Source organism: Paramisgurnus dabryanus, chromosome 17 (assembly GCF_030506205.2).
Source record: "Paramisgurnus dabryanus chromosome 17, PD_genome_1.1, whole genome shotgun sequence".
Classification (NCBI taxonomy): domain Eukaryota; kingdom Metazoa; phylum Chordata; class Actinopteri; order Cypriniformes; family Cobitidae; genus Paramisgurnus; species Paramisgurnus dabryanus.
In genome coordinates this window covers 26,375,973-26,448,061 of record NC_133353.1, presented here as the reverse complement: position 1 = coordinate 26,448,061, position 72,089 = coordinate 26,375,973, and the positions used below count along the sequence as shown (strand labels likewise).

General features: G+C 37.9%; 1 protein-coding gene across 1 annotated transcript; it reads right to left on the bottom strand.

Annotated features, from left to right (window-relative positions):
- Positions 1-37,809: 37,809 nt before the first annotated feature.
- On the bottom strand, positions 37,810-40,286 carry sox11a (SRY-box transcription factor 11a). The gene has a single exon (XM_065288480.2). The coding sequence runs from the start codon at positions 40,055-40,057 to the stop codon at positions 38,975-38,977; it is 1,083 nt and encodes a 360-aa protein (XP_065144552.1). The 5' UTR covers positions 40,058-40,286; the 3' UTR covers positions 37,810-38,974.
- Between the last annotated feature and the right edge of the window lie 31,803 nt (positions 40,287-72,089).

Genomic DNA, 72,089 nt, shown 5'->3' with positions numbered 1-72,089 from the left:
AACTAGCACGAAGCTAGCATGACTTAGCATGAAGCAAACATGAAGCTAATATGACCCAAAGACCCAACCCCCATGTCTCTATGACACTGCGCTGCAAAGATATCCCATCCGGGACGTTTTTAGTTCCTTATATGGGCATGATTCCTGCTCCATTATAAGTCTATGGGGAAATTTGGGGACCTCTTACACCCCAGGGGTACAGCTTACACCCCATTGTGAGGTATGTTCTTACAGAGCCTGCCAGCCTCTTCAAATGTGGCAAGTCACAAGTTTCTGTGAAATCCTAGGTCTGAGCTACGACTCGTCAAAGTTTGTCGCAATGTTAAGTCAATGGGATTTTTCGGCTGCTTTTTCGCCCCTGGGGCGAAGACCGTACCCCCGATCGCTTATAAAAGTCATAGCACACTATTCCCGAATAGTCCGCACGTTTGAGAGTTTGAATGAAGTTTCTAAGTTAAACGGTTCGAGCCGTATTAATTGCGGAAATTTGGTTGGAAGAATAATAATAATAATAATAATAATAATAATAACTAGATATGCAATTCCCAAGGAATTACCAGTGCATGAAAATGCAAAAAGTTGATTGACAGAAATGTAAAAGAAATTTAGTCTAGTAGTTTACCTGGCTGTTGACATGTTTTAGTGTGAAGCTAGCATGATTTAAAAAAGTTATCATGATGAAATATGATGCTAGCATGATTAGCATGATTCAGCATGACGTTAGCATGATGCTAGCATGATGCTAGCATGATTAGCATGAAGCTAGCATGAAGCTAGCATGACTAGCATGATGCTAGCATGATTAGCATGAAGCTAGCATGAAGCTAGCATGACTAGCATGAAGCTAGCATGACTAGCATGACTAGCATGAAGCTAGCATGATGCTAGCATGACTAGCATGAAGCTAGCATGATGCTAGCATGATTAGCATGAAGCTAGCATGAAGCTAGCATGATGCTAGCATGATTAGCATGAAGCTAGCATGATGTTAGCATGATTAGCATGAAGCTAACATGATGTTAGCATGATTAGCATGAAGCTAGCATGATGTTAGCATGATTAGCATGAAGCTAGCATGATGTTAACATGATTAGCATGATGCTAGCATGAAGCTAGCACGATGTTAGCATGATTAGCATGAAGCTAGCACGATGTTAGCATGATTAGCATGAAGATAGCACGATGCTAGCATGATTAGCATGAAGCTAGCACGATGCTAGCATGATTAGCATGAAGCTAGCACGATGCTAGCATGATTAGCATGAAGCTAGCACGATGTTATCATGATAAACACGAAGCTAGCATGATTAGCATGAAGCTAACATGATGCTAGCATGATTAGCATGAAGCTAGCATGAAGCTAACATGACTAGCATGAAGCTAGCATGATGCTAGCATGATTAGCATGAAGTTAGCATGATGCTAGCATGATTAGCATGAAGCTAGCATGATTAGCATGAAGCTAGCATGATGCTAGCATGATTAGCATGAAGCTAGCATGATGCTAGCATGATTAGCATGAAGCTAGCATGATGTTAGCATGATTAGCATGAAGCTAGCATGATGCTAACATGATTAGCATGATGCTAGCATGATTAGCATGATGCTAGCATGAAGCTAGCACGATGCTAGCATGATTAGCATGAAGCTAGCACGATGCTAGCATGATTAGCATGAAGCTAGCACGATGCTAGCATGATTAGCATGAAGCTAGCACGATGCTAGCATGATTAGCATGAAGCTAGCACGATGCTAGCATGATTAGCATGAACCTAGCACGATGTTAGCATGATTAGCATGAAGCTAGCACGATGCTAGCATGATTAGCATGAAGCTAGCACGATGCTAGTATGATTAGCATGAAGCTAGCATAATTTGCATGAAGCTAGCATGATGCTAGCATGATTACCATGAAGTTAGCATGAATTTAGCATGAAATTAGCATGATCCTAGCATTATTAGCATGATGCTAACATGATTAAGATGATGCTAGCATGATTAGCATGAAGCTAGCATGATTTAGCATGAAGCTAACAAGATTTAACATGAAGCTAACATGATTTAACATTAAGTTAGCAAGATTTATTATAAAATTTGCATAAAGCTAGCATGAAACTAGCACGAAGCTAGCATGACTTAGCATGAAGCTAGCATGAAGCTAATATGACCCAAAGACCCAACCCCCATGTCTCTATGATGTCCGGATCCAGAGATATAAGGCTTTGTTTATTATGTTGCTAGGCTGCTCATATTTGGTTGCTAGGGGCGTGGCTTAATACCTCAATAAGGATGGTTAGAGACTGATTGGATGCCTGAGTAAAATGAGCCCACCCCCATGTCTCTGTGACACTGTGCTGCAAAGATATCCATCTGGGCATTTTATAATGGCAGTCTATGGGAGATGTTGCTAGGGTGCCCAAAATGGTTGCTAGGGGCGTGGCTTGATAGCTCAATAAGGATCCTAAGGGACTGATTGGATGCCTGAGTAAAATGAGCCCACCCCCATGTCTCTATGACACTGCGCTGCAAAGATATCCCATCCGGGACGTTTTTAGTTCCTTATATGGGCATGATTCCTGCCCCATTATAAGTCTATGGGGAAATTTGGGGACCTCTTACACCCCAGGGGTACAGCTTACACCCCACTGTGAGGTATGTTCTTACAGAGCCTGCCAGCCTCTTCAAATGTGGCAAGTCACAAGTTTCTGTGAAATTCTAGGTCTGAGCTACGACTCGTCAAAGTTTGTCCCAATGTTAAGTCTATGGGATTTTTCGGCTGCTTTTTCGCCCCTGGGGCGAAGACCGTACCCCCGATCGCTTATAAAAGTCATAGCACACTATTCCCGAATAGTCCGCACGTTTGAGAGTTTGAATGAAGTTTCTAAGTTAACCGGTTCGAGCCGTATTAATTGCGGAAATTTGGTTGGAAGAATAATAATAATAATAATAATAATAATAATAATAAAAAGCCCAGTAAGAACAGTACAGCGCATTTTCAATGCACTGTAATAAAAAGCCCAGTAAGAACAGTACAGCGCATTTTCAATGCACTGTAATAATTAGTTAATTAGTAAAGAGCAGCCTCTGGGCCTTTCTGAGCAGTGCTGTAGACCTCCTCTCCTTTAAAGCAGCCGCTCTGAAACATGAACTGTCACGTTCTCAAGGATTTTCACACAGACATTTTAATGCTCATAGGCACAAAAAGTCACTCACCACACCCTCCCGCTAAAGGATTTGCATGGACCCACATGCGCATTCAGGCGACCAGGGCCAGGCGTGTGTACAGGGACATGTTTTTGCTGCAGTGCTCCCCAGGCCATTGGGGTTGACTGTGAGTGTGGAAAGAATGGATCTATGGGAAAGTGAAAGTGTGACATGTTCGTCAAGCATACTCAAAATCCCTAGATTTTACTCATCCCAATGAGTCGTGAAAACACACACACACACACACACACACACACACACACACACACACACACACACACACATTCATTGCAGTGATGAGCTATTACTGCAGCACCCAGGGATCCTCAAACCAGTGACCTTAGGGTTACAAGTCCGATTCTCTAACCGCTACAACTGCATTCAATGCTACACTGTACCTGTATTGAAATGCGTGCATGTACAAAGGTCTCGAGCTTGAAGAACAACAGATTGATAAACAAACCACCAAACTAATATAACATTAGCACACTACAATGCACACTTGCCATCAAGCTATATAACTAATTCTTTATTTATGTTGTTAATACAGAACCAGGGACGTGCACAGGGGGGTTGCTCAGGTTGCCCGGGCAACTGCCCATATGCCCTTCTCGACTCAAGTTGCCCTTCCGAGGTGGAATTTTTTTTTTACTTTTACTTCGTTTACACTATGCAGCGTTCCTTCGTTACTGTATTTTAATTAATTACGAAATTTGTATTTTATTTTTAAATTGCTATCTTGTGTTTCTGGCGCATTCGCGAATTAATGACTCGTTTGAGTCGATTCCTTACAAAGTTTTGCAAATAAACGAGTCTTTTGAATCGATTCTTTACAAAGCGAATGGGCCAAACGTTTAAATTGGTTCGCGAATCAGTTTGAATGAATTGTTCAGATCGCTGCAAAAACGGAATCGTCCGAAGCTGTTTTACTCGTAACCTATGTAGAAACACGCAGAATATAACTATTTTTGGGTGACGTGGAAATGAATTTACCAATCTTTTAACTAAAAGCAAAACTTCACACATGTACCCACGCGACCTGTTCGTCGTCAGACACAGTTAAACGCGTGCAACCTCCAGAAGCATTGTAGCACAGATTGAAGAAAATCCATCGATGATTGACATCTGATTCGCTGTATACTGTACTGTATATGATGTAAGTGATTCTCACAAAACACACGTGACATGACAACGTAAGAAAACATGAGTTTTGTCTAAAATCATTTTTATGTAAGTGTAAACTGTCAATGTCCTCAGACCATCTTAGGAGATTTATAACTTTATAGGCTACATATGCAAAACTGTTGTCAGTTTACTTGTCTGATATTTCAGCTATAAGCTACATCAACATTGAGACTAGAGTTAATTTGTTAATTTGAAATGCTTGTCTATTCTGTGTTTGTATTCTTTTTTCTGTACTGTTTGTGTATGTTGCAGTTTTACACATACTGTAGAAGTGCCCTTCATAAGTATTCCTCTGTTTGTTGTGGAGTCAAGAAATGTCTAAACATTAAAAGATGAACATGAGACAAAAGTACAGAATCTGTCACATTATTTTTTTTTTAATGGTCACTTAGCTGTGTCCTGATTGTTTACACATGAAAAGCATAAAATGTGTAGGATCAGTTTGATTCACGTATGTGCATTTGTGTACAACATACATAAGTCAGCATTTAATGCTGTTGTTCTTTGTTGTTAAAGCATGTATGTGTTGAAACATAAACAAAGGTTAATAAAATGTGACATTCTAAACTTCTGACATACTGATATTTATCTTACCAATTTCTGGTCTCCACAGCAAACAGAAAAATCTTGTCTTTACAGTTCTGATACTTATGGAGGGCACTGTATTGTGTGTGTGTGTGTGTGTGTATGTGTGTGTGTGTGTGTGTGTGTGTGTGTGTGTGTGTGTGTGTGTGTACCTGGTAATTATCACGTTGTGGGGACCAATTGTCCCCATAAAGATAGGAATACCAGTGTTTTTGTGACCTTGTGGGGACATTTTGATGTCCCCATGAGGAAACAAGCTTATAAATCAAACAGAATGATGTTTCTTGAAAATGTCAAGTAGCAGAACATTTTCTGTGATGGTTGGGGTTAGGGAATGGGGCAGGTAAGGGGAATAGAATATACAGTTTGTACGGTATAAAATGCATTACGTCTATGGAATGTCCCCACAAAACATGGAAACCAGAATGTGTGTGTGTGTGTGTGTGTTTGCGCGTGTATATCTAGATTTATTTTTTCACGAGTAACTAGTAACTCGCTACTTGAGTGTATTATTTTCATTGCATACTTTTTACTTCTACTTGAGTAATTATTTATTTAGTTACTTGTACTTTTACTTGAGTAAAGTTTTTGGCTACTCTTTCCACCTCTGTTAAAATCTTCATAAATCCAGGCTGAGTTTGCCTCCTTTAAGCCTAAATAATCAGACAGATAGCAGCTAGCTATCATAGCTTGCAGACAAGCAGCCTAGGCTACAATTTTTTTGGTAGGCATTAGGCAAACATGTTTGCTGATTTTAATAAAGACCCTGTTATTCTCAATCCTTCATATAGGCCGTGTTTAAAAAAATATTTAGAGGGGGGGGTGCCCTTTATTTAGGTCAGAGCAACTGCCCCTAAAAATTCCTGTGCACGTCCCTGTACAGAACGCATTGATTTGTTCTTGTCCACTGCTGAGCACCACCAATATATGCAGTGGAAGGATATATTTTTCTGTTTTCTACTTGAATTTAGCTTAAACTGCATTTTTATATTGAATTCTGCCTATTCTACAAGTCTGTATAGCCTATTCAGCCTGTCCTTATGTTGGGTCTACCGTCTCGGAGATCAGACAACCTCAGTCTGCAGACGGAAAGATGAGGCTATAGGCAGCTCGGAGGCAAAAGTGCTTACATCATCAGTTATGGCGTGGCCTGCCTGTAGAGGGCAGTGTTAATGTTATGCACAGTGATGAAAGTGATAGAGAGAGAAAGCAAGAGCGAGAGGATAAAATAGAGAAGTTGCCGGCTGCTCCCACGCCACTAGGATTTCTGGAATTCTTGGCAGCCTTGCGCAGCTTCAGTCACTCCTGAAAAATTCTGTCCCCGCAAACCCTAACAATATTTTTCCTCCACCCAGAGGGGCTTAATTCATCATCAAGTCACACATGTTTAAAGGCTGAATGAATCTGTTGCTGAAAATTATGCTTGGACTATATCAAAGTTTTGGGCCAAGGTTCTGTGCTGTCACAGAGTGAGACCTTCTCAAACAATAAAATAGATTTATATCTGCACAAAATGTAGAAATACACACAGAGTTTGGATTTCGTAATAGCTAAATTGTTTCTCAGTACAACCTAATACACATTTACAGAATACAAATTTCATTATGCCGTATATCAATATTTTCTCCTGCTTTAAGAAATGATTATAAAATAACAACAGACATAAACAGTCAAGCGCTAATTTCATGAAAAAAACTAAATGTATACTGCATTTATAAACTGACATCGTCTTGACAATTGATGTTAAGTATATACATAGTGAACACAGCTATGTTAATGACAGAACAAGAATTCAGAGCGCATTACGCATTTACCACATCATGCTTAACATCTTGCCAGAGGCAAAATATGAACTTCTCATGCTGAGGGTGTTTGTACTTATTAAAAAAACTTGGCGCCTTGGCAGAGAAGAGAGAATGCCACCCCCTCACGCCCTGTTTGGACACGCTTCTGTCAGCTGTTGTTTCTTAAACAGAGCTATGGGAGACAGAGCTTGTTTTCTTTATTTATTTGAACTGTCCACAGCTGAGAACGTGAAGCAGGGCGGTCTTTCCCAAATGTTTTTGTGTCATGTACGCACACTACTGTCACATCAGTAAGGCTCAAGGGACTAAGACACTAAACCAGAAATACATTTTGCTTAGCTTGTAGTGGATTTACAGTAAAGCTACAATCGGCAACTTGGCCTGGTTTCACAGACAAGGCTTAGCTAAAGCCAGGACTAGGCCTTAGTTAAATTAAGATGCTTAAGCATATTTTATAAACACACCTTCGATAAAGACCTTACTTGTGTGTATCAATGTTGCAACCCAATGACACTGGCACATTGTAAAGTGCAAGTTATTTTCTGTTGAGACAGCTTCAACATGTGTCTTGGACTAGCCTTAAAGGAAAACACCACCGTTTTTCAATACTTTACTATGTTCTTACCTCAACTTAGACAAATAATACATACCTATCTTTTTTCAATGCGTGCACTTAATCTTTGCACAGCGCATCGTGAATGTGTTGCATTTAGCCTAGCCCCATTCATTCCTTAGGATCCAAACAGGGATGAATTTAGAAGCCACCAAACACTTTCATGTTTTCCCTATTTAAAGACTGTTACATGAGTAGTTACATGAGTAAGGATGGTGGCACAAAATAAAACGTGGCAATTTTTAAGCGGATAAAAATTAGAACTATATAGTCAGGTGTGATGATGTTACTGCGGGCCAAGGTCGAAGTGCTGCAAACTAAGTGTTCTTTCGCCATACAATGTTCTCATTTTTATCTGCTTAAAAAATCGCCACGTTTTATTTTGTGCCACCATACTTACTCGTGTAACTACTCATGTAACAGTCTAAGGGGAAAACATGAAAGTGTTTGGTAGCTTTCAAATTAATCTCTGTTTGGATCCTAAGAAATGAATGGGGCTAGGCTAAATGCTAACACATTTACGACGCGCTGTATAAAGATGAAATGCATGCTTTGAAAAAAGATAGGTATGTATTAATTTGTCTAAGTTGAGGTAAGAACATAGTAAAATATTGAAAAACGGTGGTGTTTTCCTTTAAGCCTTGTCTGTGAAACCGTTGGTACATGTACTGAAAAACATTTCCTATAGGAAATCCGAACCGACAACTCATTGTAATTATTATTATAATCTTACTGTCGCTTATCGTTTTTATGTACTTGATCAATGTTTATTTTTAACCAAAATAGTTATCAAGTGTAAAGGGTGTAATATCTGAACCACTGGCAGAGTTAAACCCAATTTCTAAAAAATAATGTTTTTGTAATACTTCTGAACTTGAATTTTTTTGTGAGAAAGACATCAAATTTATTTATAAATCAAATCCAGATAAGACATTTGACAAAGAGTCATTAGCAGTTTAAAATGGGTGGATTTAGAAAAGCTCAAGTATGAAGCGCAACGGGTAACAAAACAGGTACAAAAAAGCTAAAAAATTGAAATCTTTCCAAGTACCCCTAGAACCTGCTTAAGTGCCCCCTTGGGTAGATATCCACAACTGCAGCTGATGAGAACTTTTAAACTGAACGCAAGGGCTTAGGGGAGTACAAAAGTGGAAAACTCAAACTGTGTGTCTGTATGTGTGTGATGGAAAGACGCATAAGCAGAGAGCATGAAAGATAGAGAGAAAAAGATCAAGTGTGCAAAGGAAGATAGGGCAAACTTCTTTAATCAGTCGCTTCCGACCGCAGGAAGCACCTGCAATCCATCTCATATGGTTGGGCTGGGACTGCTACAGGCTTTAGAGAGACAGCCTTGTTTCTCAGAGAACTCTTAATGAATTGATTCATTGAATGATTGTAGCAGGCTGTATTTGTCACAGGTGTTCTAGATGTAATGTGCAAGTAACGCCAGTGGCAATGTTAGACTTAGACACAACTTTAACATTGCCACTCGGCAAGTATTTCACGCTCTGAGAGACGTCTGGGGAGAAAAGGTGAAGGTTTGTTGTATTGCAGTATATTCAGTCTGTTCGAAAGCAACAATACAATGTATTCTAGGTGATTTAAGGGAAAAAATTAGGTGGTCTAATCTGGGTATGTCTGAAACCATAAAAGGAGAGCCAGCAGGTCTACTCCAAACCTCATAAAGTACACAGAGGATTAACAAATGCAACATCCGTCAAAGATAAGCTTGGACAGTGATGTGTTCTGCAACAGTTACCACAACTTTCAAGCCTTTTGATGCAGGACTTTATTTACCTTCCATCTAAAAGATAGGAGAAACATCTCGTCAAATTCTCTTTGACAGAATATTTACATATCTCCTTTCCTAGACTAAAACAAGGGCCTCCTATTTGTCAGGAGATGAAAGGAACAACAGACACAGAATAATTCTTGACACACGAACCTTTGACAGCCATCAGTATCTATAATCCCAAAACTGAATATCAGACATTGATAAAGAAGATCTTATGAACTCCGAAGAGAGACGGCCTATAAGTCAGGCATACAGGGCCTGAAGCAAAAGTGAGGGCTGAACTCAACATCTTCAACGAACCTTTTAACCGTTTCCTGGTTGATTTCTTACAATTTGTCCTTATAAGCCGTTTGAAGCCTCACCAACACAAGCAGAGGAGATCAACAAGAGCGAAACTAACCATACAGTCTCCCGTAGAGGCTGGAATGGTAAGATCACGTTGGTCGGCCCTCGGTGCACCACAGCTCTGCTTCGGCGTGTGTTTTTATCATTGAGGTCATTAAAATCCCATCATCCACCATAATAACATATCTGTTTTCTTAGACATGGGTGACCCATCTATCTTCTAAATTTACCATGGACGCTGAATTCAGGAACGTTTAGATGAGTCGCAAATCTTTTTCGTCTTAGGCCGTTGAGGAAAAGTTAAATCCAAAACGTAGATTTAGTAAAAGAATGCTTTTTAATAGCTATCTGGAAACTGTATGGGCTCACTTCATCAATAACGGCTGGATTAACAATTAGTTGCTCTAAAACCGATTCTGTTGCAAGGGTTAATGAATGCCCAAAGTGGAGGAGGAATGCAAAAACCTTTCCCAGCTGCAGACCCAGAGGTCACAGGTCGTGCAACATGTGACTGGATCCTCAGTGGGTGTTCTGATAGGTAGAGGGATGTGATAAAGTGGCACATTTCTTGTAGTGAAAATGAGCTCTTCCAGAGGTGTGCCATTACAGGAAGAAGGGTATACTCAACCGAGCCAGACAAGGTCTTGACTTTGAGATGTTAAAGCTTGTTGAGACACAGTCGTAATTTAGCCAGATCATAGAAATAGGATCCTACATATCTAGTTCAAAGCTCTCGATGTTAAAGGAATAGTCTACTCATTTTCAATATTAAAATATGTTATTACCTTAACTAAGAAGATACATCCCTCTATCATCTTAGTGCGTGCACGTAAGCGCTGGGGCGCGCTACGACACTTCGATAGCATTTAGCTTAGCCCCATTCATTCAATGGTACCACTCAGAGATAAAGTTAGAAGTGACCAAACACATCAACGTTTTTCCTATTTAAGACGAGTAGTTATACGAGCAAGTTTGGTGGTACAAAATAAAACGTAGCGCTTTTCTAAGCGGATTTAAAAGAGGAACTATATTGTATGGCGGAACAGCACTTTTGGGAGTACTTCAACTCGCCTGAAAAATCCGCTCCCCTTCTCCCTCTCATAATGGGAGAGGGAGGGTGTTACTGCGCCGAGCGAAGTACTCCCAAAAGTGCTATTACGCCATACAATATAGTTCCTCTTTTAAATCCGCTTAGAAAAGCGCTACGTTTTATTTTGTACCACCAAACTTGCTCGTATAACTACTCATCTTAAATAGGAAAAACGTTGATGTGTTTGGTCACTTCTAACTTTATCTCTGAGTGGTACCATTGAATGAATGGGGCTAAGCTAAATGCTATCGAAGTGTCGTAGCGCGCCCCAGCGCTTACGTGCACGCACTAAGATGATAGAGGGATGTATCAACTCTTCTTAGTTAAGGTAATAACATAGTTTAATATTGAAAATGAGTAGACTATTCCTTTAAAGATAGATCAAAATAGATTACTTGTAAAATAATTATGTCTGTGCATAACTTGTTTTATGTCTAGCATCCATTAGCTAAGGAATTACATGATAAATGTATAATCGTTTATTTTAAAGGTTAAATTCAGGATAACTTTTTTTAGCAACATCATTGTGCCCTCATATAACCTCTGGCGCAGCACAAAACCCAAGGCACGCTCTCGCCTAAGTATAAAGCCTCCTGAGAAATCTTAAAACTGAGGTAGTTTTCCTCTTAAAGAAACAGGGCGCCTGTAAACACAGTCGCCATATTTACAAGGTGACAATGATTTGTGGTCTAAAATGACGGTCAGTAAATTAACTAGTTAAACACTGCCGGCAACACCACCAGTTTATATTTATAAATGATCATGTAACCAAGCAACATGTAGCTATCTTCAGAGGTCTTATTATTTCCACCCACAGAAGCCTGTGTGCTCTTGTTAAAGTCCCTCAGCAAACAGACTCTCCTTTCCTTCAGTTCTCTCGAGGGTTAATATGTAATCCTTTACTAAATGAGATTCAGAGGGTATATGGCCCTCCAGAGGCAGAGACCATAGAGGTTTTGTGTAAAGGGAAAAGAGGAGTTGAGGTTAGGGGGAAGGGACTGCTGCCACCCCTCCAAAAAAAAAAAAAAATCTTGAAGGATGAGGAGGTGGAGAGAGAAGGCAGTCAATTTAGCACCCGCCTCTGCTTATTCCAGAGGTTTGGAGGATTTAACCTGTCTTGATCAAAAACAGCAACTTTTCTTTTTCTGCTAAGCCCCACCCACCCCTGTTTCTCCTAAAAGAGTCTAGAGAGCCCTGCCTTGGCCCCATGCTGTTTTACGGGGGTGCTGTTTTGCTGGTACCGGGGTCAATAAAGGCAGTGATTTTATCCTCCACTGACTTCACACTTTCTCTGTGAATTTGAAAAAATATCAAATCCCACCATTCTCACTCATCGGGGGTTCGACAGCTTCCTGCGTTCTCAACTTTGTTCGAAAGAGATGTCGTCAGGAGAGCATGCGGCGAAAAGGCTGCGCAACTTTTGCTTAAAAGGATAAAACATCAAACGCACTGAATCGTTGTTCGTTTCTGTAAACTGCTTTTTTTGCTGCGTAAATAAAACAAAACTACAAAACCTAAGGAGTCTTATGGAAAATCTCTGCCCTTACTTTCCTTCTGTCTACCTTGACTGATTAGGAATGCTGTTCTTTCGTACACCGTAAATAATGCGGTAATGAAACAGTTATTGTAATCTGATAACACTGACTTTCATTGTAAATCCCTTTGGCATGGCGAGCATTTACCGGTGAAGCGGCACACAAAGCCCATAATCTCCAGCTCATTATACCTGATTCTCCCCACATACACTAATGTGATGACAGTTAGGGCTCTAATTATACAGGCATGAAATACAGAGATTGAGTTTGTGTGTGTTAGTGAAAACGTAAGCTTAGTTTGTTATGACTATACACGTGCAGAAACGGGAAAGGTCATTTCATTTAGCGTAACAAGCAAAAGGTGAAGGCGCATGCGAAAAAGTATTTTAAATTAGATCCACGCAAAACGCCGTTGGTACCCTCATTTACATTTATGCTTTTGGCAAACACTTTTATTAAAAGTGACTTACTTTGCATTATGATATACATCATTTTTATCAGCATGTGTTCCCTGGGTTCAAATCCATGACCGCCTCACAGCAAGAAGGTCCCCTGTTCAAGCCTTGGCTAGGTGGCCTATCTATGAGACGTTTGCTTGTTCTCCCTGTGTCAGCGTGGGTTTACTCCGGGTACTCCGGTTTCCACCCACAGGCCAAAAACATGCAGGTTAGGGGAATTGGAGATGCTAAATTGCCCCTCCCACAATGTGTGTATTGATTAACTTGTGTGGATTAACTTCTTTCTATGAAAATAAGTAGCAAGAAATCCTGGAATGGCGTTAAGAATAAATAAACAAAGAAACAAATCCATAACCTCTAGCACATGAGCTCTAGAACAGGAGCTAGCTGTTTTGCTAACTGTGATTTGACAGCTAGCAAAAGCATTTTTTATACAGGACAAAAAAATGGGAAATTGTCACCATATATAAAATAATAGCATAATTCTTCCAAGAAATCCTTCATTTATATAGTATAGAAAAATATGATGGTTTAAGGCAACATGGGAAAATAAATAATGAATAAAAATTATCTGTAACATACATGGCTATGTACCTAATTTAATATACATTCCATTAAAATGACAAACAAGTGTTATTTCCCCCAATGCTCGTTAAGTCTTGTTTTAAACTACTGTAATTATCTTTCTCTCTTCTAATGATGTGCTTTAACTACATGCTTATAGGTGCTTTGCATCATAAAGGTTGTTTTATAGAATATGGGAGGGAAAGAAAAACTGTGCCTTGTTTAAAGTGACTGGCAGTTGATTGGGCTACATACTCATAATGATGTAAAATAAGCAATGGGGTATCATTAAACAGAGTAATTAGGCATCATTTTGATTAATTTGGTGTTTAAATTGCCTTTGAGTCGTTGGCATTTGGAGACAAGGATCAACAAGGACTTTGTTTGGTATTTTATATATATATGTACAGTATACACTCACCTAAAGGATTATTAGAAACACCATACTAATACTGTGTTTGACCCCTTTTGCCTTCAGAACTGCCTTAATTCTATGTGGCATTGATTCAACAAGGTGCTGAAGGCATTCTTTAGAAATCTTGGCCCATATTGATAGGATAGCATTTTGCAGTTGATTGAGATTTTTGGGATGCACATCCAGGGCACGAAGCTCCCGTTCCACCACATCCCAAAGATGCTCTATTGGGGTGAGATCTGGTGACTGTGGGGACCATTTTAGTACAGTGAACTCATTGTCATGTTCAAGAAACCAATTTGAAATGATTCAAGCTTTGTGACATGGTGCATTATCCTTCTGGAGGTAGCCATCAGAAGATGGGTACATGGTGGTCATAAAGGATGGACATGTTCAGAAACAATGCTCAGGTAAGCCGTGGCATTTTAACGATACCCATTTGGCACTAAGGGGCCTGAAGTGTGCCACGAAAAACATCCCCCACACCATTACACCACCAGCCTGCACAGTGGTAACAAGGCATGATGGATCCATGTTCTCATTCTGTTTACGCCAAAATCTGACTCTACCATCTGAATGTCTCAACAGAAATCGAGACTCATCAGGCAACAGTTTTCCAGTCTTCAACTGTCCAATTTTTGTGAGCGCGTGCAAATTCTAGCCTCTTTTTCAATGTTTGTAGTGGAGATTAGTGGTACCCGGTGGGGTCTTCTGCTGTTGTAGCCCATCCACCTCAAGGTTGTGCGTGTTGTGGGTTCACAAATGCTTTGCTGCATACCTCGTTGCTCTTATATCAGCTTGAATCAGTCAGCTAATTCTCCTTTGACCTCTAGCATCAACAAGGCATTTTCGCCCACAGGACTGCCGCATACTGGATGTTTGTCCTTTTTACACAATTTTTGTAAACCCTAGAAATAGTTGTGCATGAAAATTCCAGTAACTGAGCAGATTGGAAAATACTCAGACCGGCCCATCTGGCACCAACAACCATGCCACGCCAATGAGTTCAGCAGATTGTCTTGACCAGGAACACACCCCTAAATGCATTGAAGCAACTGCCATGTGATTGGTTGATTAGACAATTGCATTAATGAGACGTTTAAACAGGTGTTCCTAATAATCCTTTAGGTGAGTGTATGTACAGAATATATAAAATGTTCATCATACTGTGTACCACAATGCAGATTACTTGACTATCTACTTTTAAAGAGACAAAATTACCAAAAGTAAGAGCCACTACTGTCAAAAATGAGATAATGATATTAACCAAATGCCATTATATGTTGATCAAATATTTTCACTTCAAAACTTAATCCCGGCCTCAGGCAATACAGAAATACCGGTCTGTTGGGAGAATCCCCCCAAAAATATGCTAATAAACAAGAGAACATGTCAGACGCACTTAGAGGGTTTTGCATCTATGCTCTTTATGGCCTTGTACACACTGCAAACTTTCAGAAGTGACTATTTAAATGCGGGAGTGAATCCCCTAAATGATCATTCCATGTTTGTACGAAACAAAAATCGCTCCCGAAAATGTGATGATTGAGTTAATGCCGTTTTACGTGGTTATCATTGGCAGCCTTGACCAAAAATAATAAAGTAGGCTATTATGTTTTGCAATAAACCTCCATCTTGGCGTTGTGAGTTGTATACATTTATGAGACTGCTTCTCTCAGTGCTGTCTTGCAGTGTTGCCATGTCTTCTTGTTCGCAGTTTTTTCGTGCAAGATCTGGCAACAATAGTAAGCAAACGTTTGTGCCACTGTAATTTTCTGCAACATGCATACAGAAGACATTTTCCACTTCTAGGCATTTTTTTTTTCAGAAGAGAGTCCAGATTTAAATACTTCATCAACAACGAGTTGTTCAGTTCGGTTCTGTACACACAGAATTTCACGCAGAATTTCTGTAAATGCAGTTGTAACTACCTGCATTTTGCGAGAGTTAATTTGGTTGTAGATTGCAGTTGTCAGTCCCGTAAATTACTAAAGTGTGTGTGTGTACAGAAAAAGATTAAGCACTAAATGGTGAAGAGACAATCTAATTTATATGCAGTGTGTACGAGGCCAAAATGTTTACTGCCAAGTGTTTTGTTAAGATATCTTTACAAAACTGATAACTGAATGCAATCTCACAATAAAAATGTAATATGATAAGTTAATATGACAACAATGTGGCTGTTTGAAAAACATCTATGGTTGATTAACGCTTTTTATTTCACATACAATTTAATAAAACAAGTAGACAGTCTCTATAATATTGTGCGGTATTTAGTAAGCAAGAGCAAGTATACATACTACATCTCTTTTGAAAAAAAGCTACTTGCATCCATTTTTGTCTTTTTTGCATCATCTCATCTTTGACCTTGAATCTGAATATTGTTGCTGCTGTTACCACAGTTCAAGCACACACAATGTATTCCTAACATTACAGGCCTTATTTACTTTGCTGCACCCTTAAATATAACTCAGATCAAACCATTTTTTGCCATTATTTATACATCTCCATTTAGACATTGTTTAGTGTCATTTGAACTGAGAGAGCAGTGTGAAGCGCTAACAATGTAACAAATGTCAGGTTTTTTAATTAGCAGAATGTTATTTACATAATGTAGCAGAAACTAACACACACACAAAAACAGTTTAAAGTGACTTTGGCTATCTTTTTGAAGTGTGCTCATTTCATGTGCTTGCTTTCTTCTGTTAGACCGGCGGCACAGCATTCAGGTACTGACATTTGTGAAAACACAATGCTTCTCACTCTTTTATTTGTTTTCCTCACCTAAGTACTGGAAATGAGCTTCCTCTCCTGCCATTAACCACTGAGCCTTCCACAAATTGTATATCCGTGAAAACAAACCAGACAGTTTCTAGAGAAATCACACATTAGTGTTTATGATAGAGGTGTAGTTTTCCCACAGTTCTCCACCGATGTGCTAGACAATTAAAGTCAATGTATGAAATCCAAAAACAAGTGGAGGATAGAGTATTTCGGGAAATATAGTTATGATTGTCATCTCGATTCAAATATTAAAGTGATATTACACAGTGCTTCTATAATACCAGTCCTAAACAACACTTAAAGGGATAGTGCACCCAAAAATGAAAATGTTACAGTATGTACCACCAAGAAGGGCATGTTGTTTACACTACTTTTTGGCATATAATGAAAATGAATGATGACTATTTTTGTCATCAGGCACCATAAAGATACAATAAATCTTTGGTCATTGTTCACTTCTACTCTACCACTTCTCCACATCGCATTTATATTTGTGTATATTTAAATATTCAGTGTCTTATGATGTGACATTGAGTTTCGTTACCTACTTTATTATGTCTACCTAAACTGATCGCAACATCGGTTTACACATTTTATTCATGCACATATGTATTAATGGGATGGGATAGCTACAGCAGCGAAGAGAATGAAGCTTAAACTGTGTCTGCTTCTTACACAAAGCTATTATTTGGCTTTAAAAGACAGTGGTGAACAGTGTTGGGCAAGTTACTTCCAAAGCGTAATACATTATATATTACAAATTACTGTCATTTGAAAGTAATTAGTTACATTAAAATATTACTGACTCTGAACTGTAATGAGTTACACTACTTTTGCATTACTTTTGAGTTACTTTCATTAAAATAACAGAAGTATGACTAGGCATTATAAAATGTTAAAATGTAGTTTATTGATGCTTATAAATCTAGAAGTTATGTGTTGGCCCTCGAGCTTTGAATGGGCACAGTGAAGACTTATGGCAAAAAAACAGTAACAATGACTGTCAGAGTCATAAACATGGACAAAATGATCTGGTAAAAGTCTGGTAAATGATGGTACACATACCAAACACAATAAAGCTAAAGCCCACTATAATGCAACCTATAGACTAATAACATGGCAAGACACGCAACCTCTTTTCATTTCTATTCTTTAATTCACTTTTAATTCAGATTCACAGCACAAACCTGCCATGCACTGGGTTGACACAACTTATCAAAAAGTGCTATTGGAGGATCAGGCCTCAAGGAATACAGCTCATTTCAATACAATATAAGGATTACATGTAGGCTAACACATAATTGCTTAATAAAACACAGACAAACAGAGGAACACTGCTTTTTGCCAAACAATGAGGCTCCCATACAAAGGCTGGTAAAACTTAAAACAGTGATGTTTAAATGTACTATTTAGATAACCATGTTTAAGTCTACATTAATGTAATGTTGTAGTTTAGGTTGCTGTTTATATTAAAACTGTAGATAGCATAGGAATAGCCTAGCAATCTATTATGTATATGGACTGTAACCATAGCAACGTTAGCTTACCTTGTCATTGCTGGTGTGGTGAAATGGATTTTACTGGCAAGATTTCTAAAAGTCTCTTTACTTCTGAGGTTCAAGCAGCATGGGAGACCGATAGAAACTTTCTGTTGCTTTTACTTAGTGCTCTCATTCGCAGAATTTTGCGCCTGCGGCGCTACCGGACCTGATTGCGACCACTTTAGTTAATGCTTATACAGCCGCGGACTTCCCAGATTCGGCTCTTTAAGAAACGGGTCAAATACAAAATTAAAGTAAAATGAACATGCTGCATACAGCACCTGGAAACAGACATACGCTGCGTCCGAAACCGCCTACTTCCATACTACAGTATATAGTAGGCAAAGAGTACGAGAAGTAGTGCTTTTCGCCTACTATATAGTATAGAAGTATGCTGTTTGGGACGCAGCCATTACTATTTTATCCGCAGCTTTTTCCTGTGTAGATGCTGGTCGCGCGCATTGGTCAAAAATAAAAAAATTAAAATAACACGTCTATTTTTGAAATGCATTGTTGTAACGCGCTCGTTACTAAGACTGTAACGAGTAAAATATTACCAAAATTTTATTAGTAATGCGTTATATTACTGCGTTACAGCAAAAACTAATAAATTACTGTAATATATTATATTTTGTAATGCGTTACTCCCAACACTGGTGGTGAAAGGTGGAAATTATTTTAGGGGCTCACATCATCAAATTCTTAATGTTATTTTATTAAAGGAGACATTTCACAAGAGTTTTTTAAGATGTTAAATAAATCTTTGGTGTCCCCAGAGTATGTGAAGTTTTAGCTCAAAATATCATATGGATAATTTATTATAACATGTTAAAATTGCCACTTTGTCGATGTGTCCACGTTTTTGGGTGTGTCCCTTAAAATGCAAATGAGCTGATCTCTGCACTTAATGGCAGTGCCGTGTTTGGATAGTGCAGATTAAGGGGCAGTATTATCCCCCTCTGACATCACAAGGGGAGCCAAATTTCAATTACCTTTTTTACATGTTTGCAGAGAATGGTTTACCAAAACTAAGTTACTGGGTTGATCTTTTTTTTACATTTTCTAGGTTGATAGAAGCACTGGGGACCCAATTATACCACTTAAACGTGAAAAAAGTCAGATTTTCATGATATGTCCCCTTTACAGATAAGCGTCAGAGCAATGTTCAATAATGGGGCTTTGGATTTCTATATACAGCCCTGATAGTAACTACATACTTATACATTTAATGGTGCTATTATTTGTTTTTCTTGTGTAAAGATGAAAAAATCTCATTTTTGTTTCACAGAAAAAGTAACAACATGGAATGGAATGACATGAAGTAAACAATGGCAGATTTTTAGTTTTTGCTAAACATTAAGAGCATGGTTCGTCTTGGCCATCTGATGTGCTTGCACAAACAGATAAAAAGCACGTAGCAAATAGAAAATGAAACAAATATAAGTGCATGTCTTCAAAAGACACATGTGCATCTGTGCATCGAGGGGTGCAAAAAGCCTGCAGGGTACACAATCAATATCACATTTTCCATTGCCACCTTCTGGGCTATTGTAAATGACTTGTGTCAAAAGTAATAACAGGTTGAATCAGGAACCTTAGGTTTGCAATTTCATTCATAGTGCTGCAGGCCACACCCACCTCTCCATCCCTTGCACATCAGCCGTTAATAAAAACTATAGCTCGGTGCGGCACTCAACGGGCAGGCTTATTTCTTATAAATGCTTCCTATAAAAACATAAATGGATGGAAAATAGTGGGTATAGGCTACCTTGCATTATCTTCTTTGCTTGTTTCGGACATCTGCCCAGTATGTTATTAGAGAGGTCTGGGAGATTGAATGTAGTGCCTGGCTGATGTTGTCATGTGGCACTTGGGGCAGCTGCACGACTGATGACATGCAGCAGGGGTTGTGTTAAGGCCCACGGGCTGCTGCGCTCAGTACACAAGACACAAGAGACATGGTCATAAAACGCAACGCAGAATGGTATGCAAGGAAAAACAGACTGGAATAATGTTTCAGTGTGATACAACTTAGGGTCTATAGTGGTATAATGTAGCTCAAAAAACATCACTGTTTAATCTTTTTTAAGTACAGTAAATAATTGTGGTTAAAATTACATCAGGGTTGCCAGGTCTACATAACAAAACTAGCCCAACCTTAACCCAATTGCCATTAAAACTAGCCCAGTGACCCTAGCCCAAACACCAAAAAAGTCTTTCCACACTTAAAATAGATATTTTTTGCCACTGTTATGCATTATAGATATTTTTTCTAAAAAAAAATCACTATATAGTAGCAATTATAAATGCAGTTTAAATTTATATATAAAAGCATCATGCCTTACGATGGACAGCTGATGAACAAAATCCACCGGCAGCATCAGTTTAAAGGAAAACACAACAGTTTTTTATATTTTACTATGTTCTTACCTCAACTTAGACAAACTAATACATACCTATCTTTTTCAATGCGTGCACTTTTAATCTTTGTACAGTGCATGGTGAATGTGTTAGCATTAAGCCTAGCCTCATTCATTCCTATGGCACCAAACAGGGATGAATTTAGAAGCCACCAAACACTTCCATGTTTTCCCTATTTAAAGACTGTTACATGAGTAGTTACATGAGTAAGTACAGTATGGTGGCACAAAATAAAACTTTTGTTTGGACCCATAGGAATGAATGGGGCTAGGCTAAATGCTAACACATTCAAAAAGTGCTGTACAAAGATTAAATGTGCATGCACTGAAAAAATTAGGTATGTATTGATTCAAAGTTGAGGTAAGAACATAGTAAAATATTGAAAAACTGTGGGGTTTTCCTTTAAAAGTAGTCCAATTCTGCAGGATTTGGCAACCCCAAGTTACATACTTGCAGTAATAGTGAAAGAGTTCCATTCCAGAGGAAATAAAAGCAGAAATGTATTTTTTTCATTGAGTAATTTATGTAAAATCGTATTTGTCCTGTAACCTTATGTGAAATTACTTTTCTTGGCGTATGTCATGCTATGGATTACCGATATAAATTCTGTGTGCGTTTATAAACACTACCCTTCTGGTATTGTTCAGCATATCATGAGAAAGCTACTAGATTAACCTGTTATCTGGTCATGGCATAAAAGGTGAGACAGTGTGCATTAGCAACTTTAAGATTGGGTGTTCAATTCCCACATAATGATAAAAAATGTATAGATTGAATGAACTGTAGGTCGCGTCTACCAAATGCGCACATGTAACGTAAACTTAAATACTGTAAATGTCATGCATCTTTTTAAATAAAGTCAGTATGCAATTCTGTCTTATACAAACACAAATAATATAGTTATTCTTTTGAAATGGCATGCATTTTAATGTTTATTATCTGCATTGTAGGTGCCTTAAAGGGATAGTTCACCAAAAATTACAATTCTGTTATCATTTATTCACCCTCATGTTGTTACAAACTTGATTAATTTCTTTGTTATGCTGAACACAAAGGGGGATATTTTGAGCAATGTTTGTAACCAAATCGTTTTAAAATTTTTAGACTAGTATTTTTTCCTACTATGGAAGTTAATGGTGCTTCTGTGTCCTGCTTGATTATAAATATTTTTCTTTGTGTATTTGCTTTTAAAAACTAAAAAAATAGTCAATGTTGTATTGCTAATTTCTTAAAACCAACATCTTACAGTTGAAAACCTGAAAGGAAGCTAAATATAACCTCAGTATAACAGAAAAGCCTAGCAAGATCAATTTGAAGATAACTGCATTTTGCTGTTAAATGTAAATGTGAAATAACATTGTGAAAAGGGCAAAATGGTACAACAAAATGATTATGACTCACACTGTGGCCTGCGGCAATAATTGTATCATAATGATCAGATAGTAGACTCCAGATCTTCAGAGGGAGCAACCTGCTGGAACAAACACAACAAAGAAGTTGTGTGTGTGCGTGTGTGTGTGTGTGTGTGTGTGTGTGTGTGTGTGAGAGAGAGAGAGAGAGAGAGAGAGAGAGAGAGAGAGAGAGAGAGAGAGAGAGAGAGAGAGAGAGAGAGAGAGAGAGAGAGAGAGCAGCAATATCAGAAGCAGAAACAATTATAGTTCCTCATAAAGTAACGCATCTTCTTCACAATAGAAGATGGCTGTTAAAGACCCCCTGTAGTTGATGATTTTATTAATTATAATTGCATATGTGAAAGTTTATCCTGTGACAGTAATTTCTTCATGCTATAAAAAGCTTGAATGTAACTCTACCCCTTGCCTCATTTAGTATACGTGAATCTATGACTATGCAAATTCGTGCAACCTCTACTCAATCGCACAGCTAGAATCATGAATATAAATATGCAAATTTGTCCCCACCTCCAATCTTTTGCACCACTTGGACCATAGATATACAGGATATATGTGTAAATGTGTAAATAAATGCTATATTCAGCAGTTTCAGACACATAACTGCTATGTTCAGTTTAACACAATGCATTTGTGAACTGCACAGATGTTAAAGGAGAAGTCCACTTTAAAGATGAGGTCCATTGACTTTTTTTAGTGAGAAAAAAAATACTATGGTAAGTCAATGGGCCCCATCTATAAAGTGGACTACTCCTTTAACAGTTTAGACCATTCACACTGCACGAGTGAGCATCACTGTAGTAGAGCTGAAGCAACATTGCTGCTATTGTTTTTGCAGTAATATTGACAGAAGTTTGAGCGAGAGGGGAAGTATTCAAGAGAGATGCTGCCCGCCAAGGTCTAAGTGCTACAAACTAAGTGCTCTTCCGCCTTACAACATAGTTCAAATTTTTATTCCACTTAAAAATCCCACATTTTATTTTTGTGCCACCATACTTGTGTAACTACTCATGTAACAGTCTTTAAATAGGGAAAATATGGAAGTGTTTGGTGGCTTCTAAATTCATCCCTGTTTGGATCCTAAGGAATGAATGGTGCTAGGTTAAATGCTAACACATTCACAACACGCTGTACAAAAATTAAGTGCACGCATTGAAAAAAGATAGGTATGTATTAATTTGTCTAAGTTGATGTAAGAACATAGTAAAATATTGAAAAACTGTGGTGTTTACCTTTAAAAACACCACATAGACATATAAACAATAAAAACTTGATTTCCACAAAGGGGGACTTTAAGGTACCACAGATCGTCTTTTTTAGTAGATGTCTTATACATTCTTAGTGGTTTAATCACCCAAGGCCACACAAAACCTTTTCGATATGACAATGAAAGACATTACTGATCTGTACTGTGTGACACGCTGGGATTAGAGGTTATATGACCCCAAAATAAAACACTGCTCTCAGTCATAAATAGAGCTACTGTGATGTAGGAGTTGAAAAACACCAGACAGATCGATGAAGACCAAAGAAACCTGCTGGACAGATTCATGTTGGCTATGTTTGTGTATTTCAACCCTTTGGATGTTTGGGTGATGACATTCTCGAATAAAAAGTATTTTTTTTCTGCTGTATTGCCTGACCAGGATGCGTACACGAAGCTGGCAGCAGAAACAAGGGTACAGTAACTGTATTTCAGAAAAATAACTACTACTATTGCTGTGTTATATGTAACCCTGCCTGTGACAACCCACCTAAAGTCATTTCATTTGTGATTTACTGTTTTCTACATGAAATCATTCTACAAAATGTAAAGGACATTTAATATAGAAATTTTAATATAACCTTACATTATATCTTTAATATAGCATATCTATAATATACAGTATTAACATAATTGAAATCAGTGGGAAATCAATGAGTACAATCACAATTTAATTCATTAATTTGATTATGAGACTTTAGCCTGGATTTCCTTGACAGTGTCACATTTAGTATACATTGCAAATGCATGTAGGCTATGCATAGAGTTTATACATTTGCCTAAAAAGCAAACATCACGTTATAGCATGGCATAATGCATCCCACATTGTAATGCACTCAACATGAGCTTTCATCTCCATGACAAATTATACATATATATATATATATATATAATTGCACTCGCATGAATGTCATGCAACAACAATGTAGTAGGCATATTTAATGGTTTAAAACAATTATAATGCCTATATTTTTCAGAATATGCAGCACAGTATTCACAAAACAGTATTTAGCTACTAGCAACTGTTCCCTTACACTTCAACAAATCCCTAACAAGATCTTCACCTTTATATTTTTTCCCATTATTCTTCCATTGTGCAAGTAATAATCCAACCAACAGTCATTATTCTGTTACTTTGTATACCTCAGTACAAAACTGGGCTATTCTAGGAGCCATGAGCAATACACATTTGCAACCAGAATCAAATCCCAACCCAAATGTGAAAATGAATCTCTCCCCTTTGCCTGAAGTCCTAAGGCCTTGACTATGAGTCTGTGGCTCCCCTGCCTGTCTTTGTCAAGCCTTTGAACAGCTTTGGAGTATCGACAGGGGAGTGTGTGGGAAGCAGCAGAAGCCTGGCTTATCTGGCCCAGAGGGTATGTGTGTGTGACTCAAGCATAAAGAGAGAGAGAGAAACTGGTGTGGAGGCTAAAAAAGGTGGCAAAAAGCCCGGGACACCAACCGAGGCTGGATAAGCAGCACCACAAAGAACAGACTTTAATGCACAAGACTTATTAACCAGACGCGTGAATCGTTGACTTCTGGGAGATTCCCTGACAATTCCTAAAACAGTTGAGAATCTTTTCAAATGTACTCTTTTTAAACTTTTCCTTGCAGATGAGGGAACAATGTGACCCAAGATTAGAGCTTACAGCAAATAGCCTGCATGGCTCAGTTAGTAGGAAAAGAAATACAGTGTTGACTTTGGTAAGTACTACCACCAAACTGTCACCAAACTAAGCCTTATAAGACACAGTGCTGTGAAGCTTCACATTATGTGCAACTCTGCAGGATTTACTAAATGGTAACACCTGTCAGACATCACATAACCACTAACTTATAAACACTTTATTTACAGTTGGTAGGATTAAAGGGGATCAGAAAAGATGTCTGGATGGAAAACCTCATTCTGCAAATCCCTCACACGGTTTGCATTTACTGCAACCAAGGGTTGCTGTGGGATGCCAAATACACACAATGAATGAATTTTGCATGTGACTCTTGCAAGACTTTTTCTTTGCAGAATGAAGGTTACCATCTAGATACGGCTGGAAAGACACATGAAGATGAAAGAGTTATCGGTCCCCCTAGACTCCAGAACTAAGCAGACCACGTTGAGGACATCCTGGATTTGACTGCAAAACAGAAAAAGACTGAATGCTACACACACTGATCCTTGATCGGCTGGTTCTAAACAAGGCCAACAAGACAACCTTCATCACGGGTCTCTATAAACAAAAACATCTTCAAAAGCATGGCTTCTTCCAAGTTTCAAGTTGAGTCACTCATATCCTCAAAATAAGCCTGAAGCCTCTGAACAAGTTATCATTAATAATAGATAACGGACACAGTCTCAAGTCTGGATGTGCCATGTTCCACATGGCTATGGGATTATGTGAAAATATCAAACTATACTTTATGAATGAGAGGTGCATTGACTTGCAGATCCATCCAACCAGCAAAACCCAGGTCCTTTCAGAAAGTCAGACAGATTTGAGAGGCACAGTGAAAGGGAAGAACAAGATCAAAGCCATTAACACATGCACCCTGTCAATCACCAGACATCCAGCTGCCATAGTAAAAGGAAAAGGATATAGAAGGCGAACTTGAGACTAGATAAGTCATCACAATACAAAAGTATCATCAAATCTACCATCTAGAGACTCAGTATATTCACTTAAAGGTGCCGTGCTTAGAAAAGTGTTAGGACAGCTATCCTGTTTAAGAACCTATTTAGCCTAAATTGGTTAAAGGGACACTCCACTTTTTAAAAAAAAAATATGCTAGTTTTCCAGCTCCCCTAGAGTTAAACATTTGATTCTTACCGTTTTGGAATCCATTCAGCTGATCTCCGGGTCTGGCGCTAGCACTTTTAGCATAGCTTAGCACAATCCATTGAATCTGATTAGCCCATTAGCATTGCGCCTAAAAAAATAAGCAAAGAGTTTCGATATTTTTCCTATTTAAAACTTGACTCTTCTGTAGTTATATTGTGTACTAAGAAAATTAAAAGTTGCGATTTTCTAGGCAGATATGGCCAGGAACTACACTTTCATTTTGGGGTAATAATCAAGGACTTTGCTGCTGTAACATGGCTGGAGGAGGCGCAATGATTTTACGCACTGCCCGAAAATAGTCCCTGTCATTGAAAGTTACTAAGGGAACTATTTTCGGCTGCTGTGTAATATCATTGCGCCTCCTCCAGCCATGTTACAGCAGCAAATTTCTGCCTAGAAAATCGCAACTTTTAATTTTCCGTCGGTCTTAGTACACAATGTAACTACAGAAGAGTCAAGTTTTAAATAGGAAAAAATAATCTTTGTTTTTTTTTAGGCACAATGCTAATGGACTAATCAGATTCTATGGACTATGCTAAGCTATGCTAAAAGTGCTAGCGCCAGACCTGGAGATCAGCTGAATGGATTCCAAAACGGTAAAAATAAAATGTTTAACACTAGGGGCCTCATTTATAAAATGCTGCGTAAAAACCATCCTACATTTGATCTTACGATCATTTATCAAAAATGCGTACGTGTGATTCATAAACCGAACGTACGCGCAAAAAACGCGCGTAACCCTTTCAAATCTATAAATCGCAAATGAACTTGAACTTGTGCGCAGCCGTGCAGTTTCAGATCTCCGCCTTTAAACGATGCCTAATTAATGTCACAGACATATAAAAGAGCGCTTCTCAATGTTTAAACCAAATTTCGAGCAGCAAGATTGGCTTATATTTCCAAAAACCTGCAGCAATCAGACAAGCAAAAGTGCGTACGTCTGCTCAGACCCTGACGTGGCGCTAAGCACTTTTCCACGTCAAAGACAGCTTTTATAAATATGCACTTTGCCGTGGATTTTTGCGTACGCAAACTTTACGATCAAATCTGTGCGTACGCACGCTTTATAAATGAGGCCCCAGGGGAGCTGGAAAATGAGCATATTTTCAAAAAACGTGGAATGTCCCTTTAAACATAATATTCACTATACTGCTCCCAATATAAATTATATATACAATACATTGACATATAAAAAATATATATATTCATATGTTCAAAGAATTGCATGAGACCAGATCACAATGTTTTCTTATTTGTTGGTAAGGTCACTCGCAAGTACAGCGTATGCTAAAGGAGACTTCTAAAGGTTGCCTTCAAGAGGTGATAAAACAGGTCCTGACCCTTACCAAATAAAAGGCCCTCTGATTTGTGGAGCAGAAGATGACAGGACAAGATGGTGGGTGGTCTACGCTGGCCTGTGCCTCGCTACAGAACTGGAAAATTTACATGGCTACAGTGGTCACTCTCTTGTGCCCATCATAAATCAAGATCCACACTGCAGGGTGGAAAGGTTGAAAGGTGCCCGCTGCAGGTTGGAGCCAGAGGAAATGGTTTGCTGTGAAAACAGGGCGAGCTGTTCCTACCGGCTTCGGATTCGTGCTTGGATTGGCGAGGAAACAATGCTGCCTTTTAGCCTCGCAAGTAAGCCGTTTAAGGAAATGTGTTTTCAAACGGTAAATTGTGTTAAGGTGACATGTACGACGCATGTGGCGAACTAACTTTATCTTCGTTGACATAAAGGCAGTAACAATGGGGAATATTTAGATAGCTGCCACATTTTCCATATAGTACATTTTTCATTCCTGTTTATATTCACTAGACTCTCCTCCCTACGGGCACCTTTAGTTCGTAATGCTCCACCAAGCCCCTCCAGGACACTTCTCTGTCATTCACTGTCTATTTATCTCTCTCTCCCCTCCTGCACTTTGGCCGGTGTCCTGCCATGAAAATTACTTCAACGGTAATTGAGATCCACTATGATTATTCCCATTTGATTGTCTAATGACTACCTGAGTGGGATTCTTAGTGTAATAGGAGCGCTGTTTGATAGGCCACTGGGTCAGCCACTACATTCTCATGCAATTAACATTCTATACCCTGTCCTTTATCATGCAAAGCCCATCTACAATTGCCCCCCAGATACCTCAAACGAGTACTTGAACTACTCTACTTGTCATGTAAACTTCATATTATAATCTCATTTCTTTCACATCTTTGTAGAAGATAAGTATGCAGAACAGCACTTGCAAACAGATTTTGTTAATAGTAACTGCAACCCCTGGATACGTGCAAAATGGTCCTCATAATAAAAATTAGATGTAGATCACTCCAAATACAAATCATAAAATGGTCCCCTCTCAGCCCAAAAAAATCGGAGGATGGAGAATTTGAAAATGTGTGTCTGATAGCCTCAGAGCACCTCGGCAAACACACCAATTTGTCTATACAATCTTCTGTGGACAATCTGAGATCAAATGATACAGCCACAAACTCGTGCGCCAAAGATGACTTCAGCTTCAAATACAGGTGAATACATTTTAAACTGAAAAGCAGAGGACCATGGGATTTCAAGATTGGCTGTATACACTCGAGAGAATTTTTGATTAACCTTGTGCAATATTTATTATTTAATCACTAATCTTTCACCACTAGAGGCTGTTATGTGGATTACTATGTAACTAATTTAGTATTATGGTTAGTCAAGTAATCCAATATTATTTTACTACCACAAATAACAAAGAAACCGAGAGCAGAAAGGGGTCACGATCAATGTTTGGTGTGTAAACGACAGCATCAATCGACGTCCCATGAAGACACAATATCCAGCCTTTTATGAGCACATGTGCCTCTGCCAAAACATGCTTGGAAAGACAATACCATTAAGCACATGTCATATGTGTTATGGTCTTAAACCTCAAGGTTTTTTAGTCATTTTATTGTTGGTCAGGCTATGAAACTAAAAAGCTAAATGGCTTCGATTTGCAGAGAGCGAGCAATTAAATAGTTTGAGAACAGAAATTTCACACTTCATTTGCGCAAAATTTAAGACGTATTTGATTCAGACCCACAGACGGCACATGCCTTTGAATTTATCCGAAAAGTGGCTTTATTATCAAAATATAATTAACTTTGGTAACATTAAGCGCAAGCCTATTGTATGGCTACGATTACAAAGCAAAATGGTAAATTCAGCATGAAATCACTAGGTGGATTTATTTATTTATTAATAACCACAGGTTATACTAAACGCCTGCAATTCGATTCAAATTATCCCGTTCCAAACTATAAGTGCCTCCAACATTACATAAAAGTAATCCACATGTGTTTCCGACATTAACGCTGATGAGTATTCGGCCTGAAACCACAGCCCAAGATGACCTGCCATTCCACCATCAGTTCTAGTTCACTGCCGAAATAAGACCCATAGAACCAAATACTATCCATGACTGTTATAATAGCTCAGGAAATCTCTATCTATATTAGGCAACTGCAAATTGAGGCATTATTCTGTGTGAAAACCACAAGAGAGGTGTAATCCAGCTACTTTCAAACCAAATAAGTCTCATTTCACATAACCGCAGTTCTTCCATTACCTCCACAACTTTAAAACATTACCTCCAAAGAGAGAAAAAAAACCCTAATTGGGGTTAAGACTGGCAAACTGGACCATGTGCCCGCAAGTCTGGTATTGGCTTTCAGTATCATTAACTTCTGCAGGGCACAGCAGGTTTCTGTCACCACTGACCACTGATTGCTTTAAATGCCGAGCAATTACATGGTTGAGGCGCAGAGCTTAAAGAATGAGGGAAGTATAGTTTCTGTACTAAGCGCCATTGTAATGGGATTATTAGCAAGGGACTGTAAGAAACTATTTTAGCTCAGCTCACAACCTCTCCACTTTATTAACACATTAGCCTTTCTAATTAAGATATGTTGCGAACTATATTTTACAACTCTCCAAAGTTACCATCATACAACGCCTTCATTGTTCTCTGCACGCTTTTATTACAATATTTTCGTGCTTTCACTCTTTTCCCCTGTAGCCTATGTAAGATTGTCCCCTTGTCAGTCATATTGTAGGCATGCTGAGCATTGAAGACAGTCAAGCAAGCACTTTGCCCTGATAATATATGTTCGGAGCATAATGCATCTTTGAAAATCAATGAGCGGCTTCTTTTGATCACAGTTGCGCCCCGTCTCGCCGCAAGCCGTAAATAGCTGCTGGGCTATGCAGACGGTTAGCGGGGTGAGGGAGGTGAAGTCCCATAAACAAACAATTATGTGGTGCAGTGTATGGATTGGCACACTTCATAACAGAACCTTGAATTCTCTAAATGAAATGTGGGATGCATGGCGAGACGAAAAACGGCCTATATGTTGGGTTCTGCTCTTTGCATGTCAAGTCTAGTCTGTTTGATTGGTTTATAGGGGGATTTGGGGCATTTGGTAGCTTGAAACTGGTCCTATTTGATTTATAAAATGCTTCCCACAAAACATAAATATTAGACGTGAAAGTTTATTTAAAGGAAAACGCCACCGTTTTCAATATTTTAATATGTTCTTACCTCAACTTAGATGAATTAATACATACCAATCTTTTTTCAATGTGTACACTTAATCTTTGTATAGCGCGTCGTGATGTGTTAGCATTTAGCCTAGCCCCATTCATTCCTAAGGATCCAAACTGGGATGAATTTAGAAGCTACCAAACACTTACATGTTTTCCCTATTTAAAGACTGTTACATGAGTAGTTACACGAGTAAGTATGGTGGCACAAAATAAAACGTGGTGATTTTAAAGCCGATAAAAATGAGAACTATATTGTATGGTGGAAGAGCACTTAGTTTGCAGCACTTTGGTGCACTAATATTAACGGAAGTTTGAGCGAGAGGGGGAGTAGTTAGGAGTGATGATGTTACTGCACACCGAGGTCGAAGTGTTGCAAACTAAGTTCTCTTCCACCATATTATCCTTTTAAAAAATCGGCACGTTTACTTACTCGTGTAACTACTCATGTAACAGTCTTTAAATTGGGAAAACATGGAAGTGTTTGGTGGCCTCTAAATTCATTCCTGTTTGGATCCTAAGGAATGAATGGGGCTAGGCTAAATGCTAACCCATTCACAACGCGCTGTACAAAGATTAAGTGCACTCATTGAAAAAACATAGGTATGTATTGATTTGTTTAAGTTGAGGTAAGAACATAGTAAAATGTTGAAAAATAGTGCTGTTTTACTTTAAATGTAAATCCTTAAACAACATTATTCCATTAGAAAATAAGATCCCTGACTTAGTAATAGTAAAAGTTTATCATATCTGTGTTTTCTCTTGAATAAACCCCAGCGAGTCCAATTCAGGACGAAACTACCCAAGCTTTGATAAACCTCTCTTAGAGCTTATGTATTGTTTCGCCGTTCTGGTTGTGACACTCATCTAGCAGAAGTAGAAAGTCTGTATTCAGTAGAGTTATCATCCACCACCTCAAAATAGACAAGGCCTACAGGCATGTTGGAAGTGCAACCAAAGAAGGGGAAAAACATGTCCCCCTAATGTCTTCAAGGTCCCTTTAACAAGCAGTCACCACAAATGACAGACAGCTGTTCTCTGCATTTCTGCCTGTTCGCTGTTTGTTCGCTCTGCGGCAACCTGCCTGCTGTCAACGAGGCCAGACACCGTGTTATTTTCGTAAGGCTTTTGCTGCTTTTGAAACTCAGGGGATCCAATAAAATCATTTCGGCCATCCCGTTCAGAAACACGCTACAACCTTTGACGACGAGCTGAACTCCCAGAGATCTCATAATTCCTTTGCTTGTTTTGTCAGAGATTTGGAAATTGAAACCGAAATGTATATTTAATGACTATTATATATATTCATAATGGATATAGATTTGACTGTGGTGCGTATGAATTGTTTAGTGTGCCATGATTAATTATTAAGAGTGACGAGTTCTTAAAATTGCTTTTAAAATGTTGCGCTTTGTTGGATCTCAGGGGAACAGGGAGCTTTGGGGTGTGTTGTCGATAATGCATACTGTAATTACTGGCCTCAGTAAACAACATATTAAGTAAACTGAGAGCAGTTTTTGAACAAAATCTTTGCTTTAAATTAATATTTTACTAAATATGCATTTAAAATTTTGTATGCATGTTGCATTGATGTGTTTTGAGTATGAGATGAAGCTCAGCTTTGAGAAGAATTTTAGGATGCAAAACATTACACACAACACATATGCAAAGTTTATAAAGACATATTACCACAAAGTCAATTGTAGTCAATGTATGCTTTATAACATGTGAACCTTTGGTTTTTCTTTAAAAAATATTACTTAATATATCTAAAACTCAGATGTCCTAATATGCCATGGTTTGCCTTTTTGTCAAATTATTGTCCAATAAATTCCTTACAAGTTTAAAGAGCCATTCCACTTTTGTGAAAAAATATGCTCATTGTCCAGCTCACCTAGAGTTAAACATTAGATTTTTACCGTTTTAGAATCCATTCAGCTGATTTCCGGGTCTGGCGGTAGCACTTTTAGCATAGCTTAGCATAAACCATTGAATCTGATTAGACCATTAGCATCGTGCTCAAAAATAACCAAAGAGTTTGATATTTTTCCTATTTAGAAACTATACTTTAATTCCGGCGTAATAGTCAAGGATTTTGCTGCTGTACCATGGCTGCAGGAGGCGCAATGATATTAAAGGAACAGTATGTAGGATTGTGGCCAAAACTAGTATTGCAATCACAAAACTTGTGGCTAAAACTGGTACTGCAATCACACAGCTGGTGACCAATACGCAAAATGACAACATAAACATCAGTTGAGGGCTGCAACTCCACTTTTTAAATGACAATATCCTGGCCGGACCACTGTTGTCAGTGATATAAATATTTGAAATGAAAATAATTTCTTAAAGGAGTAGTCCACTTTATAGATGGGGCCCATTGACTTACCATAGTATTTTTTTTCCTACTATAAAAAGTCAATGAACCCCATCTTTAAAGTGGACTACTCCTTTAATGTCTAGTGACATATCAGGGCCATTTTTTTTTGATTAATTGATATACATTTCTTACATACTGTTCTTTTAAGTAATGCTATTGAAAGTTACCAAGGGGACTATTTTCGGGCTCTGTGTAATATCATTGCGCCTGCTTGATTTTTACGCCAGAATGTGAGTATAGTTCCTAGCCATATCGGCCTAGAAAATTCTAACTTTTAATTTTCCCTGGTCTTAGTACACGATGTAACTACAAAAGAGTCAAGTTTTAAATAAATAGCGATGCTAATGGTCTAATCAGATTCAATGGATTATGCTAAGCTATGCTAAAAGTGGTACCGCCAGACCCAGATTTCAGCTAAATGGATTCAAAAACAGTAAAAATCAAATGTTTAACTCTAGGGAACCTGGAAAATTAGCCTATTTTCAAAAGAAGTGAAGTGTTCCTTTTAATGTTTTGTCCCTTTTTCATATTATGATGGTTTAATCTAACATAGGGAGCCTTAAATGCAAATATTGTACTGTCCCTAAAAATTCTTTAAAGCCTGTTACTAAATTATTAAAGGTCATTTTTGAGAAATGTGCAGAAAAAGTATTATTTTCTAAGAAACTAATAAAAGTCTTTATTGATATGGTTTAAATTATAGTCTTCAAACTCAATCTTTGATATTCCCTCATTTTTTTGAAGTCCACCGAGCTCCTAATAATAGTTACGTTTCTTAGATTTCCAGTTTGACACGACTGAAAAATAAATGTCAGTCCTTATTAAAGGCCGAAAGAGAGCTTATAGGCTCTGCTATTGCTATTTAATTTCATCACTTGTTGTTTTCTTTATGGCATGCAATAGCAAATCTCGTCGGCCCTTAATGACTCTTCAAAGATGCCTACAGATGCAAAAAGCGCTGCTGTTAGACCAGCCTGCCTTGTGCATTAGAAAATACAAATACTATATTTTTAACCCCTACTCAATAAAAACACCTGATAGAATGTTACTTGGGAAATAAAAATTCGCCATCCACAAACCCAACGGCACAGCATTCATCAAAATAAACCTCTTCTAGTGACCTAAGCTTCCTGTGCGCAGCCTGAGGGGGTTTGATGTGCTAATTATTTACTGAAGCAGTAGGGACTTTCAAATTAGACCCCATGCTGGTGCAAACTGTGAAGAGTGGCCCTAATGGGGTAACCCGGGTAACATCTGAATTGAAAGAGAAATCAGGAGACATTGGGATTACAATGGTCATTGGGCAGAGTGCATTGGAAAGAGCTTCTATAGCGAGCAAAAATGGGAGGGGCCAAGCCAGGCCTCAGAACAGTATTAAATTACGGATGCATATGAATGGACAAGCAGTGGCTGCCGGCTTGGTCAAAATTGTATACCCTAAGGCTATTGTTCTTTACTGCTTGTGTTGGGGCTGAGAGGGAGGATTGGGGGATTGAACGTTTTTATCCGTTATCACTTGTTTAATAGGAGGGAGAATGGGAAATTGGTCATATTCATTCCTGAGAGGCAAATGGTGACTTATTAGCGACAATTTTGTTTTGCATTTAAAAAGAGAAAAGTGAATACAAACATGAAAACAGTTCAGGCGCCCATCATACCGAGCAGAGGAGAGAGAGGAAAGGAAAAAGAAGGGCAGAAAGGAAAACTGGGGAAAATTACATACCTAAATCCATGTATCTGGGCAGCCTTCCAAACAGACTTTTCCGAGTAGATAGAAAAAACATACAAGAGTGCAGTGAGCAGTAAAATCCTAATATTGCTCTCCGTATGATCACAGATGGTAGATTACCTTTGGATTTAGGTATACATTTAAAGTTTTTTTCTTGCCTTAAAGCAACAAACTGGATACAGTATAACTTATAGTAAACTACTGTAGCATACAAGTAGCCTTGGGTTGTATTTCTTAGCCGTGTAAACATTGTAAGACAAACAAGCAAATTTATGTTAATACATAACTCCAAGCGAGATTAAAACATAACATTAATCCCTGGATTAAGTGTAATATGTTCCAATGCACAGATGAAGGAAAAACATTAGATTAATGAGCATAGGGCAGAAAAGGGTAGATTGTCCTGGAATGCCCATGATTATGTGATACGATTTTAAGTATGATTTTGAGTACAGCATTATTGTGTAATGCAGATTAAATAGCTTTGCCTAAAATGACACCAGTTTAAGTGCAATTTTGATTTTAGGGTATATATGCTGTCAATGAATGAAAAACAATTATCTTTAACTAAGTCTGAGTCGAAATCCAGCTTAGCTTCATGTTTTTAAGTATGTACCTCTATGTGGTGAGATCCTGGGCCAAAGCGAGGCACTGATGGTCTCCAGGGACACGCTTGAAATCCAAGCAGAGCAGCAGGGGTCAATGCTCTTCCTATAGGCCTGTCGAATGGCCAATACATGCAAACCTATTCACACACAGAATTTATTCAAAATATAAAAGACATTCTTTTATACGAGCAACTGGAAACTCTATTTGGATGATGTTGTTTTTTTCATGAGATCCAATAAATAGACAAATCTTAAATAATCCTGTTATTATATTATTTGCTAGATTTTTGCAAATAAGAAAAAAGATTGGGCTATAGGAGCAGTGTAGTAAATATCAACCCGCAACACAAAACATTCTGGCTCTTTACACAACAAAGGAAATAAATCCTCTGTGTGGTTCAATAGGCCGGTGACTGACATGTGATGCAAAGAATGGACAGCTAGTGACAAGACAGGCAGGTCGTCGCTTTCCCTTACACAGAAGAATGTCAGCGCAAAATGCATTTCCCATTACCAGTTCAATAGCAAATCTTTTGATTCCAGAAAAAGAGGAGAGATATCTATTTGATAGCAATAAATATCAGTGAGCATTTCTTTTTCCAAGTGTAGGGACACGTCTGACAAAGCAGAGGATATTAAGGAAATAGCACTCGCACTGTGCTTCCACAACACACTGGAAAGAGAAAAAAGCTTTGTTGTCATAGTCCAATTTATTATTATTATTATCTGAGATAGATAAAGTCGAATGGAATAGACGTGCATCACAAAGCTTCAAATCACCTTGGGCGAAGATTGATTTGATTTTAAACAACCAGCCAATCTGAAAATGTAAAAAAACAACAACACGCAGAAGCTTTTATTTAGATGTCATACGTTTTTGCACATGATGGCCAGATGTTATGAATGATTTAGGAGCTTATGAGATTGGAAATGACTTTCTTTTGTCACCAGCTTCCCACTACTGGACACGCTAGATATTATCCTACTCGATATATCTCCCATGCAAGCATTTCGAATTTCCATTTATTTAAAGAGAGGAAATGGAGGGAAATTTTAACGGGTCACTAATTTCATTTCACTGCGTTCCAGTGGCATTAGACCGGACCAGATATTTCAGAGGAACACAAAATCAATGTGCACATTCTATAGGGAATCGCTCCCTGAATCCATTAGTAACTTTGGCCAGCAGGTCAGGTAAAGTAATAGCCAGATAAATGTTTTATTACTGATGGCCAGACTTGACTTAATGGCCAAACTAAATACATACAGTACATCCATGCATGTCAAACACTTATGATTTCACCGAGATGATGTAATGCATTTATCTTTGATCTTCATTACCTTATACAAAGCTTGTTTAGGCCATTTGTGCAAACACACAGACCGTAGAAACTAAATTAGCGAGGGTATGTCAAAGATGCGATGGGTTTCGTATCAACCTAATCATATTTTCCTTAACCCTCACATATGATTTGTCTGATATTGTCTGAAATACTATAGCGAAAGCTGAAACACACACACATACACCAGCCATAAATAATAAAAAGGCAGAGATGTTCAACACTATACAATATTACATTTAAGCATGCATTACAAATAAATACGATGCATTTAAGGTCTAATAACAATATTTGATTTAGCAATCAAACATGCATGACATTCAGATTAGTTATTTGAATGTATCTTTAATAAATGCTTTAATGCAATCTGCCTTTTCCAAAGTGCAGTGAGATCGACTGAGCTTGTAAAAGCAGGTTTGACAGCGGGGATGTTGTGGTGATGGTCATTTTGAATGCATATTGATTCTAAAGGCGTAACGGCAGCTTACATTTGAGCGTTTGTGTATTCTTGCTTAAAATCTTCTAAGCTGCATGATTGGCCACTAGTAAAAGGAGGGCAGTATGTGAGTTGAGGAGGGGTTTTAGGGGAGGATCAGGGGGGTGATTAGTGACAGCTGGAGCGCTCATGCTGTGTTTCTCCTCTTCACTCCAACAGGCCACAAAATCTCACCAATCACAAGAGACTGCTTTCAAACAGCGCAAAATTTGATTTCTTAAAGGGGCCGTGGCTTTGACGAAGAGAAGCAGAAGCATTGTTATGATTTAAACGGTAGGTTTTACTCCAATCAGGAAAACAATACTATATTATGCAACCGTTTAACCTAGTTTTTAACCATTGCATTACCAAAATGAAAACAATTCATTTCACAAATTGAGAAGAGATTTTATGGTGGTAAGTATTTGTTTATTTAAAGATGAGTCAGAGAGAGGTTCACATTTGGAATGTGAGTTTAGACTGCCCAGTACTTGACCTTTCCCCTGGCAAATAATCCATCATATTCCAAACCTTGTATTAAAACAGACTTCATGTTAGACCCACATAAAAGTAAACAAAATATGTTTAAGTGCAAGAAATAAAAATACAGTTTTATGGTAGTCGTTTTTGTAATAGAAAAGGTGGCAGTCTCAAGTTGAAAATAAAAGGTTTCATCTAATGAAACAAGGATATGGAATGTACCTTTTTTGCTTTCTTGCTCGCTCTTTAGCCAGACCACCGACATTCATTATTTGCCCATTATGGCACATTTTCAAAATCGAGTAATTGGTTGCAGCACATCAGTTGACCAATTTTATGGGTCAGTGTTTTTTCCACAGACAAGCATCACACTCTGTGACCATGTTCAGGTGCTATCAGTTCCAGCTGATTTATTTATTTATCGAAGATTTCAGCATCATGACAAATAATGATGTTGACAGACGAAAGTCTGCATGTACATCATCTGCTACAAAAATGCAAAAAATAAAAAAATAATAAAAATGTAGATGGTCTGAATTTACAAGTAAATATATTGCACAACAAATGAAGGGGAAACAGTATGTGCCATTAGAAAGAAAAACAAAAATCCAGTCTCACACCTGCGATCTGGGACCCATCCACATATCACGAGTATGATATACATAAACTCCTAACTTTACTATTTTACATTACATATACAATCTTGAAACTAATACCAGCACTGAGGTATGCATCTCCCTCCCCCTCCCCAATGCCATATGTTCTACAAATACTCGAAAATTTTGATCTACAGCTGTACAAAACCTAGCTTAAAATCACAAGGCATTTTTGATGCAAGTTTTAATTTAAACTTAATCCTTAAACCAGGACTCCCTTGCATGCTAAAACAAATGATAAAGGGAAGAAGTGCCTGAAACTCACTGAGTGCCCAGTAAGAACATTCCCTTTTGAACTGTACAAAAATATGCCTGAAAATAGTTTGCTTTCTTTTAAAAAGATGAGGTCTGTTATGTATCAAAAAATGCTTCCTCTATCACCTGCAACTCTGGACAGATTTAGGCTGCTTAAATTTCATACCAGTAGGTAAACAGAATCAGTTCTCAAAAAAGAAAAAAGAAGGTTGTAAAAAAAAGTTGCGGCATTTAGAAATGACTAAGTAACGTCCTGAACGGTAATAGTTCACAGATTTGCCTCGAGTCAGTCCACAGTCTTTACATGATCAACTCCCTGCAGTTAGAAAGAGGGTATAAGATGCATAGAAGTTCTCAGATTTTCCCTTTGTGGTCCGCTTTTAGTTGAAACAGTAATGGTAGACCTACAGAAAAAATCCATAAAACCCTGTCATGCTGCCAGAAAAACGTCTGCAGACTTTTTTCTTTTTTGCTACAGTATACCAGCTTCATAAGCATCTAACTCCTCAAACCTCTCTCTCCGCCTCCTTGCCAAAGCCCCTGTGGGCACACCGGCAGAATGAGGCAGGGGTAAGAAACATGTACACAATATATCATTCCCCCTTTCTCGTATGTGTGTGTGTTATTACTCTATCTAGTAAGTAAAAACCAAGTCAGAAAAGTTCGCTTCGAGCCAGTCCCCGGCTATCATTTCGCTGAGCTCGGGCGTGCAATAGTCTGGAAACTCAAAGTGCGAACCCAGACTGCCCTCGCTAAAAGACTCCAACTCCTTATCCACCAGTGAGAGCGAGAGGTTTCCTGAATTTTGGTTGCCCAGCTCCGAGCCTTGCGTGGACGACGCGAAGTTCACGCTGAAGTCAAAAAGCAAATCGTCCGCGTCTTCGCTCGAGCTGGAGGACGTGGACACGGACCTGGAGGATGCTGGTGAGACGGATGCGGGATACATTGTGCTCTGCTTGGTGATGTTTTTGAAGTTGTAAAAGAGTCTGCTGTTGGACGCGGTGCTCCGGACCTCGTCGTACATGCTGGCGCCTTCCGATTCCGTGGACGAGCTCAAAGTTGGGCTGGCGGGAACTTTGGCTACGTTGTAGGCTCGGATCTGGTCCTCGTCTTCCTCCTTCACGCTGACGCGCGACTCCTCTTCGTAGTCATCGTCGTCCTCGTCATCATCCGTGAATTCCCTTTTTATAACAGTCTTTGAAACTTTAATGCTCTTAAACGCGTAATCGTCCGCGTAACTGTGAGACGACTTCTTACTCGTTTTCAGCTTTGAACATTTCTTACCGGAGTTCTTTGACATTTTGTGACAGGACTTCTCCGGAGACGGAGCTGATGGTTTAGAGGAACCGTCCAGCTTTGGTTTCTTTTTGGGTCTGTATTTGTAGTCGGGATAATCAGCCATGTGTTTCAACCGGAGCCTTTCGGCTTCCCGGATGAAAGGTATCTTTTCACTGTCCTTTAACATTTTCCAGCGCTTGCCCAGGCGTTTGGAGATCTCGGCGTTGTGCATGTCCGGCGACTGCTCCATGATCTTTCTCCGCTCGATTTTAGACCATACCATAAACGCGTTCATCGGTCTCTTTATGTGTCCCGTGGCTGTCTTGCACCAGTCCGGGTTTATCGGCACCGGGCTGCAAGCCATAAATTCACTTTCATCGGAGTCTGTCGCTTCTCTGGACATGCTGTCCGTCTCGCTATTCTCCGTCTGCTGCACCATGGTTCGCGTTGGACAGCTGTGTGCCACAGCAAAGCCGTTGCAGTGTTTGCTCGGTCCACTGCCAAAAGTCTACTTGTCACCTGCGTGCGTCTGCTGTCTCTCTCTCTCTCTTTCTCTTGGCGCCTCTGAGGTTCACCCACTCTTTCCAGACTTAGAAGCCGCCTTCTTAACTACTTCTTGGCTTTTTCATCTAGGTGACATCATGCGCACTGCTCCAATCACATCCTCTCCACTCCGCCCTTCAGACTCTATGCAATGGGCTTTAACCCTTTACGCGCTCCCGTCAGACGCGCTCCCCGTCAGTGCGCGACCGTGTTGACCCGTCGTGCGCAAGACAGACATATATCGCTAAAAAAATAAAGTGGAGGATGCAAGTGTCAGCGCATAAACAGGCGAACCCAAATAAATGGTTTCCAAATGTTTTGCTCCAGCTTTATAATGGGGCACTATGGGAGACAATCATATGTTATGAAAACCTTTGGAGATGGAAGCTGTTTTCTCTCCGCTTTCATTCTCTCTCTCTTTCTCTCTTAATAAGATACTGAAGGTGGCGCTTGGACACTGTTCATGTGTGCATAAACATGTCTCAGATGTAACAATACTGCTGCAGCTGCCCACATGAAAAATACTGTACCATAGCCTACTTTAAAATATGCTGTAGTGTAGGCCTATAGTCATTAGTATTCTGTAGAATTAACTATAGTAAACACTGTAGTAGGCTTAAATAATTACTAGAGTAATTTACAGTATATCTATAGTGATTTTCCTTGATTAAATTATAAAAACTTTATTTAATGTGGGTGTGAAATGTAGTCAGTATATTGAATAAAACGAATTAATTTTTATATTTATTCATTTTTTTATGTCATGGCCCTATATAAAATCTCATTGCTTTTCTAGTTATGATATAGAACAATGCTGTTTTAGAAAATTTTGGTTTTAAATTTACATCATTAATAATTTTTAATCAGCTTTTAGCTAATGTTTATTTTATTTTTATCAACATTGCTTCTTTTTATCAGTCCACTGAGCTCAGTTAAACAGGGCAAGTGTAATTGTCTACAATTGCTAAAGCCGGCACAGTATAAATAAATGCATTTACAGCAAAGTAAATGTCAATTCGTACTTTTTTCATTCAAAGCCTAAATCTAAAGTAAAGGCCCTATCCCCTCTCCTCGCTGCGGTTAGTAATGTTACTTGAAACTATGCATCTGCCAAAGCGTCCTGTTTCTGTCCCCTAGAGGGCAATCACTAGCCCTTGTGAGACCTTACATCACCCTCACCCCTGATGATGGAAAAAACTGCCCTGAGTGCTGGTCACGTGACTAGTTTTGCCAAAAAAAGATTAGACTTGGGTAAGACATGCATTTTTGACAAGCACGTGGAAGAGAACGGTTCCCTACATTTTTTCAGAGAAAGGTTTTTTGTTTGCAAACTTGTTTGCATTGAAGCCCGGACAGGCTCTTCTGCGATTGGATGACAAGAAATGTTGAATGAACGGGTTTCTATGGATTCGGTTTGCTCTCTTGCTTTGGTTCGGTCCGTGTTACATCATCGTGTGTCTGATAGGCTCACAAACAGAGGTGAATCAGAGCTGTCTAATGATGTGCCGCTCATTAGCATAGCTCATTACGAGCTGTGAATGAGGTGAGAGTGTCAGCCACTGCAGAGGTGTGAGTCATCCCGACAAAGGGAGGGTCTCTGTGCAGGGATATCTGAGACATCCTCTCTCCCCTGACTGATTCACACAAACACACACTTATGCACACAGACCTCACAGGTATCAAGAGAGATAGTCGAGTCAACAACAAGACTAGCGTTGGTGGTCTTTGGTTATGCTACACGTGCATCTTATTAGGCCTTTTTTGATTCACACTGACTAATATGTAGTTTCAGTTTTGTCTAGACTAAACATTGAATAGGATTAATTTAGGTTATTATAACTGATTGGATGACAACCTGCTTTGCATTAAGGATAGTGACACTTTATATTGGGGCATGTTGTCACATAATGTCAGTGTGACTTTATCCTTATTTTCCAGACAGTGATGCTGGAAATGTTCAATAGCTTTTGTAGCCAATACTTTTAAGCACATGCAAATACAGAATTTGACTTTTAAATATATTCTTTAAACCTAAATAATAATAAAAAAACAAATTCCCATTTTTAAGAGTGACTTACATGTTCAAATACACTTTGGGGTTACTGTATAAAAAGGTTCCTTCATAAAATATTCTCTCGGTTATCTAAACTCTTTGAAACAGCTGTTTCTATGCAGAAGCAGTGAAGCATTGGATCAATACAAAGTCAGGCCGGGGGTTATCTGATGCTGAAGATGCATGCATCCATCTCCTCTGCATAGCCTCCAGACAGGTGGGCCTGCTTTGACTGCTATCTGATAAGCCAACAATGGCTAGGGAAAGGGGCTGTTATGGAGGCCTATAGAAACGCAAATAAAGTTCTCACTTACATAACACATTCCTGAATATTCTTGTTTTCATTCAGTGCTGTTTGCATTAAAAGGGCTTTTTTATGCAAATAGTCTGATAGTCATCATATGTGTGCGCATCCTCCCAGGAGTTGCTATGACAAACAGACCACATCTGGACTGTGTTAAGTTTTATCTCAGGAGTTTTAGATGGATGTTCTGTACTTCGATAAGCTGATTTTGAGTAGAACAGACATAATATTGTTAAGATGAATATAGGCAAATAGTAGTATAATCGTTCTAACATCTGCCAGTAGAAAACATAGTTTTAATGTAAAAACACATTCATGTTAGACAATAATCAAGTTCACGTGGGATTCAAATTAGTATGCAAATCAAGTAATCATGGCTGAAAAAAAAACATATATATATAAAAATGAAAGTTCAATTTACTGAAGAGTTCAGATGCAAAACCCTCTATGTGACATGTTTTCTTGTAAATAAATATTTTTTTATCAGGTGCTTATGTTTAGGTTTAGACACTTTACTTTGGGAATGAAAATTAAAAGGTTATTAGTCACAAATTAAAATGCCTTTTGTCCCACAAATGTCACTTTTGCTGCAAAACCCTACTAAGTACAAGCAAAAATGTTCTAAAAAAATCTCCATTCACTGTGCTTTCTGAATAAAGGTCAATATCCTGATATAATTTGTGAACTTCCTTTAACCGAGTAAAAAACTTGCAACTTGACGTACATGCCCCCTTGGTAATCAAATTCATCTTCCGTGCACTTAGAGGACTTTGCTGAAAAATTGACATGTCGTTTAAAGGATTCTGCCAACACACCAGTTTGAACAGATTTGATGAACATATAATATGTGCCGAGAGCATTCGATTAATGTCATTATCTCATTTTTGATGGAGGTGGCAGTTAGCAGCTTTTACATCTGAGCTTGTCATATCTTAGCTGAGACATGCATAATTCGGAGGATGCTTTAAGTAAAACGACTTATTGCATTCAAGGTCTGCATTTTATCAATTTGCATGTTCCCTGTGAATCTAACCCACAACATTTGCTCTGCTTACTGAACCACTGACCTATAAAAACATTTTGGTCTCACATTCCATTCTTTAAAACCATGAGAGAGAGAGAGAGAGAGAGAGAGAGAGAGAGAGAGAGAGAGAGAGAGAGAGAGAGAGAGATCCTGTTACTTGTGTTAGTTAAACTGCTACACTGTAAAAAAAATTGTTGTTGAATCAACTCAGATTTTAACTTACTATTATTTATCTTGACTAGAGATGAGTTGTTATAACTTATAAAATATAGTTGAAAAAATCAATCTTATTTTATATGTTGTAACAAAATATCTTTTGTCAAGATAAATAATAGTTAGTTGACATGAGTTGATTCAACCAAAAAATGTAAGGCAGTAAATATTTTTTACAGTGTAAGATATATAATAATATAGCACAAACATAATAGCATTTAATATAGCACAATATAAACAACATTAAATATCTGTACTGACACATTTAGGGCGCATTCACACTATCCAAACTGCGCCTGGGCGCATTTGACCCCCAAAGCCTGGTATGTTTGACTAGTGTGATCACTCTGTACCGCGCCCGGGCAAAATTTGGTTAATCGCGCCATGGCTGGCTTGCAGAGTTGGGCCGGAGCATGGTTGACTTGTGATCGCAAATCGTGCCAGAGCGCATTTAAAAAGGAGAGACATCAATTTTGCGACTACTCACCTTTATCTGCCTTCCTAAAAACCTTGATACGCACGGCAGAGTTACGTGAATGTCTATGCTGCACACGCGACAGATCAACTAAGCAATATGATAGGCATGTGGGAGGGCTGTGTGTCATCGCCCACCAAACGACTCCGAATAAAAAAACACTTAACATTATGATGGGCTCTAGTGTTAAGAGAGCATACTTTCTGCCTTCTTCAAAATAATCGCATCCTAATGATAAAAGTGTGCCCGGGCTCGAATCAATAAAAGTACAGTGTGAGTGCATGCATCTGGGGGAGTAGAGAGGGGGGACAATCATGCTGGGGCATGGTTTGGATAGTGTGAGTGTGCCCTTAAATGCTATTTTTGGACTGTCACACCTCAGAGGTTTTGAGCTTTTTGACTGCTTCCAACAATTTAAATAAAAATGTCTGAATATTTGATGTCACATTTAGTTCATTAGCAGAATTAGCTATTTTCAAATATAAGCTAATTTTTTATACTTCATTTTGGATAATTTAAAATATTATTTCAATGCTATCTCACAAAAATTCGCACATACTTTACAAGTTGACTAATTCGTATAAATTTACAAAACCACATTCATAAGTTTTGGTACGATTTGCCTTGACCCCTTTACATTGGGGTTAGGGGTTCGCTTTCTTTGTTGTTGTTGTTTCATGAGAATCGTACGATTTTGCATGATTCACTTTGTATGAATTGATACAAATTAGCCAACTCTTAAAATATGTATGATTTTTCATGAGATCTGGCTGATTATTTCCAACCTTGTTGTCTGTTCTGTTTTTTTTTTATAAATAATTAATTGTTTACTTTATGTTTTTATGTTCACATTTTTTTGCAAGAGTTTTATATGTAGTTGATGGTTAAGTACTTCTTTTCACTGTCCATTTTTCCAAAAAAGTACTTTGGAAGAATTTGCAAAAGACGATCTTCCCAAAGCTTTCTACTTGTAAACAAAAAGAAATTGAAGAAAATGTAACACTGCAGCCAACGCTATTTCATCCTATTCACAAACCTATGTTAATGTGGCTGTGGGATGTTGATCATCTTTCGTTCCCTCTTGGTTCTAATGTTTAGCAGACATTTGACACTCGAGTAGTTTGTCATTAATGTAAACAGCTGACGCCTGACAGTTCTCTGGAATGTCTATCACATCACACACAAACACACACAATAAACAGCTCTCACGGATTCCCCTTAAGTGTGAGCCACTATTAATCAGAACGCTTCAGAAGTGTCATGACCACACCCCTGACTGCCATCTTCTTCAAGATAGGAGAAAATAAACATTTTACACTTATAAAAATATGAAAAGCACTGAAAGTTGTGCGAGTTTCGGAAGCAGACCTAACCTGGCATCCCACCACAGAAATTCACAAAGAAAACATGTGAAACTATTCATGTCAGTTCTCTCACCAGGGCATTGGAAACGTGGGAATGCTTTGCCTTTCCTGTAATGATGTCATCACCTTGCTTTCAAAGACCCCTGGCGTCTTGACATGGCAACATTTCACCTGTTGTCATTTCCACGTCCACACTCTCGTCTTGCCCGTGTGTGCCACTGCATTCAAGGAAACGTTTCCACTGTATCACTACCTCCCGAGTGTTTGTGTGCACTTTGTCTTGGGCTAATAAACACAGTCTGTGAGAGCCCCCGGGGCCAACGAGGGCCGGGTAATGAGAGTATGTTTAGTCTGGGGAAGCTGGGACAAATTCTGATGGATTGCATGGCCACAGCTTAACCCTCTCTATTACATACTAAAACACAGAGAAGGAGTTCTGCACACTTTCACTTTTTCAAGCAGTGCTTGGGAAATCGGCTTCCGAGTTACTTTAACGATTTTCAAGTAAGACGTATTCAATGATAGGCTGAAATGGAATGGTCTATAAGAAGCAAAGAGCACAATAAATCAAGGCTTTTCTCACTTTTACTGAAATGGTTTGCAGTGTCCAATGAGCACAGACTCACCCTGTCAGATAAAAGAAAGAAGATGATGAGCTATGATGGAGTTGTACAGAGAGCCTGAATGGAGTTAGTCACTTTCAGACATCTCGTGCACTCTGAAGTCTCCATTTATGATCTTTGTACCAGAAGCCCGGTTTTGACAGTTCAAAGACATCTCACAGAATACATGAGCCTCAGGCTGAGCCGCTTATGGAGAAACACTTTGTAATTTGCCGTTAAAGATAATCTAAAATTACAGGTTTGATTTGTTTATTAACATATGAATAAAAATATTACATTTTGAACAGGATGTATCAGAGGTTTTGAACTAACATCTAGAGTTAAAAAAAAACACATAGACTAAAAAAGCCAACCTGGAAAATTTCCTGCTGGCAAACTAAACCTTTTCTGACACTGTGTTATCTTTGAAAATACAGAGCCCACGTTCTGTTCTTTATCATTTGTCCAAAAGGCCACCAAACTTGTATATTTACCCAGAAACAACACTATTCCTATTATATTATTATGAAAAGTCCATATACACGCTTAAAAATAAAGCTGCATTAGCGATGCCATAAAAGAACCATACTGGGTCCACAAAGAACCATTTGTGACCCTGGACCACAAAACCAGTTATAAGTCGCATGGGTATACAGTATTTAAAGCAATAGCCAAAAATGCATTGTATTAGTCAAAATGATACATTTTATGCCAAAAATCATAAGGATATTAGGGTAAAAATCATGTTCCAAGAAGATATTTTGTAAATTTCCTATTGAAAAAAGTTTATGGAACATAAAATAAATTAAACGACCGTGGATCATATTCAAACGTGTGTCCCTTGTAAGTACAAACGGAATGTGAAAATGTTTCTAGCTGCATCTGATTTTGCAACTGTTAACTATGTCTTTCCAAAGAAGTGGATTTACCTAGAAGTTGAGTGTTTTGCCAAAAAAGTTTGCATGTACTTAGAGGGTTTTGCAGCAAAAGACAGTAAAATTTGTTAAATACCAATAAAATTATTTATATGCCTTTCAGTTACTGACTAATAATCTTTTCATTGGCATAAAAAGTGAAATTACTGAATCTAAACATAAGAGCCTAATAAAAAATATGCACATTTACAAGAAAACATGTCAGACACACACAGGGGGATTCACATATCGCGTCTTTTGCGCGCTCAAGTTCATTATTTTAAATTTAGGTGCGCAGTAATGGAAGTGATGGGGTCGCAACGTGCATGTGGTGCGACGCGGTCGTTTTTTCCAGGCGTGTCCTAACCACATCGAGTTAAAAAGATTTCAACTTTTCAGAATGCCGCAAGCGCACCGCAGGTCATGTGACAAGAACCTACGTGCCTAGCATTTTCCACGCGTTTTTAGGCGTGACATGTGAACGGCCCCTTAAGCCGCCTTTCCACTGTACACGACAAACGACGGCCGATAAACCGAAAGTAATTTATTTCCTATTCAGAGTCGCAAAGGGGCTGCGTGAGGTGCCAACCATCTGCGGATGTGTCATTTTTGGATCCGTTTTGAGTGTTGGATCCGTTAAAAAATTTGTACTTGTGTGACTACACCACATGCGATATGCCGACCGGAAGTGTTGTATTTCAATGTATTCCAATCAAATACTATGTGTGAAATGAAAATTATTAATCATTTTTGTTTAACCTAACTTAAAAAAAAAAAACGATCGATTACTGATAAGTAATATATTATTAAATTAATATGTATACATTATTTTAATCTATTTTAGTCTCCATATGTTCTCTCCAAAAAAATATTGGCAGTCTTTGTCATATATGCATAGCTGTTTATTGTTTCATTCATTTATTTATTTGGCTATGGTAAATATTAGAATGAAGCCTCTTGCGCTGGAATGAGCTTCTCTTTCATGTTACGATTAAACTGAAACTTCATTAAGACTGCCAGTAGGGGGCGAACTCCGACAATCGGTTCTGAATGTTGTGTGCAATGGAAAGGCAGCTTTAGGGTGTAAACGATTATTTCTTTCTTACCTTTTCATAATCCGAAGAACCTTTTCCGTTAAAGGTTCTTTATGGAACCATTTAGCCCAAAATGGTTCTTTTATGGCATTATGAGGCACCTTTATTTTTAAAATTGTATAAATGACTATAACCCAAATGACCAGTGTGGGTGCAGTAATGTTGTTTAATTAAAATGACTGAAAAACTGCAAGTGCATTAAAAGGTCAAGACTGCTAGCAAACCAGACAAAACAAACGCAAGACTCAAGATGCATTTAATTAAAGTTATTATAACTAAAGGATGATCAAACGATGCCTAAAATTAATGACAAGAGGGTATTAGGTGCAAAATTTGTGTTTGAAGCCACTGTCCTATCTATAACAAAATTAAAGAGGACAAAAAATCCTACTGCTACTTTTCCCACCTGGTACTCAACCAGTAAACTAATTATAAATGCCTTAAACAAGAAAAAAAGATTTTAAAACAGATATAATTTCCTGTCCCAGTTCCTCTACATACAAATGGAAACACATGAAAAGTTTTGTAGAGCAGACCAAAAAGGGGAAAAAATATAGGGGATCAGCTTCAGCACTTTTGATCATTCTGAGAAGCAAGGGCGGAAATTGTTTAAAAGTGAGCGTGTTTTCACAGTAAATCTGTTCAATGTGGCCGCGGCTCTGTTTAATAGAGTAATGACCCAGGAGCTTTAGTTGGTGCTGGCAGCTGTCTTTCTAGAAAAAAACCCTATAAACATCTGCACCAGAGAAATGTTTGAGTTTTCATTTGCTTATTATCCGAGATTCGCTCAGAACTTTTGTTTAAAGCATGTGGGAATGTTCTGCCTATTGAGAAGCGTGTGTCTCCAGGCCATAGTTAGGTGATAATGTGTTTTTCTGTAGATTTAAAAATCATTACAGCCTTGAAATCATTTTGTGGAGACATCAAAGGATCTTTCGATAACTTTCACAGCAACTCAAATTGTTGCTCATCATTTTGTGATATTGATCTGAACACAATTTTCAGTTTAATTATATCTGTCAAGCGTCTCAGGGAGCAGAGACGCACTTGAGGAGCATGTTAACTACTTAATAGCATACCTGACCCCTGACAAGCTCTGCTTTAAAAGCATTACTGACCATTCCCACCTTACGAAATGTTGACATCTGCAACCACAGTATAGTAAATACACCCTGAGATTTGCATGCTGTAGATTAAACTACTATACACTGTTAGAAAAAATGGTCAAAAAGCTGTCAGCGGGGCAATACCTTTTAAAAGGGTCTTAAAATCTTGTTTACACATTTTGGTAGCATTATGTACTTCCCAGATACTAATATGACCTCTTTGCCTGCAAAGTTTTCTAAAGGGCACCGCCCTGTATCAGCTAGAGACCATTTAAATTTTTTTTTGAAAGTGCAGATACAATATGTGCATTTACATATGCTCTTTTTCACAATGTAACTTTGTACAGTTCATAAAGTGTACATTATATTCCATAACCTTGACTTTGCTACTTCCATGCTCTACCAGCCCTTAGGCAAATAGTTTTTCCAATACAATCTAATGGGAATTTGTATGAATGTATGAATTAGTATGAATGTAGCCACCTTTTTTTTATGATATTATCACAAATTTTCGAATTTTTGTGATCGTATAACAAATTTCTGTTTTCGTGTGAATATCACGTATTGGTTACTCAAATGCTTTTTCCTATTTTCAAACCATTGTCGCTTCGGTTTAAGGATAGATTTGGTGTTTGCATTATAATGCCACTTTGTGTCTTGGTTTAAACCATTTTTTTTTCTGATTTTCTTTTATGTCGCCTGGCTTTAGGGTTAGAGTTTGGGTAAGGATGTCATTTTATGTAAATTTAACCCTTAACCAAAGTGACGATGGTAAGAAACGAGGACAAAACAATTCAGTAACCAATACGTGATAATCACAAGAAAACAGAAATTTGTTATACGATCACGAAAAAAAACACGGAAATCCTTGAAAATATCACGAAATAGGAATAAAAAATGTACGTAATATAACGAAATTTCTTGAGACAATCAAATGTTTATATTTTTGTATAATTTGCTTTCATTCCAGTGATTTTTGGGCTTGGGGTGGGGTATCAATAATGCCTTTGTTTTCGAACAATCATATTTTTATTATTATTAACGTCATACAAATTAGCCACCTCACAAAATACTTTTCTCATTTTCTTATAGTCAAAGTGTAGTAACCGGCAGACTGATTACCATGGGTGGTTATTGTGCTAAGACCATAATGTTTATATTTGTGTTTACTATGGTTTAAATTTAACTAAAAGTAAAAAATGGTTATTATAGTTAACATTTTCACAAGAGAGATGAACTACAGGAACCCTTTCTGTCAGCCCTATGAACATGCATAACATTAGTAAGAACAGCATTTGCTCAAAAGTAATGTCAAAATATAATTTATTTTTCTATTGGTTTAATTCATACAAGCGATAGCGATTATAATTATAATAGTTCACAGTACCATAGTAGTTTGTGTAAAAAAAATCATGTTGTCCACAGAAACAATTTGTTACTGTAAAGCTTGTCTGAGCCAGAATCAGTAAGCAAGGGGCGGAGCTATAGTGTGGGGTTAGTTTTATCAAAACAATCAGCAACCATTGCAAAACATCTGACCAAATAGTGATAAAATTCACATTAAAAGGACCTCCGTAATATGACATTCTTAAATAACGAGAAGTTCAAAAACACCTGTACATATAGCCAAGTTACTTATAATGCACTGCACTGAAACTCCACCATCAGAACTCATGAAAAACTCCATAGCATTTAAACTTAAGTCGCTTTTTTGTACTGAAGGTTATTCAAATCTTTTTGTTCACAGATTATTAGGGGCACATCAGGGAAGAGGTTATCTACGTCGAAGGTAGCCATAAAACCAGTCATAAGAATCCACAGGGTCAAGGATAAATTTGACAGACAGCTCTCTTTTCCTATTATTCTACCGGAACAGACAAATTAAGTCTCGTACTTACACTGAAAAACACAATAATCACTGAAGGGTCATCAGCCGTGGGCAATATTCATCCCTCAGACTCGTAATAAAGTATAGAGGTCACAAAAAGAGGAAAAATGACCACTGCTGCAAAGATTGATGGTCCAGAAAAGGCCAGCAAATCCTAGTTAAATCAAAGCGATTCCGTGTTAATGAAATACTTTCCTCATACACTGTAAATCATCTATGAACTAATCTATTAGTGATAATGAATTCACATTGGCAGTTTAACCTTACTTTTGCAATTCATTATATTTGAGATTAACAAGAGATAGATTTAAAGTAAAGCGTCTGTGGGGAATTACGTCCGGGGGCTGCGTTGTCAATCAAAAATCACGTTCTCGATGTCTCCCATTAAAAGAGAGGAATTAAATAAGACTTTCTTTGATGCCGACAGCTTTCCTATTTAACGTGGTCGCTACTTTCCCCAAGATAGTTAACTCTTCATTACCCAAATTAAAGGCATCCATCTTGCTGGCTGCTGCCACATTGGCTTGACCTCTGCCTGTCAAAACTTCCGTGTAAGATGCTGAGTGATGAATGACTACCTTCGATCCCGTCACCCCAAACCCAACTGAGTGTCCAATGCTCCGCAATCCATTTATCTCTAGAGGCCATGCCACGGGCCTCCTTGTAACAACGAGTGGCAACAGTCCTAATTGACTTTTATAAAAATGATTTTAATTATATGCCTGGCAGCTCTTTGTGAGTTCATAAAGATCAACTAAAGCTTTTAACACACTTCTGATGGAATCTAATTTCTTGGTACAATGAAATGTGTTACTTTGTTTTAAGGGAGGATTTCCTATTTAAAGGTGTACTGTGATAGACCAATATATAGGCCAGTGCTAATCATTGGCTATTATCTTGATAATAGAAGTATTCATTTCCTATAATTTGTTAAAATCAGTATCAACTATCAATTAAACAGAAAATGCAATTGAAATTAACAAAAACTAACAATAAGCCCAATAGACAAACCTATGGCACCATACAAACACCAAAACAGAACACATGTGTGAAAACATCTGAATCTGCATCCAAAGTTGCGTACTATGACAGAGCAACCTTAAAATAAATAAAAAATGCCACATCACACACAGTTTTATTAATTTCATATGCACCACTTTGATAAATGAGCATGATTTTTTAATCACAATATTTAGTGCTTGGCAAGGATTAATCGCGATTAATCGCTCACAAAATAAAAAGTTAATTGTCGCATAATATATGTGTGTGCTGTGTGTAGCCTAATTATTATGTTAATTTTAACACACACACACACACATATATACATTTCAGAATTATATATATATATATATATATATATATATATATATATATATATATATATATATAAAATTCTGAAATGTATACATTATACATTAATGTATATAGAATATATTAAAATATAAATAATACAATATAAAATATAATATAAATATACACATGTAAATGTTTTTTAAATGCATACATGTATGTGTGTGTATTTATATATACATAATAATTACACACAGCACACACTTATATTATGGTAAAAATCACTTTTATTTTGTATGCAATTAATCCCGATTAATCTTTGCCCAGCACTAATAATTATATCATATTTACGAATTCTGGCAACCTTGTAAAAAAAGACAACCACATATAATGCATCCGTAAAGTCCCAAAGCATAAGTTTCATTTATTTTTCTGCCCCAATAATGTTGAATTATCTTCATGTGGGTGCTTTTCTCAGCAAACATTGGTGTAGGCCTTTACAATTAATTGTGAATAATTAAACAGCATATGTAACTAATTAGGTTTAAATCAATTAACAGCCCTAAAAATTAATCTAATTTGCTGTCATTAAAACTATTAAAAACTATGTGAACAAGCCTCCAATGTATTAACATATCAGGCATTTCCCAATATAAACTCTCCTCTCAATGATATATTGTGCTCCTGGTCACAATGCCTCTTGATCTTCTGCTCCCCTGAACCTTTCTATCCCGAGACAGGTATAGCTCCCCAGACAGACCTTACTTCCTGAGAAGTAATTTACTTCTTCCTGAGAAAGATGTATCCTGTTCTTAGGAATGTGTGGGATCAGACAGGTACCAAGGAGGAGGGCACATCACCTGAGATGTAATGCAGCTCGGGGTGCTTCCTTTCTCCTGCCAGACTCCCGCTCGTAGCTGTCAGCAGGTCACTGGGAGCGCACTCAGTGCACTCCATGAATGTATGTATGACCTTATAGTGAAGGGTACTGGTGAGAAAGAAAAAAAGAGAGAGAGAGAGAGAGAGAGAGAGAGAGAGAGAGAGAGAGAGAGAGAGAGAGAGAGAGAGAGAGAGAGAGAGAGAGAGAGAGAGAGAGAGAGAGAGAAATAAACCATAAAGAAAGATACATAAAATACTACAGAGAAAAGTTGTTTCTTGAATACCCTAAGCTGTGGCAGATCTAAAGCAATGAACTCATCGACTGCCACAGGCTTAGCCTGACCGCTTCTCTAACAACTCACTCAGGATTATGACTTAATCAGAGCAGCTTTTAGTGCTTTGATAATTATTTAATCAAAAGCCGGACATGTGAATACTGCAGTACGGCAGATTTATTAGGTGTAGAGGTGACTTCACCTTCTTTTCCGATGCTCTCTCTGCATCTCATGCGTCTGGATGCGATTGCATCAGATGTGTGCAATACTTCAGCTGGGAGTAAAATCAACATAGCCACAAAATGTGTAAAAACAACAACAACAACAATAACATTATTAGACAGATTTTAATTATCTTTCATTATCATGCCCAATAACAATATTTTTTTGTCAAGGGGAAACGTAATTTTATGTTAAAATATTCATCCAGCTTTAATTTGCTTAGACTATATTGCCTCTAAAAGTGTACATGCACTGTCAAGAAAAGGTCCCAAACTATTCCTGGGGCCTTTAAAAAGGTCCTATTTTGCACCATATTCTAGGTACATTGTAAAAAAAGATTTGTTGGTTCAACTTAAAAAATAAGTTAACTGGTTGCCTTAAAATTTTTAGTTAATTCAATGTTAAAGTATTAGCTAACTCTGCTGTCAACTGATTTTTTAGGTTGAATTATCAAAAAATTTGAAGGTAACCATTAATAACACGTGTGTATGCACAGATAAAATGTGCATACGAAAAAAATCTACGACAAAGTCCATATTTATAAGATCTAAAACTCACATTCAAGATAATTTTTGATTTATAGATTTCACACCTGAACACCAAACTGAATGTCAGAATGGGTAAGAAAGGTGATTTATGCAATTTTGAGCGTGGCATGGTTGTTGGTTCCAGACGGGCCGTTCTGAGTATTTCACAATCTGCTCAGTAACTGGGATTTTCACGCACAACCATTTCTAGGATTTACAAAGAATGGTCTGAAAAGGGAAAAACATCCAGTATGCGGCAGTCCTGTGGGCGAAAATGCCTTGTTGATGCTAGAGGTCAGAGGAGAATGGGCCGACTGATTCAAGCTGATAGAAGAGCAACTTTGACTGAAATAACCACTTGCTACAACTGAGGTATGCAGCAAAGCATTTGTGAAGCCACAACACCCACAACCTTGAGGCGGATGGGCTACAACAGCAAAAGACCCCACCGGGTACCACTCATCTCTTCACTACAAAAAGGAAAAAGAGGCTACAATTTGCATGAGCTCACCAAAATTGAACAGTTGAACAATAGAAAAATGGGTTACACTTTATTTTGATAGTCCACTTTAGACATTCTACTAACTATAAATAACTTTGCAACTACATGTCAACTAACTTTCAATAATTTGCAACTATACGTCAACTAACTGTCATTAGAGTATTAGTAGATGGTAAGGGTTAGGGTTAGGGAAGAGGTTTGGGTTAGTGGAATAAGTTGACATGCACCTGCAAAGATACTTCTAGCCAGTTGAAAGTCTGTTGAGATATCATCGCAATAAAGTGTTAGTAGATATTAAGCAGACAGTTTACTAATTCTCTAAAGATTGGTAGTTGATAAGTAGTTGCAACGTTACTTATAGTTAGTAAAATGTCTAAAGTGGACTATCGAAATAAAGTGTTATCGAAAAATGTTGCCTGTTCTGATAAGTCTCGATTTCTGTTGAAACATTCAGATGGTAGAGTCAGAATTTGGTGTAAACAGAATGAGAACATGGATCCATCATTCCTTGTTACCACTGTGCAGGCTGGTGGTGGTGGTGTAATGGTGTGGGGAATGTTTTCTTGGCACACTTTAGGCCCCTTAGTGCCAATTGGGCATCGTTTAAATGCTACAACCTACCTAAGCATTGTTTCTGACCATGTCCATCCCTTTATGACCACCATGTACCCATCCTCTGATGGCTACTTCCAGCAGGATAATGCACCATGTCATAAAACTCGAATCATTTCAAACTGGTTTCTTGAACATGAAAATGAGTTCACTGTACTAAAATGGCCCCCACAGTCACCAGATCTCAACCCAATAGAGCATCTTTGGGATGTGGTGGAACAAGAGCTTCGTGACCTGAATGTGCATCCCACAAATCCCCATCAACTGCAAAATGCTATCCTATCAACATTTCTAAAGAATGTTTTTAGCACCTAAAATCAATGCCACGTAGAATTAAGGCAGTTCTGAAGGCGAAAAGGGGTCAAACACAGTATTAGTATGGTGTTCCTAAAAATCCTTTTGGTGAGTGTATATAAACATACAATATAGGAAATGAAAGAACCTCTTGCTTTCAAAAAAAACCTGTTACATCCTATCTTCATTTGTTCTCTTTTATCACCTCTCAAATATGGGTAGGTTTTTAAAAAAATACCAAATTTTGAGCAAAAAGCTGAGATAATTCCATTTTTGTAAGGGACTTTTGTTATAGATCACATGCAGAGCGACAAACAAAACATACCCAGTTTTATCTGTTTTTGGATCAGTGTATGCTTCAGTGTTTTATAAGTTGGGAAAAGAGCACCACGTAGTGGATAATAGGGGAAATATGGATTGCCATAAAAACTGCAGTTTTTTCTCAATTGACGAGATAACTCATCAATGGTGGGGAAAGAATTAACCTTGCTCTGTTTAGCCTAACAGGGAAATTAAGAGTTGTTAATGGGATGTTGCACTGCCACAAGGCCATGTCTCAAGTACAGCGACATCATTTCTCTACAAATTATGTTGTGTCAAATGTTATGTTGTAGCAGTGGATAAGGATTGGATTCTGATGTCTATCATTTTCAAACCATCATGTTCTATTTAACCTCACTCGCTATAATTTCCTGTCCTTTGTACGGCTTTCAACAAAAGTACATTGTAATGCCTGAACAGTTGTTGAGACTGGCTTAAAGAAGTTGTCTCCTTTATGGTTTGACAGCGATGGTTTTGTGTCATGATTCACGGTGACTGTGTGTGTCATTATGTCGATTGGGGTTAGACCAGTCGCAGCATGGCGAGCGTATATGACTCAGCCGGCTCATTCTGACTAACCTGCTATTAGTCACACGCAGCCGTCTACAGATGAAAGCTGAGGTGAAACCGCTCAGTCCCACTGATTCTTATCTCACTTAGAGATTCCTGACAGCTCCGACACTGAAACTCTGCAAACCGTGATTCAGATAAAAGAATGATGAATGTGACTGTGTCTCATCTTCGGTTCCGGAGGATCCCAGCAGTGGAGACAGCTTTCTAAGTTTTAATGATTAATGCTGGACACGTGATCCAAAAGATGAAAACTATCAAAACATGCCTGGAGACAAACGGGGAAAGGCAAAATGTAAACGTGACGTGTTGAGTAATCTTTTTTTTTGTTTGTTTGTTTAAAGATAGACTCGTAACCTTCCGGCACACAGTTCACAAAACATAATAACATGAGCCAGGAATATATAGAAAGAGGTCATTTATATTGCATGGAACAAATAACTTAACAAATGTGTTGTTGTTTTATTTAGTACAGCAAACAATACAATCATATCCCAAAATGCACCAGCGCTCTATGCTTTATAATAGGCCTGAGGAGTGTGACATGTTAGTAAAAATGTTACACTGTAATACGGCAGTATATTTGTACATTTATCAGTAAACAGGACGGCCTTGCATTATTTATATATAGGACTGGCTAAGAGACATGGAGTAACATAAAAACAAAACAGGCAGTGACTTAAGCAATTCAAGATGAGCATAACTTGTTATTAGGTAGTGTTAATAGACACAACATGAGTTTTGTGGTTTACAGTTGCCAAGTAACATTGAAACCTGTGCATTTATATTGCATTCAAAGCACAGGGGTTGGTACATGTTTTTAAGAGTACATGGGACATGTGACACGATATTTGCACTGATGTCAGACATATAATTTAGGTATTTACATTTGCATTTGTAATTGGCAGACACTTTCATCTGAAGTGATTTACAGTAAATTCAATATACTTTGTATCAGTATGTATATGTGTGCCCTATGAGTCTTTGCACTGCTAACCTAATGCTCTACCAACTGAGCTACAAGAACATATCTAGATGAATAAAGCTCCAAATGAAACAATGATTGTTTATTTTTGGGATTTTCAGGATTAAATTTGGAATGGGTATTTTCACATTTTTTTTTTTTTTATGCAAAATGTATACCTTATAGTATCTTTCCAGATGCACTAATATATATATAGACCAATATTGGTAGATTAAAGCAATTTTCACACTATCAGCTATCGGCTTAAAAACAGCCAATTATCATGGCCGATATATCCTGTCAATCAAAAGAGAACAAGAAATGCAAACAATTTGAGCACTGTGTATTGAAAATGTAAAAAACGTCAAGTTTAAAAGAACACGTCGACTTTTTGGGACTTTACACTGCAAAAAATGACTTTCTTATTTAGTATTTTTATCTTGTTTTCAGTAAAAACATCTAAAAATTATTAAACTAAGATGTATTTTCTTGATAAGCAAAATGACCTTGGAAAATAAGTAAATTTTTTTGACAAAAAATATAAACTTTAAGTAAATTACTGCTTACATCAAGCAAAAAAAATCTGCCAATGGAATAAGAAAAATAAACACTTAATTCATAAAAAAATTCTTATTCCATTGGCAGATTTTTTAGCTTGTTTTAAGCACAAATTTGCTTAAATTTTATATTTTTTTGTCTAAAAACTAGACTTATTTTCCTTGGTCATTTTGCTCATAAAGAAAATTAATCTTCATTTAAGAATTTTTAGATATTTTTACTATAAACAAGACAAAAATAATAAGTAAGAAAGTCATTTTTTCAGTGTAGTTTATTCACCGAATCCCCAGAGTTAGATAATTCCAAATCACAACATATAAGCAGGAAAATATCAGCCCATCCTCACCCCATGGCGTCAATATTTGACGCCACTTGACCATGCGTCAATATGTTACGCGGAGGGTATACCCTTCGCGTCATTTTTTGACGAACTGGGGACTTCAATACTATTGAGTCCGTTGCATTCTCTTTCCTATTTTCGTACCATTTTCGTACCATTTTCGCGTCGGTTTAGGGTTAGATTTACATAATGACATCCCTACCCAAACCTATCCCTAACCCCAATGTCAGGCGACAACTGTTTAATTTCGCGTACCTAATAGTATTGAAGTCCCCAGTTCGTCAAAAAATGACGCGAAGGGTATACCCTCCGCGTAACATATTGACGCATGGTCAAGTGGCGTCAAATATTGACGCAATGGGATGAGGATGTGTTGAAAATATTGGCATTTTTTGTCACTTATTGTGAGCAGTATGCTAGCTGGAGCCATTTACTTCCAGTCTTTGTGCTAAGCTAGGCTAGCGGTGGGTGCGTCAGACAGAGTTATGGGACGCACAGAGATGAAAAGGGAATGTATGGACTTGTCTAACTCTGGGTGATATGGTGAATAAGCTAAAGATCCAGTCAGCATGTTCCTTTAATTTTAATAGTCATTACAAGAATAAATAACATTCAGAATATTTAATTTTCAGAATTTACTTAATGCAATTTAATATAACCACCAAACTATCATATCGGCAGATATCAGTCTGAATAATCGTCTATTGGTGTTATTATAATTTAGGCTATACCACACTTGACAGCAAGTTTGACTACAGAACTTTTTGTGATCAAGATGGAGGTGTGAGGAGGACAGAGACAGTGGTATTAAGCCTATACAAATGGTTAAAGGCATGGGAACCCTGTGGCAGATGGTGGGGCTGAGGGACAAAGCCTCCCTGCCTTCAGTTGGACCTAGATGATCAGGGGCATGGATGAAATATGCTGGCAAGGATCCATGTCCTTCAACTTACACACACACTGACACACGCGCTGAGAGCTCAGTATGGGAGGTCTGGCAAAGAGGGATCAAAACCACAGTTATGACAAAACCCCTGAATGACACAGGAGGTGAGGGGTCTGAGGGAACACACAAACTGTTGATTCAAATGCCTGGTATGTAACATGTCAGTCATGTTGCATTACGATCGGTGCAGACTTGTAGCCTCATTTTTGGAATGGACTCAATCATCAAGTCAAGAATTGATGGTTAGCAAGATCTGGACTATGCCCATAATCTGTTCACTAAAGGGCTGGTGAATGATGCAGACCAAATGTAAAAAAAAACGCTTTTCCATCGAGTAATCTGATTGGCTCACTTTTTGGCTCAAGTTTTCTTTTTGTGCTGTACTTTTAGTTTATGTTTTATTGTGTTACATAAATTACATGTAAAACAAAACCAACTGTGATTGTTCAGTTTACATGACTGTCAAACGTCTCCCCCTATCTAAAGCCATGTTCACACAACAACGTTTTCAAGCAAATCACTCCGCTCAAGTAGTAGTGCTTTACCTTCCGAGAATATAGTTCCCAGTATGTATACAGTTAAAAGATGTCTGTGTCTCATATGACCTTGTTATTGTACACGCTGTGACTACACAAATCACAACATATAAATAGGAAAATGTTGGCATTATTTTCTCACTTATTGAGAGTAGTATGCTAGCTGGAGCCATTCACTTCCAGTCTTTGTGCTAAGCTAGGCTAGCAGTGGGTGCGTCAGACAGAGTAACGGCACGTATGAAATTTAAAAGGTATGTATGGACTTATCTAACTCTGTGGGATAAGGTGAATAAGCTAAAGTCCCAAAAAGTCGGTAACACGCAAGTTTCTCAAAGTGAAACCGCTATAGTTTCAGTGCAAACTAAAAATTTAATTTTTTGTGAAAACTGTGACATCATGTGCATACATAAGTACTTAACAACCATAAAAACAATGTTGGTTTACAGGACTGTGTTTGTGCTACTTCAACACAAGTCCTGTACCAGGCCTGGTCCGCATAATACACATTTATAGTTGTGTGAATTGGGATCAACATTGTGGTGTGTATGTGAATTTTTCAAAAACAAGAAAAAACATTTATTTTTTTAGTACAATCATTGCCGTATAAATGTACCCTAAAGGCAGAAGTATAGTCAATTGTTTATGCGTACATGGCAATTTTTTTAAACCCTGCATACATTGTACTTGTTCATTGTGCATGCACCTGCCGGAGAACGTAGTATGTAGCCCAGGATATGCATAGCATTTTGTTGCAATGCACATGCGTTGAACATCTGTGTTGACATACAAGTCAAATTAAATATACTTCAACCATGTGCGTACATTGGCGTACACATAAAAAAACTGACTATACTCTGGGTTTAAGTGGGCAGCTCTTGAATAGTTACAGGCGCAAAGCCCACCAGACTTGTGCTGCAGTCAAACGCCTGGCTATGTGAGACTAAGCCAGACCTGTCAAACCTCACTCCACCCCCATGCCCTCAAACTCCCATCACTCTTATCACTGTTAATTGTAATTTGAATCTATGAGTTTCATTAAGTCTTAAATGGTCCCATGACTCTTCACCTATTTCTGGAAGAATCAAACACATCATCCTTGCAAAGTAAATCCATTGATGTGACATTCAATGCCAAACCTTTTCACTCAAATGTAAGACTAATAAAGAATGCTTGTTTTAACTCTTCAAACAGGTGTTCACGGTAAAACTATCCACAGAGGAGAGATATTCAAAGAGAAAGGGGATGTGAGAAGCTTTGAAAATCCTAGATAGGGAATGATGGGTAACACATCAAAGCTCAGGCACGATGAGTCAGAATCGGCTTCTGGACACCTCTTGGTTGGAAATGATTCAGGATTGGAAATATCAACAAAACAGAAACGTGTAGTAGCACTGTTACAATCTTGCCGAAAGGGATTTACACTACCAGTGTAATGCTTTCATGCTGAAAGGGTTTTACAACACTATCAGTGATGTACATACCAACAGGAATAAGCTTCCCAGTACAGATTTGATATTTGCAGCAGGCTTCCTTTTGATCCCAAAGGCTTGGGAAAATTACGAAAACAGTGTTTCTAATTTGTTCACAATACACTGGAGTGCAAAACAATTCTCATGAGAAGCTCCATGCCAATTTGTTGATTTTTGGATTACATCTGTACCGATAATTTGTTTTAAATTGAAAGGGTCCCTGACGAAGGCTTGTTTGGGCTGATACGCATTGGTGTTGCTTAAAGGATTAGTCAATTTTCTTTAAAAAAATCCAGATAATTTACTCACCACCATGTCATCCAAAATGTTGATGTCTTTGTTTGTTCAGTCGAGAAGAAATTATGTTTTTTGAGGAAAACATTCCAGGATTTTTCTCATTTTAATGGACTTTAATGGACACCAACACTTAACAGTTTTAATGCAGTTTAAAATTGCAGTTTCAACGAAGTTTCAAAGGACTCTAAATGATCCCAAACGAGGCATAAGGGTCTTATCTAATGAAACGATTGTCATTTTTTACAAGAAAAATAAAAGTATGCACTTTTAAATCACAACTTCTCGTCTTCCTCCGGTTCTGTGATGCACCAGTGTGACCTCACGTAATTGCGTAGAAAGGTCACGTGGTACATATATGAAACGCAAATTTGTGCACCATTTTAAACAATAAACTGACACAAAGACATTAATTATCATTCGACATACAACATTGTGGGAGCAGTCCTATTCCTCCACACTTGTAAACACTAGGGCGTAGTTTCGCATACGGCATCCGTGACCTCTTGACGTGATGAGGAGCAGAGATAGATGAGAAGTTGTGGTTGAAAAGTGCATATTTTTTATTTTTCTTGTCAGAAATGATAATTTTTTCGCTATAGATAAGACCCTTATGCCTTGTTTGGGATCGTTTAGAGTCCTTTGAAACGGCAATTTTAAACTGTATTAAAACTGTTAAGTGTTTGGGTCCATTACAGTCCATTAAAATGAGAAAAATCCTGGAATGTTTTCCTCAAAAAACATAATTTATTCTCCACTGAACAAAAAAAAGAACTCAACATTTTAGATGACATGGTGGTGAGTAAATTATCTGGATTTTTTTTTCAAGAAAATTGACTAATCCTTTAATATGTGGCCATGTCTCAAGATAAAGGCTTTTAAACTTTGCAAGTGGCTGCAATGTAAGAAATTAAGGTACAAAAATGTACCTTTTCTGTCGCTGGGATGGTTTCGTTTAGTACCTTACTGTACCTTAAGGATCTATTGTGTATCTTTAAAGGTACAGTTAACTGTTTTGTACCCATAAAATTTAAGAAGTAAAAATGTTTTCCTTAAGGTACACAATAGGTCCTTATGGTATAAATTGTACTCCAATAGATACAACATTTTCATGTGTTGTATACCGATACAGGTACAAATATGTTTTTTTTTTTTTGCCTTACATCATGATCCACTTACCATTTTTAATAAATTTATCATTGTTTATTGAACATTGGTGTCTTTAATTATTTTGCTTTAGTGCATTTGGACATTTTGTACGCATGCAGTATTATGTTGTTTAAATCAATTCCTGCAACCTCTGCTTTATGTCTCAATGAACATGTTTGGTAAATGAGCGTGTATGCCAGAATAAACTGCTGGAGTTAGATTAGATCATGTAAATACAATGCAAACCCAACATCCACATATGGAGGAGTTTACTGTAATGCAGGACAGCTCTGAAATCATTCAAACTTGATTGATCATAATTACAAAAGTATAATAGTAAAAAAATAGTAGGACATTGTGGTTAGATGCCTAATTATTATGGAAACGCTTTTTTAATGTAGACCTGTTCAAATATCAGATTTTTTTATCTGACCCCCGTCAAACACATTTTTGAATTTACAGTAACTGTGTGATTTTCAGAATTGTTGTCAGGTTTGTTTGGCTTTGGTCTTTGTTGATTCACACAAAACAAACAGAGCATTCCAGTGGTTGTCGAGTTTTGTTTAATAATCTCTATGTTTTTGTTGGTGAAAGATAAAACATGACAGTTATGTTTCTAAATCCATCAGCCACCTCTGTGATGTTTAAAATGCTGCTGTGTTTTATTTACTGAAAATATGTTTTTGTTTATTTTTGTTTTGTTTGTTTAATCACTGCAAGTTTTAACACGAGCTGCCTAACACACAACCAGAGGTCACAGAGTAGATCTTGTGCCATTTCATCAACTATTAAAACAAGCAGGCAGCTGCGCGGAGCTCAAACATCAAACGGTGGAAAGCCGCAACATATACACGTGTTTAGCTTCATCCTTTAAGTTGAGAAATCCAGATGTCTGCAGCATGTGGTTCTTTTATTTGCCTATTAACTCGAGACACAATTAGAGCAGAACTTTGAGCCAAAGGACTTCCCAACAGTGAACTCGAGTCAAACTGTTTCAATGGGAGCAAATGTAGCATGAAAAATGTAACACAAGTTCAAGCCTCCTCTGGCCTTGTTTACAGATCGGACTGTTTACATCTTAACACCTAATCTGGGGGTATTGCGACAGGTCGTTTCAAGTGCATACATGTTTAAGCTGGACCGAAGTAAATATAGCTGGTGTCCGGGCGAGTAGATGTCTAGTTCTGTGACTTGTGAAAAAACACATTCGACGCTCTCCCTGCACAGGAATTTCTGTTATGCATATCCAATTATAAATGTGATTACTTCATTCTCAGATGCTGCTTTAAAGAGATTCAACTCAACATACTATTAGGCTTCAACAAACATATATATTTAAAAACATAAGGGAATAGAAACTATGATATTGTGTTATTTTGTTATTTAACTCTTTTCCCGCCATTGACGAGTTAACTCGTCAATTAAGAGAAAATGCTTCCCTGCCAAAATTCTTTCATATGATACATTGTATGTTTATATATTTAAAGAAGAACATTTTCTTGAAGGCATTAAACTTTTGGGAAAAGCATGAAATGTAATGCTGGCGCTGGCTTAAGTTAATAAGTATTTTATATTTTAAAAAAACTCCTCGCAAGTCAAAAAAGTTTAAATGAATTTGAGTTGATTAAAGGAAAACACCACCGTTTTTCAATATTTTACTATGTTCTTACCTCACCTTAGACAAATTAATACACACCTATCTTTTATCAATGTGTGCACTTAATCTTTGTGCAGCGCATCGTGAATATGTTAGCATTTAGCCTAGCCCCATTCATTCCTTAGGATCCAAATGGCGATGAATTTAGAAGCCACTAAACACTTTCATGTTTTCCCTATTTAAAGACTGTTACATGAGTAGTTACACGAGTAAGTATGGTGGCACAAAATTAAATTTTGTGATTTTTAAGCAAATAAAAAGTAAGAACTACTGAGCACTAAGTTTGCAGCAGTTCGACCTCGATGCGCAGTAACATCATCACTCCTGATGCTGTAAACTAAGTGCTATTCTGCAATACAATATACTGTAGTTCTAATTTTTTATCTGCTTAAAAATTGGCAGGTTTTATTTTGTGCCACCATACTTACTCGTGTAACTACATTCTTTAAATATGGAAAACATGGAAGTGTTTGTTGGCTTCTAAATTGATCCCTGTTTGGATCCTACGGAATGAATGGGGCTAGGCTAAATGCTAACACATTCACGCCGCGCTGTACAAAGATTAAGTGCACACATTAAATTAAGATAGGTATGTATTAATTTGTCTAAGTTAAGGTAAGAACATAGTAAAATATTGAAAAACGGTGGTGTTCTCCTTTAAGTAGACTTAAGTAGAAAACCCAGCTAAAGTCATTTTTTGTGATTTACTGTTTTCTACATATCAAATCATCCTACATAATATAAAGAACATTCTGTGAATATAACCTTAACTCTTTCACCGCCATTGACGAGATATCTCCCTTCCGCAACTTTTTAAACCCGGAAGTATTGCCCTATGGCAAGCGGCTGCATGTCCGTGTCTGTTTTAAAGATCACTCTGAATGGGAACTCTATGAAAAGTCCGTCACAAAAATGGAATTATCTCTGCTTTTTGCTCAAAATGTGGTGTTTTTGCAGAAACCTTCCCATATTCAAAAGCTGATTACAAAAGAACCACTGAAGGTAGGATGAAACTTTTTTTTTTGAAAGCAGAGGGTCTGTTCTTTCATTTGGTATATTGTATGTATATATATTTAAAGAAAAACATTTTCTGGAAGGCATTAAACTTTGGTAAAAATCATGAAAAACGCTGGCTGGCAACTTTAAAAAAAAAATGCTGGCGGTGAAAGAGTTAATATCTTAAATATTGACTGAGTAATACCATTTTACGATTAGATTATGAGAACTTGGCCCGTATTTCACAAACAGGGTCACATTTAACATTATATAGTGTAAGGAGGACACTACACTGTAGATGAGAGACAATTCATGTGTTTATACAGTATGAATGGATTGAGAATGGTACCAGTCCAGATTTTTTCTGTCTTTTAGTGCTCTCAAATCAAAATTGATCTCATTTACTTTCCTTATGCATTCTCTTGGCAGTATATACAGTTAATCAGTGCAAAAATGCCTAATAAAAACATGATAAGCTTCATCTTTAAAATGCCTTTTCTTTTTTAATGACATCACCAATACCAATTATTTCGTATAGCTCTTCCCCTCTGCTTCTTTTGGACTACCTAGTATTCATGATGAAACTAATATTTAAAAAAGTCCTGGCTTAAATTTTTACTTTTTAAATTTCCTGCTTTACCCCAAAATGTCATAAGTAAAAAGTGTTGCAAATTGCATTTCATGTTGACTTAAGAATGAATGGAGCGGATGAGAGGAAAAGACACAGAGAGAGAGAGAGAGAGAGAGAGAGAGAGAGAGAGAGAGAGAGAGAGCCTCCTTTCTCTCAGCAGTGACCTCCTCATACACCGAGGCCAGCAGTAGGTCTGACTTGTTTTGACTTCACGCTCCTTGGCTAAGAATAAACCCGGCTGGGCCAGTGTTGCTTCATAGATGCATTATTCTGCCCAACACACTTTTATGTCTATTCTACTTCACAATTCAAATACGTATGCGGATTCGTTTAAAAATTTAGAGTGAGACTGATCCACTTCCAAATCATATTCGGAAATCTCCAGGAGATCCAGATTTATTGTTTTTCATTGCTGTTTTTTCTCAAACTTTCACAGAGCTTTACTTTATATTTGTGTGACCTCTGGCACTCAGGAGGAGAGTAACTTATAGGGGTTTAAAATTTTTGTTCTTAAACATGTGCCAGAGGAACAGTTCCTGCTATAAACCCACATGTTTCAAACAGACAAGAAAGAACAGGTGCTACAGCTCAGTGTTATAAAACATCTGACACTGCAATGACTTCGAGACATTTAGTTCTATATATATTTGCAGTGTGTTCATAATAATGCTAGAATAGCAATAACGTTAAAATAATATGTTTAATTAATTATTTAAAAATAATAATACATGAAAAATAAACAAAATCCTCTCCTAGGGGAGGCTGGGCGGTAAATCACGACAATGCTTTCAACAAGTCATTTGGGTAGATTTTGTAACCTTTCAGCATGTGGAGGGCCTCAGGGTTGAGGCCAAAGAGAAGATAAACCTATAAAGAAAAAGAGAGAAAGAGTAAAGAGAGAGAGAGAGAGACAGGGCAAGCAGCGTGTCAAAGCTCCATCTTCACCGTCTTCATAGATCTGAAAGCAATTATGGCAGTGAGTTTGTGTGTGATGAGCATCTGTGCTTCAGTGGAGAACGTCTCTCTAGGTTGCATGTTACTATAGGAACATGTTGGAGCATTTAGATATTTGGATTTGTGAAGCAATTTATATATATATATATCAAATTGAAATATACTGAATACAGATGGAATATGATTGTGAAAGAACATTGGGTTAAGTGAATCAAGCGTAGAAATATCTCAATGTGCTTCTACAATGTAGCACTGCTTAAAATGGGTCATATCATGGGTCTTTTAAGATTGATGAGCTTGAGATACAGTAAAAAAACACTTTAAAAACCCCAAACTCTCATTTTAGTCCAAATAATAAGCTGTAAAAAATATTCAAATAAACATAAACATTTATGCATTTAGCAGACACTTTTATTTATGCATTCAAGATACAGATTCAGATTCATTTTACCAGTATGTGTGTTTCCTCTGCCTTATCTCACGAGAATTCGTACATATTAATTAGTATGATTTGGTACAAAGTCAATTGTGCTAAAAGGCACGACTCTCAACAATGAAACACAACCCCTAACCCCGCACCTAACCCCAACGTCACAGGCAAAAACATACAAATGTGGTCATATGAATTAATACGAATAAGCCAACTTGTAAAATATGTACGAATTCTCATGAGATAGCGTTGTTTCCCTGGAATCATCCCCACAATGCTAAAATAAAAGCACCAAAAAACAAATGCTCTTATTTATATGTCAGTAATGCCTTTTGAGTGATCACAAACTTGGCCTGTAATAAGGTCACAGGAAAAAGGAAGGATAAATAAAATTATTCCTAATTATAAGTTGCAAAAATTTATAAGTGCACCTCAGGACAAAAATTTTGTTTGAGGATGTTTCAATCCATCATGCCAAACATGTTTATTAGATTTAGAATCCTGTATTGTGCTGGATCGTATTACAAGTCCATGAGGACTGGACATACCTCCTTTATCCACAGCCCCTTTCAAAGTGTTTGTTGATCTTGAATGCTAACTGACCTTAGAGAGTGGCCTCCATAAACCGACAGCGCCCTTCTCACACGCTCAGCGATCATTGGAAAAACCATGCTGACGCAGATCCTGCTTGATAGATTTTGAAAGATGTATGAAGTCTTAGAACAAGCGTTGTTTTTTTCATTATAATTCCATTTCAGTGGGCAGCTGTAATCAGACAGACAGATGAAAAGTTTAGGGGCACAGGCTGTGTCATGGATCCTCTGAACCAGACTCCTCTGATGGCTAAATCTAAAAGCTCCATTCCCAGCCACAGCATTGGTTCAAAGGAAAGAAAAGAAAGCCATTTCTGCACAACTGATGGAGAGAATAGGATAGAGACCTCTCTTACACAATAGTCTAAAAACCTGAACTTTGTCTGATGAAACTGGATATGTTAGATATAACCCAGTATACTTTATTATCCATCAAAAGGTATATTACACAAAAACCAAAGATGTCAGATTAACACATTTACTACATTTCTAAAAGTTTCTAAAACAGATTGACACAGTAAAATGTAAAGGTTCCTAAAAAAAATCCTTGTTGCACTTACATTTTTAAAGAGCACCTATTGTCCGATTCACGTTTTTACTTTTCATTTGGTGTGTAAGTGTGTATTACTACATGTTAACTAAATGCAAAAGGTACAAACCCCAAAGTAAACAATGATGCGAGTTATCGTATCCAACATAAATTTCTTTTCCCACATGGAAAAAAACTATATAAACATATATGTTTCAATATAGGTTTTGATATAAGTTTTTAATATATGTGACATATATGAAATTGGCCGTTTTCCTATATTACATACATATATGCACCTACATCTTCACCTATATATTAGTAAAATTATTAAAATCTGTAGCTACTAATGAATAAAACATAAATAAAAGTTCAACCAATGGCAGTCTTCACCTGCAGGAGCCAGGATTCAAACCTCCGACCCTCCGATCACAAAACAACCCGCACTCCCATATGTGCCACTGTCGCCATTAAACATGTCCTTCTTTTCCATTATCTTCATACAAGAAAGAATAGACCTTGGGAAAACGTGGACTACAACAAACACACGGATAGAAGACAACAGTTTACTTCCTGGGATTGGTGATGAAGACAAGACCTAGCCTGGTTAGCCAGACCTACATCAAGATGTAAGGTCTGGCAACTCTTCACACAAACGGCTCAATGCAAGGGGCGGGATATAAGGTTGTCCCTCAAAATGCCTCTGCACGCAATAGGATAGCGCTATGACGAATCAGAGCAACGAAGAAGGTGACGTAGATACCGTAACCAGTCGGCAAAACTCCAAACACATCTTTCTTGCTTAAAAAGGACTTCAGTAGGGTTATTTGGTCTTCTCTCAAAGAAAAACATAAGTCTAAGTCCTCCAGAGTCGCGGCCAAAGCCGCTTCAAAAGAAAGCTGTTCGCCAGCAGCAGCAGCCATTCTTTGTTTTCAAGTAGGAACCGTTGCAGCTCTGTCGTCATCATGTTAAGCCCGCCCCACAGACGCTACACACGATGTGATTGGCCTGACCAAATTTTGGTTTTTGGACCGGTTAAGTGTACTGTGAGTGCCTAGACTAAACCCTGGCAGCAAATATATTTTGCGGCCGCTAGGGTGCGTCTAGATTTCTAGGCTAGACAAGACCAATATTATCAGAATTTCTTCCACTTCTGACACACAGCCTATAAGTAAACTCCTTTTAGCAACCAAATCTTACAAACATGGTAAGGAGCATCACATTTCCGGCTGATGTCAGAGAAATTCAGGCCAATCACAACGTACAGATTAGCTGGCCAATCAAGGACACGATGGGCTCTATTTTAACGATCTGAAACGCAAGTGCGAAGCGCAACGCGCAAGTGAGTTTGTGGGCGGATCTTGGGCGCTGTTGCTATTTTCCCGGCGTGAGAAATAACTCTTGCGCCGGGCGCAAATCAATAAGGGGTTGGTCTGAAGTAGGTTCATTATTCATAGGTGTGGTTTGGGCGTAACGTCAAACGCTAGCCAACATTCCCTTTAAACGCAAGGGCGCAAGTTCCATGGCGGGTTGCTATTATTATGACGGATTTACCAGGCGTACGCCAGGAGCGGTTTACAGCCGAGGAGACCGACGTCCTTGTACGGGGGAATCCCACGCTTGCCAGCATAAATCGGGCACGCCGTGTAACGGGAGGTGGATCTGCCTCAGGACTTGACGCCAGCAGAGGACATCGCTGCGTCCACCCTCACCGCTGAAAGGGTTTGGGGGCTTTGAAATCGGACCCAAGAAACGCAAGCAAGGTCCAACCCCAAAGTACTCTTACAAATCAAGTTCATATACATTAAGGTTTCTTATGAAAACATTTTAACTATTATTTACATAAAATAAACGTAATACAGCCACACAACAAAGTTATGAAAATATTTTAATCGTTATTTGCATGAGAATAAATAAAAACTATCACCACAATGCTCACCACTATGATTCCCCTTATCTCGTGTATTAATATTTTTAAGTGTAACAATTTATGATTTGCAAAAATAACTGTTGCATCTGTGTAGATTAGATAAGCAAAGTGTATGCGCGTTGTGCACGCTATACATTATGGTCAAGCATGCGCCCTTAAAATAGCATAATGAACCACGCGCAACGCGCCACTGACTTTAGACTAGTTTTTTTTGGTTAGTAGCGCAATTGTTTTTTGAAACTGCAAAATAGCATAAGAGATAGTTTGCGCCGCAACACGCCTCCTTTTTGCGCTGAACCGCCCAGGGAGCGCAAGTTCATTCCCTAGTTTGCTGACGTGCATCTGTGGAGGGAAAAACCCCGCTGTGCGCCGGCGCAAAATACGAATGATACATGCGTCACTGACAAAGTCAATTGCGCTGGGTGCAAGATAGGGCCCATAGTTTTCAAATCCACGCGTTTCAGGAAGAGAGTGAAATAAAAATGTACGGTATGTGGAAAATAATGTATTTTTAACCATAAACCACACAAACACATTAATATACCAAATACACAAAATAACTTTGTTTTTAGCAATGAAATAGGTGCTCTTTACGTTTGTCTACAGCCAATTTCACTATTTCTACTGCAATGTTTCAGAGTGAACAAGAAAAAGTACAATGTATAGGGCAGGAGTTTATCCATAAGGATTTAGTCCAGATGGAAAATGCTTAAAAGTGGAGTAGGTTTTTAACATTTTGCTGAACGATTAGAAACTTTTTCTTGGAATATGATTAGTAACAAGTAAATAATATTACTTAAGCTCAAATCTATGAGAAGATGTATTTTTATCTTTCCTGCAGACACATCTTTGACTGAGGGGCTAACCACTCTTATCTCCTCCTATTCAAATACATTGACACACAAACACACACCACCGTTCCCCATAACCCTTCGGCTCCTTCTCCTATTGCTCTGGAAGTATGAGAGTGATGATTTATGGACCATGTCCAATCAGTTGTATTTTCACCCTTCTCAGTGCAAGCCAAAGGGTCGCTAGGTAGCAGGCCAAGGAAAACATTTCGCAGTGGACTGTCCCTGAATTACCGGCTAAGCAAAATGGACAGGAGAGATTCTGCCCTGTTATCAAAGACCAGTTTATTCAGGAGCCAGAACAGCTCAGTTTAATTACAGACCTGTTACAGGCAAACTACAGCAGGTGACAGTGAAACTTAAGGCAGTGCATCTCTTTGGCAGAACAGGCCGGGATGGGAATTATTCACTTCTAAACAAGCACAGAGTTTTGACAGCCTATTTATTGCCTTATTACTGTATTAGAGCAGAGGAATGTTTAATAAAAGAGAATATGTATTCGGACGTCTTTTGAAACATTCGCGTTGGTGTCTGGTGCGTTGCAGCTCCGCCCGGTCTACATTATGCTGAGT

Bases quoted from the DNA above. Each gene is read 5' to 3' on its own strand.
- sox11a (XM_065288480.2), bottom strand. From the start codon at position 40,057: ATGGTGCAGCAGACGGAGAATAGCGAGACGGACAGCATGTCCAGAGAA.